Source organism: Ptychodera flava, chromosome 1 (genome assembly GCF_041260155.1).
Source record: "Ptychodera flava strain L36383 chromosome 1, AS_Pfla_20210202, whole genome shotgun sequence".
In the NCBI taxonomy this organism is placed as follows: Eukaryota; Metazoa; Hemichordata; class Enteropneusta; family Ptychoderidae; genus Ptychodera; species Ptychodera flava.
The window spans coordinates 47,205,507-47,277,595 of record NC_091928.1 but is presented as its reverse complement, the minus strand read 5'-3'; the positions used below and the strand labels follow the sequence as shown (position 1 = coordinate 47,277,595).

Sequence of the window (72,089 nt, the reverse complement as noted above, 5' to 3'; positions counted from 1 at the left end):
TAGAAGATTTTGAAGATGATGGAATAGTGGAAGAAAATATTGATAATATCCTTTTGTTAGTTTTCAGTAGACAAACACTGGAGGATTTTTGTCATATCTCTCATGTACATACAGTTTAATTTTTCATGCTTTAGTATGTGTACTACATCATCATCTTCAGAGATGTATGTAGTATAACATAAGATTTTGATCACTTCTCAATATACATATTCTGGCTATCACTCATGCAACTGCAGAGTTGAACTGGCAAAATATAGTGGTATACCATGCATTGGGGTATATATTACTGTCATGATGCACCATTATCATACATGGGAAGTCTGTATTGACACTCTGCTATTTTTCTTACAGTGAAGATATGAGCCCGTATTTCCACCTATTAAAATATAAATCATATTTTCACTGTGGGGCCAAACTACTTTCAAAAGGCACGCACTAAACCCAAAATAGTGACTGAAACCAGCAGGATATAGCCCTCTAAACAACGGGCGAAATTTCAGTCGATAACAGATATAGGACATTGCATTGTTTTAAAATATCTCCGAAAATGCACATCAAAACCACAACAATGAATGAATGGATCAACAAACTTTATACATGATTTGATATCATTTTGCCTTAACATTTCATTACATTCATGGTATTCTGTTCATATACCAGTTTCATACGATGGAGTCATTGCAACTTTGCCAGCTATATTGAATGCAATGCTAACAAGACAAAATGTCTATAAATGGAGAGACATGGCTGTAAACATCCAAGAAAAATTTCAGAGGAAATTTGCTTCAGCATCTGCAGGTATATTAGAACTGTGGGTAAACCTAGCTGCTGACTTTGTTATAAAGAAATGGCCAGCCTATCAAATACATAGCTAACACTAGATGCAGGGCTTAACAGTATTGTTCAGCCATTAAGATGTATTAATTTAACTTCATTAAGTAGTTTCATTGTCACAATCAAACACATGTTATTTCTCTTACATTAGGGACCGTCTCTGATTGTCATATAAGTTCAAAAAAATGAAATTCGTTCGTTTAAGGGGGAGGGCTTTTGAGGTCATTTCATTTGGTGAACTTCTTCACTTTCAAACTTACTTTGGTGAACATGATTTTACTATAATTATGTTTTATCAAAGCAAAATCTAATATAAAAGATTCGTGCAAATGTGGTAATTACTTGTTTATTATTCAATTTATTATTCTGATGATTTGACTGTGCATGTGATCAGAGGCAAACATTACTCATTATCTGTAGCCAAACTGCAACATTGCACTTGTGCAGTTTTGAACTTGGAGGGCGCGGTTGAATTCAAATGAACAAATTTTGTTTCTTGAACTTATGTGACAATCTGAGATGGTCCCTAGCTTCATTATGGTAGGCATCATTGAGTTCTTATCATTTGTACTTGTCATATGTAACGGTATAGCAGTTAATATTCACTCACTGTTAAGATATAATCATGTAAAGTTGCCTTGGACTAAATATCAGGAAAAAAGTTATTAAAAGATTTCATAGACATCTGCATATTTAAACGATAAAAACTAACTTTAGAATGTGATATTAATTTACATGTACATAATAAAGGTACAGTGCTCATTGTAAGCCGCAGAGCAATAAAAACTGCATAAAAGTAGATTTTTGTTCAATATGTCGGGATTACTTTTAGATATCAGTTGAATTACAAAAAGCAAATGCCAGTTTTCAAATTACATGATTACTGGGGTTAGTGATTTGTAGAGATATGCTAATGAGAACCTAATTTTTTATTGTCTTGCAGATTCTACTGTAAAACACACTGACTTTTGGACTGAATGTCCAAACATGTTGTGTATAGCTATTGAACGACAAGGAGCTTCTGGAAAGGTAAACTCATCCACTGTTAGACATTTATTCCCAGTAGGCTTACAAAATTGTTCATGGCACTTCATTAGAGAAGTATTGTATTCAATACGGTAGCAGTGCCATTTAAAACACCTCTAACTATATAAGTACACATATAAATTGTGATGCAGGTAAATGATTGTTTGTACATTGTTATATATTGATGTGCAGTTGAAGATACTTATAGAAATACTTTTCTCTTGTAGATGAACAGTTTGGTATCTATACCACAGGAACTACGATGTGAAGACTTGCTGCAGCCACAGGACTTTCTAGCACATTATTCGACTGTAAATTTGGAATTAGTAGCTGTCATTGTCCATTCAGAGATCCGAAATCACTACTTTCTTCTGACAAAGAAGAGTATGTCAGAATGGTAAGAGCAATACATGTCAGCATACATTCACTATACACAGAGCAATATGTCTCCTACCTGACCAGTCCAGGTCAACTCCAATCATAGCGACGCTTGCCATGATTAGCCAATCAAGTTTTGGAATACGTCATTGGTAACGTTGTTGACATAGCTTGGCTTTCTAGTGCAGTGTAAATCGCTGTTGTCTAATTTAACCCCATGTAAGCCACATTCTCCCGGCCTTAGCGATTCTTTTACAATGAAAGTGATCTACAAGTTCAGTTTTACCTCTGTAACTTTTGGGATCAGCTTGCTAAGCAGTAACGAATAACTCTCTGAACATAGCAGGTATCTCGGTATATGTACAGTGGGAATGATGTACATCTATCAAAAATATCTTCTTTTTCTCTGAATGTTTATATGTATTGCATGAATGAAACCCACATATAGTGCATTGTCATTTATTGTCAACAAAATATATGATGTGTCATTTATTATTGGTATCATTTTGTCTGATGTGTCTGATAATAATGCAGCCATGTAAAACATATGATAAGATGACGCTGAATTCCTATACAACAATTCTCAGGAAACTTCACAAGTTACTCTACATCATTAATGGTTGCTGAGGTAAATCAATTGTGCAAAATATTTTGTAGAAAAAATTTACATTACTCAGTTAACTGGAAATCACACGTACATGAAAGTGTAGAAATTGAGAGGTAGATACCTGAACATTCTTATTTCACTGTTCTACAAAAAAAATATTACAAGCAATTATGCTCAGTATCTGTTTTATCATTTATTTTTTTCAGGTACATGTACGATGATGAAAGAGTTGGGCTCTTTAATATGACTACCACTCTGTGGAAATATCTACAAGGTGGAGGTCGCAATGATTCAATTAATATCCTTTTAATGTTGTTGATGAGACCTAGATTACTTTGATGATAAAAAAATCAGCATTTCAACATTGAAACATTGAAACACTGAATTATCCTACACATTGTTTCATGTGTATTATTGACACATATTTTGGAGGTAATATTTTGAATTTGCACAGACAGTTTTTCTTGTCTTATTTTTGCAAATTGTTATCCTTTGTATCATATAATAATACATGGTAATCAAAGTCCATATGACATGTTGTCATGGAAATCATTTTCATTTAAATGCAGAGGATGTATTCAGCATACGAGATTGTCAGCTTATAATTACCTGTTTATCCTATTAATAATTTTTAAACTATGATGTGCTGCAATATTTAAGGAGTTACAGTAATCCTTGACTTCATTTGCTCACCTGCAGCATTCTATGCAGCCAAAAATACAATGTCGGCTGAACCTGAAGTTAACCTTGAAGCTTTAACTGTTGCAAGAGAAAGGTAATTTTTAGCGCCGTTGTCAGCAACAGAGAGCTTATCACATAGGTGGATTGTCAGTGGTTGAGTCCATCATCTGTTCATCCATCATGATACAGAAAGAAGCTTAGTCTACTTTTTCTGGTACAACTTGTCTACTTGCTTTTAAAAATGTATGCTGCTTACTATGGGTAAGCTGACTGCGCAACTGATTCAAACTGTAGCAATCAACTCTGCATATTTGCATTGGGGGATTTTTGGCCATTCTTGGTCAAAAAACCTCTTCTCTGAAACCACTACTCCAATTGTTTCAAATTTGGTATGTACATGTAGGTTGCTAGTGGTGACTTGAGTGAGTTTTCTTGAAATTGTGGTGATAATTTCACTTTTGAATTTTTTCCTTGTACCAGGATATTACTATCACAGCAGATACGAGCTCTATCATAAAGCAAAGTCTGATGTTTGATGACTAACATAACATGAAAGATTAGTGCTGATGAAACATAATTTATCCTGTATTTTGATAATCCTATTCACAAAATAATGTAAGATTATCTAATAAGGTATTTGCAAATGAGAACATAACATGAAATAATGAATAAAATGTATTACTAGTTATGTTGGGGATTTTGACAGTGATGGAAATATACCGGTAGTTCATGTGAAACTTGGTCGCATTTCCCTTTGAAGTGAATCTGACATTTGTATCAGTGTCAGTATAATAGTTAATGCACCACTTTGTTCATTATATACATGTATGTAGATATTATTTGAAAAAATTATTAGGTGTTTACACATTCTGTGTTTATTTTGACCTAGGTTGAAGTTAAATATAGCATCCCAAACATGGACATCAAGAACAGGAAGTAAGTACAGACAATAAACATGCAGTTCCTGAAAAGAAAAATACATGTAATGTATTTTTGATAGCTATAAGGTCTACATGATCAGTACCGGCCTGTACCAGACCCTAAGAAATAACCTGTTACAAGACCTGTAAAATGGTCTGATATCAGGTGTGTATGGACAGGTCACAATGAGGCCTTGTATTACAGGAATTTCATAATATAGTGATGTAATTTCTGACTGTATCAATTATGAAGTGCACTGACCGCATGACTGATACACTGGTGTATGAACAGTGTGTGTGTGTTGAATTTACAGGGCCTGATACAGGATCTGAAAATTTGTAAGATTACAGTGGTGTAAATTTTTCAGAAAAATTATAGCCAATTTTGATGACAGAAATGAAAAAAGGTATAATTATGTGTACAGTGAACAAAAATCAGACCCTGGCAGTGTTACAGTTCTGTGTACAGACCTGTAGGCAGAAATGTCACTGTATGTACAGCACTGTGCAGCCATGTCATGACAGCACATTGGCCACAGATCTGTACAGATCAGCCCCTGTCATGGTAATTGGCTATCTTTGCCGGCACAGACCTGTAACACAGGGTCATATTAGGGTCTGTACAGGGCCTTTCAATGAATTTTTTTTGCTGCATATGGTGTCCCATCTGTCCCCATTCTGTCCGCAACCATTTCTCAGACAACGCTGAACCGAGTTTGTACAGACTTGGCACAAAGGCAAAGCACTATGGCATGCATATGCATGTATATTAATTTTGCGATGTATGATCCAATATGCCAATCACTGAGATGGCCATTTTGTTGTAATTTTTGTGTCTTTGAACTACATGTATAACTCAAGCATCCCTGAACTGATTTTTGTTGAAACTCAATGCACAGCTAAAGCTCTATGGCATACATAAGGACATTATTCTGCTTCATTATACAATCTAAAATTTGCAGTGTCACTATGGTGGGCTAGTGGAAACTGCGGCTGGGCTAGTACAGTGTTTTGGCTACTAATCTGGGGGGCTAGTGATTGGGGAATTGATTTGCTCACCCCTGTACTGTATATGTATTTATGAAATCAGGTACTACATGTCATTTAGGGTGACATAAATGAAATGTGCACTTACTCATGTAATTTTAAATTTTGGAAAAATGTTGCCATTATAGGTCAAAATCAGCTTTTAAAGACACTACTTGTTTTCTGTACATTAAAATTTAGAATGCATGCCTGTTGGGTTGTACTCAGATTATGACAAAATCCAAATATAGAGTACTGTACAAATAACTGTATACCAGTATTATGGGGTGATGTTTTTAGCCTAGCTGTCAGCAACGCGGAGCTTATCAGATAGGGGGACTGTCCATCGTCGTCCGTCCGTCGTCCCTCAACATTTTTCTTCAATCAACTTCTTCTCTGAAACCGCTGGTCCTATTGTTTTGAAATTTTGTATGCAGCTTCCTTAGGATGACCTCAATCATGTTTGTTCAAATTGTGGTGAAATTCGCATATTTGTATTTTTGGGGCAATTTTTCCCGTTTTTGGTCAAAAATCATTTTCTCTTAAACAGCTTGTCAGATTTCTTCCATTTTTGGTGTGTAGATTCCTAGGGATGATATAAGTAACATTTAGTCAAATTGTGCTGATATATGCATGATTGGATTTTGGGGGCAATTTTTGCCATTTTTGGTCAAAAATTTTTCAAAAATCTTCTTCTCAGGAACTACTTGTCTCATTGCTTTGAAATTTTGTATGCAACTTCCTACAGATGTGGTGAAATTTGCATATTTGTATTTTGGGGGCAATTTTTCCCATTTTTGGTCAAAAATCATTTTCTCTGTTACTGCTGGCCAGATTGCTCTGAAATTTATTATGCAGGTTCCTAGGGATGATAGAAGTAAATGGTCATATTTTGGGGGCATTTTTACCTGTTTTTGGTCAAAATCATTTTCTGTGAAACTGCAAGTCGGATTTCTTTCAAATTTGGTGTGCAGGTTCTTAGGGATTGTATTAGTAAGATATTATCAAATTGTCCTGATAGAAAACACCTGAAGACCTCCATACATCTAAAAGTTGCTTAACAGACATGTCAGTTTAGGTGCAAATATTCAGCTTGTCATCACAACCTGCATACATTCTGCTAACTGGTTACTTCACCATTTCTGCAACTCATTACAGCGGAGCTCTATCGGCCGCTAGGTCTCTTGTTCATTCTTCACCCTATAAAAAAGCCTTTTCTATGCCTGGCTTTGAAATTTAGTGCATGAATACATTAGACTTTAATTATTGCAGTCAATATCATTTGACATAATCAGTACTATGCTAAAAAAGTACTTTCGTTTTGCCAAAAAATATTATCTGTTCCAGATTCAGAACCATGTGGATTGAAGAATTCTGTTACAATTCCAACAGTCTCAATCACTTGCTTTAGCCCCCATGAGCAGTGTGTAGCTTCTGAAATAGGTTTATTGTCAACTATCTGTGCTTAAAAATTTTTCAGAAAACTTCTAGCTTGCCAATAGTACATTCCAACACCAAACCATTATGCATTGATAGAATTCTATAAGTGAACCTATAGGTTTCTATAAAATAGGACCTATAGGTGAAATATCCTACTTGTACCATTGCCTATAAGACCATACATCATTCACTAATGTTTGTCATTTCCTATAGCACAGCTTTTATGCCTGCATGGTTTCAGAGGCTTTTATAAATGACAGTAGTTTCTTACACGTTTTAATTCAGGTCTTACCTGCAGAAGAAAAAGATGCCTTAATTATTTTCTCTAAACGTGTTTCCTGTCAGTGATATATAAACAATGAATACTGTATGTCTGTTTCTTTTGTCAGTGACCATGCAAGATGTTCTCAGTGCCATTGATGACAAATTGAAAGATGTGGTGGGATTACATCATATCAAAGCAGCCATAAGAGCCATTGTCCGACGACATTCTTTGAATATCCTCAGAACAGCGATTGGTGGTCATCCAAAGGAAGAACCCTTGAATTTACTGTTTGTTGGTGGTCCTGGTACCTGCAAAACAACTGTAGCAAGGTTGCTTGCAGGTAAGCTAGATTATTTACTTTCAAATAATTTACATGTACATTTTGTTTTTATAGGCTTTGCTTGATTCATTATCTATATTGAAATTATCTGTTGTCTTGTTGTTGGATCAACAGTGAAGGTAAAAACAACATCAAAAATTAATTTTGAGTATACATAAACCGCACTTGAATAGTGACCTTAGAGAGAATATTAACATTATTGTTATAAAGTATTGATCTGGATTGTAATCAAATTTGAAACCTTTGTGAGGTTTAATATGTTTATCCCATAAATCATAGAGTTTGTTGGTTCAAATTAAAAGGGCATTCTTTAACCTTCACAGATATTAGGCTTGTTTCTAAAGTAAATTATTGTACAAAATATGCAGACCATGTCACAAATGTTTATCTTGTCTTGTTTTCGTTAAATTTAGAATCATAACAATATCACGTGCATCAAGCTAACTGCATGCCTGTTCTAGATGCGTAATATTCTAACAGTATTTTCAGAAGTGTCAAATTTTGTGATAAGGGGGAAAATATATGAGGCGACAAGACACAAAAAATTTGAATATTATAGCTCCCTTAGTAATTTCTAAAATAACTTTTTAAGTAATCCTTACATACAATTATAACTGTAAACTCTTGATAGAATAGATCGATCATTTCTTTAATATTCACATCATATAGCTGTGTAAAGATAGTACATTGGCGAATCATAGTCTCACCAATAAACCTTCAGTATTTACTGCTCCACCTTTTGTGCATTTCTATTTTATTTAAACAGAAATGCAAATGACAATGCCTGAAATTAAAAAAAAATAACAATACTGAAATATTTGCAGGTTGTTTGCATTTGGCTGGTGTAATAGAAAGAGATCACACCGAAGAAGTACAAAGGGATGACCTGGTAGCATCACACATTGGTCAATCTGAAGAGAAAACCAACAAAGTGATAGAGCGTGCCATGGGTGGTGTACTGTTCGTAGATGAAGCATATACTTTAAACAAGCCAAACAGTACAAATGATTTTGGTATAGATGTAATAAATACTTTAATGAAATACATGAATAATGACATACCATCATGTGTGTCACCCCCAATCATTATCCTCAGTGGCTATCCACAAGAAATGGAAGCCTTCTTATCATGCAATCCTGGGTTAAGAAGAAGATTTCGTAGTCCTTGGCAGTTTCAAATTATACACCTACACAGCTGGCAGATATTTTTCAGAAAGTGTGTATCAAGCAGGGTTTTGATTTTGAGAGCCAGACAAGATTTGAAAGTCTTGTAGACACATTCAGTTCAATACCACAGGAAATAAGGTCTAGTCTGAATGGTTCCTTGTGCACACGGCTGTTGTCAAATATCAAGGATTGTATTGATAATCGTATAATGCAGAGTAACCAGATGATAATGTGGCGGTTCACGAATTGAATATGATAAGCAATAATGATATTGCGTTGTCCTTACATAATCTGTGTAACACAACTATCAGCAAGCATACTGTCGAGAACAAGTATGATCTGGGGGTATCAGTGACAGAGCAGCTTGATGGTAGACTTGTCCACTCATACACTCAGACTGACCATACGACTGTACAAGATTCAAAAAAGCATACAGATCAAATTGTCTGTAGACTACCAGTAGCACACTCATGCATCCAGACTGACTGCACACCCGTGTTAGATGCACAGCTGCAAACAGAAGAGATTGACAAAGGACTTGTGCACACATGCATACAGACTGACCGCATACCTGCAGTAGATGCACAGTTGCAAACAGAACAGATTGACAAAGGACTGGTGCACACATGCATCCAGACTGACTGCATACCTGCAGTAGATGCACAGTTGCAAACAGAACAGATTGACAAAGGACTTGTGCACACATGCATACAGACTGACCGCATACCTGCAGTAGATGCACAGTTGCAAACAGAACAGATTGACAGAGGACTTAACACATGCATCCAGACTGACCGCATACCTGCAGTAGATGCACAGTTGCAAACAGAACAGATTGACAAAGGACTTGTGCACACATGCATCCAGACTGACTGCATACCTGCAGTAGATGCACAGTTGCAAACAGAACAGATTGACAAAGGACTTGTGCACACATGCATCCAGACTGACTGCATACCTGCAGTAGATGCACAGTTGCAAACAGAACAGATTGACAAAGGACTTGTGCACACATGCATCCAGACTGAATGCATACCTGCAGTAGATGCACAGTTGCAAACAGAACAGATTGACAAAGGACTTGTGCACACATGCATCCAGACTGACCGCATACCTGCAGTAGATGCACAGTTGCAAACAGAAACAGATTGACAAAGGACTGGTGCACACATGCATCCAGACTGACTGCTTGCCAGCAGATACACAAATACAGAGACAAAATTTCCCATCTGTTTCAGGTAAAGTTACACAAACAGACTTTGTTTCACAAGCCTGGGATAGAGAGACACAAACAGAATTAGCAGGCCCATACACACACAAACACTTCTGTGAACTTCCTGTAAGCTCACAGGCACCAACAGAATGCAGGCCTTCTGTAGACAAACAGACAATAACATGTGTGCAGTCTGAAAACCAAACACTTGGAAAGGATGTTCATGGAGAAGCAGAAGACAATGACACATTACCAGACACATTTGCAAATGTCACAGGACATTGCCGTAAGAAATACAACTTAAGATCACTAACTCAATCATCCAGACAAGCAAAACTGCCTTAATGACGTATCGTCTGTTATCTGACAACCTGACTTGTCCTTAATAAGCTTTGTTTCCAAAAACCAATTGGGAACAGTATGAAAGCACATGAAAGGTCACCCTCAAGAAGTGCTATACATACACACCTACATGTACAAGCATGCCTTTTCCAGAGAACAAAAGTAGCAAAGAGACACACTGGCATTTTTAAGTCTGTCTTGCAAATGTGGCTGTATATAGGCTTCCAGTGTGTTTGCATAAAGGGCCACTAGTATTTCCAATACAATACCTGTTATTTTCTTATCAAACCTTGTGTTGTATATTTAGGGCTCAAAAATATTGTAAAGATTTTTTTTCCATAGGAACCATCCCAAAACATTAAGTAACTGTCAGACTTTTACATATTTGATAAATGTCATCATAAATTTTGATCAAAAGTTTCTCATACACCAGCAGAGAGCAAAGGCTAGTCTACAGGGTTGTCTTCTCTCAGGTAGAAGTGAATCTAAGTAAATGAGTAAAAGCAACAAGATTAAATGGTGGTTCAAAGCCATGTTTTCAAATAGGTGATAGAAAAATTCTGGTTTATGGAGGCAGGACAAACCATACTTTTGAACCCTAACATTATATTTTCAGTTTTTTTGTTTTTGTATTCAGCAGGTACACATGTACCGGGTTTGCAATGTATAACTAGATTTGGCCACTCTTTGATATCTGTGGAACTTAGTTTTGTTATTGTTATTTTATGTGATCATTTTCAGCTTTATTTCACTGCAGATTAAATGATAATTTAGAGCTCTCTATTGCAGTATATGGACATGGCCTTCCCACAGGACCATATTTATTGGTCCTGTGATAACTAAATATGTTACTGTGCATGTGTGAAAAAGAATCAAAATTGTCCAATCACTCAAAGTACATTCTGTGCTTTGTCATATACCGGTAACATTAAAGTAGGTCATCTTATGGCTACATAAAAATGTTATCAACACCTACATTGTAGCTTCAAAACACAGAAGCGAAAAAAGTATTTGGCTGGTCATTGTCAGCAACCTAGAACTGATTACCTCCACTGGGACGGCGGTGTACTCTTTGTGCATCCTCCAATATTTGACTTTTGTCAGTGACTGTTTGGCATGTATAGTAGGTCCATAGGGACAATCTTACAACATAATGAATTATTAGAGGTCCATAGAAACCATGGTCCAATTGATATGAAATTTACTTACAAATAGTTTACTGAGAAAAATGCATGCAATTTCAAATGTAACAATAGAGGTGTACATTCAATTGTATGTGCCACCAAGCAATTTGCTGAAGAGCATATTATTGAATCAGACATTTTTGGAAGACCAAGTAAAGTGAGAGCAGAGCTGTGACACAACTGTTTAGCATGTGGCTTTCTTCTTTCAAATTACACTATGGATTAGCCAGTGTTTCTAGAATTCAAACACTTCATAGTGCATGAATATAACTGCTTATTATATGTAGTAGTGTGTAGACGTTTTATATTGTTACCTTGAAAAATTATTGTTATATTGTAGAAAAGCTATATTGTAGAAAAGCTGTGTTTGCTGTTACATAAGTTTGTTGGTTTCATTTTGACATGTTGCTGTTCAAGTAGTAGAATACGTAATAAGAGGGACTGATTTTTCATACCTATTTAAATTTGATGATGTGTGTTCATATACTTATGGTTACATTTCTAGTAACAGTAATGAAAATAACACTGATTTGCCCAGAAAGCAACCCAGAAAGCCTTATTTGTAACATTACAATAATATATATATATATATATATATATATATATATATATATATATATATATATATATATATATATATATATATTATAATATACAGTATATATGTTAACTGAAGGTCCCTATCAGTAAATTCCGTAGACTCTTTCAGTCTTGAAAGATGTAGTCACAAAAAAATATGAAATGAGCACAGACACTTATTTCTTTGACCATCATGTTGTAAAGCTGCACTACTGCATACATAATACTCTCTAATATACCCCAATCATTGGGTTTGTAGAGTATTATGTACACATGAGGAGGGCTACAGGTTATTCCAGCATGATGGTCTGGGGAAACGTGTGTCTGTTGGGATGTGCTACATCAATATCCACAGGTCTGTCCAGCGTCATTATACATCCATGCCATACATTTTGAATTCAATGAAATGTGGTATTATTACTTTACTCTCAACAATCTTCTTGTACTATGACAACCTGGCAGCCACTTTTTTAACAGACCTAGATCAATTTCATTTAATCAACTGCACTGTGATCAACTGATATTGCCCCAAGGCAGCAGTCTTATTTCAAGTTTATCCAGACCAAGTAGTCAGACATGGCTTCTCTGATTTCATTTAAAATTGACAGTGTTTGTGTCATGCATAAATTCTACGAAAGAAATGTGAGTTGAGAAGTACAAGAGCCATGTGAATAACAATAACAAAGTCTCCTAGCACACACAGTTAAAAGAAAGCAAATTCTGAATTTTTTTTACTTTTGTGTCATTGATGTCAACTTCCTCACAGTAATTTAGTTTGTTTATCAACTATTGCACAGTAGAAAAATTTACCAACAATTCACCCTGATTTGTATCTTTGAGGTTTGTTTTTTATAACATCGTCTATTCTTCATATTAACAATAATTAAAACATAAAAAAAATCTTTAATTTTATCAATGAGAAGTATGCTGAAAAATGGGACTCTAACTTACAAGATCATCATAAAATTGCTTCAGAAGTAACAGTTTAAAGGCCCCTGAGCTGTAACTGCAAAATTGTCAAACCTCAAGATACCTTCCAATTTTCTCAAATATTCATCGCTACTATAGACATCTCACAATATACTCATTAACTAGGCCTCAACTGTAAAGTCTCCCTCCACATTAGCGACATGTTGGGGCTAAAAATGAAAATATGGTAGATGCACCTTTTGGCGAACTTGCTGTTGAAGTTACATGGTATAGTTTTTTCTGTACAGAGTTGGGAAACTTACTGATGATAATTGTGGAAATGTTTTTTGAAAATATCAAACTGTTCTTACTTTATAGGAACAGAAGTACAGCAGTAAGGTCAATCTAGGTCTATTTCCCATGTATAGTAAACCAAGTTAAACACATTTTTCCTTTGCAAGTCAGATTTCCCTTTTGTGGTGTTAAAAAGTCAAAAAGCAGCCACTCTTCATTTTATTAGTGTCATGTACAAGAAATATTTCTACGGTTACATTTTTTTAATTTACCTCTGTCAGGTCCTATGAAGAAGTTCATGTTGTGAATGTCATCAGCATGTATAAATCTAGAAATAAACATGTTATTTGAAACTTTGAATGATATATTTGTTGATCAACACAATGAAACATAAAAGCCATTTGTACAATAAAACAAATAATCAGTGTTAAAAGTTGGCCAATAAAAATATTGATTCTCAAATTTATTGTGTAATGTACTATTTATTTCCCCTTCAATAACTCCCTCCTGTGGTACTGCCTAATAGTTTCACCCATAGTTTTATATCCTACACCATTAAAATGTGCCATTGATTTCGCTTTTAATATTTCATTCAACTTCTGTTCTTGGATTAATTACAGTTGACACCTTACCTTCATCAAAAAGATATGCTATTTTGTTAAGAGAATAACCTCTACAGTTGTTGCCCGATTTTTTACATGTTGACCTTTTTATTTTGGGGCTTCCTTGGCTGTAGACTATAGGGAAGCCCTATAAGTGTCAGTGCAGTCCAGTCCTAGGCTCTTATCTCACATCTACCTATAACCTATGGTTTTCAAATGGGTGCCATCGTTCTATCGGTAAGTGAAAGTTAATGACAAAGACGGATTTGCACCATTTTTTCATAGATTTTTTTATTGCTGAACACACAATCACTGTGTAACCTTCCCCTTTAACACATATGAATAGTCATATTTGACCTCCTAGCTGACCTTCAAAGTATGCATGCAATGGAATTTGGCGTGCTCCTCCTTAAGGAACCTCTATAAACCATGCACCTTTGTACATAAAAACAGTTTTCTCAGTCATTTCAGTGCTTGGTTTAGAAAAGTTTTACTGTATTTAAAACTTTTGATATATTTTAAGGTTCCAAGACAAGAAACACACCCATTAAAACTAAGAATTGTGTGGCAAATACTAGGATGGTAACCCCTATAAACTATATACCATTGGAAAGCCTAGATATGTAGCAATTCAGCTATGCTAATTTTGTTGTCATTGTTTACATAAGGATCACGTGACAAGAAATTAAAAATCCCTATCAAAACTCAGTTTTTCCCTCTTGTGATAAAGCTGTAAGATTTCTACATGAATTTTTTTAATGAAATATGTGTTTTTGAGCGATTCAAATCGTCTTCTAAAATATTTAACTGCCAATAACTTTTGAACGAAAATAGATAGAAAAAATCACAGAAACACTTTTGAGAATACTATATCGGCTACCCTTGGTGCAAATTTCAACCGGAAATATTGCAGCGTTATCACAGGAAGTGGGGAAAACTGGTTTTTGGAAGGGTATTTAAATTTACTGTCACGTGATCCTTGTGCAAACAATAAGAATGAAATGTCCATAGCTCAGCTCCCCAATATAAATGCTTTCCAATGATATATAGTTTATACGAGTTTTCTCACTCTGTGTTTGAAAGAAGAGACTCTGCTTGAAAGGGACTGTTTCTTGTCCTGGATCCTCAAGTCTGTAATTTTCTTTGTAATCTCTACCCTGGTACAGCTGCTTGTTCTACAGAATCCTAAAATACACAGTGTATTGCTTTTCCACAGAGCTTGTACATGTATATCTGTAACAGTCATTGGTATTGTTGAAAGAGAACATTTTTTAAAAATATCCCTTAAACCACTAGATTACATATTACTGATATTAATAAAACACACAATTCATTCTTAACAGCTGGACTAAGGTAAAGTACACATACTTGGGTGCTCTAGAGTCTTTAGGAAAGGCTGCATTCATTAAAAATACCGGTTGTTAAAGGCATGCAAAATTTTGATACTCTTTACAGACTTTACAATCAATATGCCAACATGTTTCTCATTTTGTTTTTTGAACTATTGCAGTGGTACAAACTGCAGCATACATTCAGCATTTTAACACACTTGATCCAAACTCTGTTGTGATTTGGCAAATGTTGGATGGATCATTGTGGAATCAGGTATCATTTTTCAAATTATAACAAAACTGGTGACAGTTCCATCAACTGTTTCATAGATGGCTTTGAGAGCACCACCTGTAAAAATGGAGGTGTTGCCTGCAATATAGATATGTGATAATGTAGATTTTTCTTGATTTGTAATATTTTCAAAGGAAGAAATCATTAAGAAAATGGATAAGTTGTGTTGTAAAACACATAATAACAACTGTATTTGGGTAACAGCATACCTCTGCATCCCCTTTGGCCTGACGGAAACAGACTACATGTACTTTGGGGGCAACTTACAGTCACTAGAACAAAAAAAAGGTTCAATTTTACCATACTGTTACAATATGTCTATACTGTTACATTATATGCCAGCTTTTTCACTGTACAATCAGGACATCAAAATACTGCCAACAAAGGTGCAAACACTGACATACAAGTCAACTCCATCATTATTAGATGGCCCCAATGGGTCAATTGCTTCACGGAGCCTTTGAAGGTTTTCACAACTGAGGTGAAGAGTGTTTTCACTTTCATTTTCTTCATGATTCATATCCAGCACTCCAATCCTGCTGTGATCACAAATTTCACTAACATGTTCAACACCGTATGTTCCACTATCGATCACTGGGGGGTCATATAGGTCTTTTATGGCAGTGTTGTTGGCATTTTCCAATGCAACAACACTTTTTAACCAAAGCTGATTGGGTGTCTGACATTTTTCACTACTAAGGGGATGCTCATTCCAACCCTCTCTAAATACTTGCAAAGCTTGGTTGATTCTAGGTACAAACACATAATGTAGGCAGAATATATCCACAGCATTGCTAGGATCAAGTAGGACATCACTTTCCATTTTATAGAATAACTCATGAAAATGTTGAATACTGTTCCTGTATGTGTCTTGATGTAAACGTTCTATGCGTTGATTATGGACTGACATACCAGCTATAAATGAACCTCTACCTTCACCCCTTGTAGCAAGCATGTATGCTGCAACATCAGAGTTTTCTTGGCCAAAGTCAGATCGTACTCTTGAAGGTACACCGTACTGTATTGTAGCATTATAAAATGCCCTAAAAACAGTTGCAGCTGCTTTATTATTAGCACAAGTCAGGTACACAGCAACCCTTGAGTAACCATCTATGCCACCATGAACATACAATTTCCAACGTTGCAACTTTTCAAGGCCATCTGAAAATAAAAAATTATTATAACAAAAAATACTGGCAATGACACTATGCAAGTACATTCTAGCAGTTTGCATATTATCAGCGTGATTTTAACCCATGAAGAACATTGCTTACAAACCAAAAGCAAAATTTGACAGCAATTCACTCAAAATAGTTAACAGAGACTACAGGTCATAATGATGATGCAAATGATCTATCTATCAGACCTGCAAACAATGTCACAGATGTGAGCCCTGATGGTTCATGAATAAATTTAGTTGCTGACAGAATTTGGCACAAAATATGATATTAGGGTTGGGCAAGCGTAATTTAGCTCTAAATATACCTCAGGGGAGGCTGTTACCTGATAGAAGTCATTTCTACCAACCACAAGTCATGCGACAGGTCTAAACCATTATTGTAGGGGAACAAGCACATATTGTTGACATTGTCACATTTTGACAATCGACTGTAATTTTGCATATCTTTTGTTCTCTCTGACCATGAACAGACTGTATGCCAGCTACATTGGATAAACTGTCTGTCACAGTCTGCTGATTGTCCAAATGTCAAGAGGTCAACAATGCTTGTACCTGTAAGATAATGGTTTAGACCAGGGCATGTCTTTTAAAAATGGCAGGAGAGATCAAAATCACTTTCCTGAAACCATCCAGGCGAGTGGTAGGTGAGTGATTTAATAGGTCCCTTAAAAATAGTCACGTGAGCGAAATTTTTTTTTTTTATTTGTATTTGTATTTTCAAAAGTATTTTGGTCGTTGGAGATGTACATGTAATCGTAATAATGAAATAAAAGCCCAGGCGTTTCTATGAAAAACTGCACAAGAGTACTCAAAGATTGCAAAATGATGACAGATTATTTCTATTTTCATTTCGTAAACTTATTGTTACCCATGTATTGCAAAATAACATCAAGCTGTTGTGCAGGTTGGTTGGTATCTACGCAAGTGGAAAATTGCTCTCATGGATTTTAATTTGTGCAAGTGGTAGGCGAGTGGAGTGATCGCTCTCCTCAAAAGGCAGTGGTCTATTAGACCTGTTGATGTCATAAGCGCTATGATTCAAATGCATAGAGTTGAGGCCCTCAGAATCAGTCTTTTCTTTGATTTTAGCAAAACTGTGTGACTTGTGGTCGGTGGAAATGACAAGTTGCATTGGGTAACAGCCTTCCCGTTGGGGCGCACACAATTACATGTACAGACCATGAGCACTGTACCTTAAAAAAAATTAGTGTTTCTGGTAAGCAGATGGGTCCCTAGTTCAAACCTCCTGGCCCTAAACTTATATTTCCTTGCTAGAGTTAAAGATGCACTAGCTATATCTTTTGATATTTTTCATTTTCTGATTTTAAAGGGACATTAGCTGTAACTTTTGACTATTTTTCCATCATTTTGGTGCTGTGTATCAATAGGCTGGGTAAAATACAACCAAAATATTTAAAGACCTGCATGTACATCTACCTACCCTATTTCTCTCAGGAAACAAAACTTTATTTTTGGTCTGGACGATAACATCAGTTTAAACTGGTACATACATGTAAATATTATAAATGTGATAACATACACTTACCAATGTGCCATAAACTCTGAGCAGCTTTCACATTGTACACAGAGTGTTTGGTTCTTGTTTTCAATAGAGGCCATCTAAGAGCTCGTTGAAACGGTTCTACTCTGTTCATACAGTCTCTAAGTTTTCTCCTTTGAATACGAACTCCTAAAGCTCTCAACACACCTTGTAAGATTTTCTCTCCACTGTTCTTAAGTGGTCCCAAACTTTCAACTCCATCATAAGATCATCAAGACTGGCATCATTTATGTCAGTGTATTTAACGTGTTTAGGGCTGCAACCAGTTCTAACTAAACAGTTCCTGACTGTTTGGCGAGAAACTTGAAAGATTTGGGCGATATCAGCTACCTTGAAAGAATTTGACAACATCTGCTTGATTATGTTGGGATCTAATAAGAAAGAAGGTCTCCCTGGCTGGCCTGTATGGACTTTGGGGCAGGCTGCATATGAATGTCTCTTATCCTGGGTTGTTAAATGTACGGCTTCTTGTGCTTTCTCAACCCATTTCTCAATAACACATGTAACGCCTGCTTTAAATCCGTCAGAATATCGACGAGTCCATGGTGGTTTGTATCATTCAAGTTGCACTGAGCTTGCACACAGTGGAGGAGATTGCTACTGAAGTGCAGATGCATTGTCACTCTTTCTACCATGTATTTGATAACCTTCATGTCTCTGGTATGAGCCCTGTAATCACTCTCTCTGAACAGCTTTTACATCACTGGCAAAAGCACACCATTGGTATTGTGGAGTTTCCATGATTTAATGTCCTGGAGCAATTGGGATGCACGTAGACACGTGAAATGGTTTACCTGACAAAATCTCACCACCACTTCAGCTCAGGATGAAGCGTACTAGAACGTCCAACTTCCGAGTGTAATATAATGGGCGTGACCCTATCAAACGTTCCGCCTGGTGATTGCTTGCCTGCCGCGGTAAAACAATTGGTCAAGGGAAAAATGTCGGGCTAGAGCCAGTTATTACAATCGTATTTTTTGACTGATGGGAATCTTATCTTGCCAACTTTGCAACTGGTGAAAGACGCTCGGTACAAGATTAGACGTTTGTTTGTTTGTTCTTTCTTTTCGCTGGGTATTTAGTGACACCGTGCATTTGTTACTGACCTGGTCGAGGCGCTGGGCGTGTGCCCCCGGTCTTGCAGTATCAAGCTAGATCTGTGTATGGATCTTTAGCGCGAGCTGCAGCTGTGTGTGTATACTGGTGACAGTGTGTGTGTGTGTGTGAAAGTTTGTCAATGTGCGCATGCGTGTTGCAAAACGTTATCTGTGCGTGTCGGATCGACTTCATGTTCGTGTGTGCCTCCATCATTCTATATAGGGCCTACATGTGAATTGTTGGGAGTGGATGTGTGTGTGTATGTATGTATGTATGTATGTATGTATGTATGTATGTATGTATGTATGTATGTATGTATGTATGTATGTATGTATGTATGTATGTGTGTATGTATGTATGTATGGATGTATGTATGTGTGTATGTAATGTATGTATGTATGTATGTATGTATGTATGTATGTATGTATGTGTGTGTATGTGTGATGTAGTATGTATGTGTATGTATGTATGTATGTGTATGTATGTTTTTATGTCTGTCTGTCTGTCTGTATGTATGTATGTATGTATGTATGTATGTATGTGTGTGTGTGTAGGTATGTATGTCTGTATGGATGCGTGGGTGTCTGTCTGTCTGTCTGTATGTATGTGTGTATGTATGTATGCATACATGTACGTACGTATGTGTCTGTGCATGCGTGCGTAAGTTTATATGTATGCGTGTGTATGTATGTATGAATGAATGTATGTATGCATGTACGTGCGCGTAAGTCCATGCCTGCGTGCGTAAGTTTCTATGTATGTATGTGTATGTATGTATGTTTGTATGTATGTGTATGTATGCATGCAGTATGCATGTATGTATGTGACTATTAAATGCTTTCGTGTGAATGGGTTCACATATGTTTGTATTAACTTAGGGGCCTATATCTGTATTGTTTTATGTATATATATGCTATAAGAGCTAGCTTTTTTTATTGTATGCGTGATATAATGCATGCAGATGCATCCTTTTCTTATGAATATGTTCTTCTAATGTGTAAAATAATTATTTTACATTTGGCGCCTGGTAGGTAACACCATACAGAAACAGTGCGATGACCCTTACAAATTGATGACAGATTTTTTGAGAGAATGGTTAGAGGTCAGGTTTCCGGCCACAAAATAGGAAAATAACTTTAAGTTACAGCTTCAAAATACATTGATGTTATATATAATTAATTATATATACTTAGTTAATCTCCTATTAAATCAATTTACAAAATATTTACGAAATTATTCTGCCAGCAGAACGTTAAGCCCATACAATGATTGAACTCGAGGGGAAAACTGGGTTTATTTTTTGTGGAATCGAATTGCAGTTAGTTTGGCAACATGAAAATACTTGAAATGACAAATGTTAAAAGACTTGTCTTTTTACAGCGGAAAAGAAATATCACCCTTACAAGAAAATGAATGAAAACCCAAACTCTTCTGAATTGTTAAATTTTAATAATGTCTGAAAAACACAGTTAAGGTAGAAGGGGAAAGAATGATCAAATTGTGAGTTTGTCAAGTTTCTGATGATATCTAGTAAGGCATATAATGCATAGAGGCAAGGAGAGCGTTGCCCTAATGTGATCGGTGTTGAACTTTCAGCATATCTTACCATTTATGATTCAATTGTGCAGCAGAATGATAAGCCATAGCTTGCTAGTCACTTCAGTTTAAACTTAAGTTTTACATTTTTCGGAAAGAAGAAACGTATGAATCAACGTGTGAAGTTTTGAATCAGAAAATCGAATTAAGGTAGTATGCGCCTCGAAGGTTATAGTCGTAAACTTTTGCTCAAACTTTCCTCAAGGAATATTTCAATCATTCTCTTTTAAAATCAATAATAAAAATCGGGGGTAACTGTGCAAAGTTTTGAACTAGAGGAACAAATTACCCCAGCTTTAGATTTACCGATATTTGAAATTCAAAATGGCTGCCGCCACTGTGTTAACTCTATGGAGAAAAATAAAATTTTGGATTTTGGAAAAACTAAGACGGATAAACAGTTTTCTTGGGCCAAGACCTTTAAAATGAACCCCCACAAGTGGTAGATCAGAAAAGGATTGTGAAAGTTTGAGAGTTCGAATATCCGATCCTGAGGCGCGTTCTACCTTAGCTATACAATTTACTAATTCGAAAATGCCGCTAACCCCGTGCCAACTCTGTGGGGAAAAATACCGAATATCGGTCCCGAGGACCATTCACTAGCACTAACCGGAATTACAAGTTTTCAGACAAAGGTGCGCGTAAAGTTGGTCTCCATGACGATACATTGTCAAATTAACACAGTGTATTTGATAAGTTATGACCAGATGCCATACTTGACTCTGAAGCAGAAATACATCCTATTTTAGAATCACTATACTAGTGGAAAAAATTAAACGAAAAGTAGTTCGTTAAACTGTTAGCAAAACCGGGAAGATCGCATGTAAGTATCAAGAAGGTCTTTCAGTAAACTGGATGTAAAGGGCGATATAAAATTTTGTAAATTTTAAAACTTTGCGTCGATGAAAATTGATTTTTTCCCTCAGTGATGCTGTTTCTTTTGTCACGTGATCAGCATATAGCTTTCAATCAGCCACTTACAATGCAACCTGGGTAATAAATCTGTGCGTCAACTATAGAAGTCAATGAGGTACTTTACTCAAAATGAGTCAATTTCTTGATTTGTTAATAAAATTATAATTACTCAAGGTCAGTTACTAGTATTAGTTTGATCGATTGATTTGTCGAACTGTGAATCTCTCTCTCTCTCTCTCTCTCTCTCTCTCTCTCTCTCTCTCTCTCTCTCTCTCTCTCTCTCTCTCTCTCTCTCTCTCTCTCTCTCTCTCTCTCTGAAACGTTGAAAAGAATCACGCTGGCATTCTGGTTATTTCGTGTAGACTTAGTATTTCTTTCGTACGACGTTTCGCTGTAAAGCGACAGCTTCTTCAGGTACAGCTAAACAGAGTAATTAGAGTGGTGCAATGTAGAGATCTCAGTATGCTTGTAAATTGCAAGATTTGTTCCTGAAATTTGTTCGATTTAAACAAAAGTCAGTGTTGAAGACTTTGAAAATGCAGTGATTGATGCAAAGATGGAAGTGGGTTTGACTAAAAACACTACATTGCAATTTGAATTGGAAAGAAATGTCTAGCATACGAAAAAGAGCATGTCTGATAAGCTATTGGATTTATTTTGATGATACCGGATGAGAGATAAGGGTATGAATGAGAACAAAGGAAAACCCCGAATTTACACAGTTTTAGGGGGTGTGTAGAGGGCGCTTTACAGGTAATTGCAAAGGAATGTGGGAAAACGTATATATATATATATATATATATATATATATATATATATATATATATATATATATATATATATATATATATACCATTAGAGGCATAATATAACTAAGCAAAATTAACCTTGTATACAGATTACTTCATTGACAGAGGTCACGATGTCAATAATGAGTGTAGGCCATAACCAGCTACATGTAGCCCATGGTTTGCACGTAGAACCATCACTTCAAGACCGTGGTATCGTAGGGAAGGGCAATATGAGCAGAACTCAGTATCGGGGTAATCATCTAGACGATATTGAGAAATTGTCATATTAGTCTTTTAGTATGTAAATATACGATCAAATGTATTTTGAACCAAGTTTAAAGTTGAAGGTGTGAGTCAAATTGTTCACATTTGCGCTCACGTTACAAATCGTAGCACCCTAGTTTTCCCCTTTCCCTACGCTTCACCGGGAAACCTCCCTGCTCCCACGTTTATGACTTTAAAAAAAATTCCCCACCCCAAACTATGTAAGTGCTAGCGCTCCGAACTTCTCTCAATTGGCTATACACAATCACTCCTCCTGCCTGCTAAACTGGCTTGTTTTCTAAGTTTCCCGCCGACCAAAGAATATTTTCCCCGCTTGTTGAAGAGAAGAATAGCCAGCCCGCTGATACGAGAGAGAAAAATTGCATGCTCAGACACAAATTGCAACTAGAGATTTTTAAAACCTATTTCTAGATATTTTGTTTTGCTCCATGTAACCTACAAATTTGCCACAGAGACGTCAAAAAGTCGAAGACAAGATGCTAAAGATACATTTCAAAGTATCCCGCTTAAAAAAGAAAAACAAATATTTCAAAAAAAACCAAAACATTCAACAAATCCTAAAACATATTAAGACTAAATTGAATTTCTTAAATAAGTCTAAATTAAAATGATGAAAAATAAAAATAATTTTGTCAAAGCTTATTTTGACTCCCAAGTCTCAGACTGACCTTTGTCCTTGACTTACCATTAAAATGGGTTGCCATCGCACTTGCTGAAAGTCGTACCCACAGATGATAATTTAGGTCTTGCGTTTGGGCATAAAATAGGGTCTATTTTTAACATTCTTTTCGACAGATACATAGATATCGTACTCTCAGGGTATCAATGTGCCTTTTTGGCAACTATTTATATACTTATGGTCTTTGGAGCCAAATAAGGCCAATTTTCTTCAATGCTTATGTCCGGGCCTTGGAATAGCAATGGGTAAATTTTAAGTACAAAGTGTTTAGTACAAAGTGTTTATTTGCCATAGAAATACGACGTACTATGTACAGAATGTCAAGAGTGGTGTGATATTTAAAAAATATCTAAAAAAAATGTAATAGTGACATTTCTGCAGAAAAGGTAATGCTATATAATCATTGGAATGTGATCTATGGCTGGAAAACAGGAAAAGCTTAAGTGAAGCTTGCATCATCTGTTTCCCATTTAACTGTACAGAAAGTAAGCAAACGTAAAATACAGAGGGCTTTTACAATAAGTAAACAAAATAAACTTGTAAATTAACGCACGGTAAAATGCACAGTGTATACTGACTAAAACAGATTAATGTGGAGAACTGAGGCGAAAAAATGAGCTATCAGAAAGAACAATAAACACGTAACAAGGAGAAAAAGAAAAAAATGTAGCAAGGTAAATTTGGTGGATCACTGATTGGTTATCAAGTAATCTTTCAATTTCGCTTTGAAGCCGTTTCTACTAGGTATGTTACGGATATCATGTGGTATCTCATTCCATATTTTGCAACCGTGATAGTCAAAGGTAAATTTGCCCAAAGTGTAATTCCTTCTAGGGATGAGAACATCCCTTTTTGTAATTAATCTTGTTTGGTAATGGTGCTGTGGGAAAGAAAAATACTCATCAAAAAATACCCATCGTCCGGGTAATCTGTTGTGAAAAAGATCATGAATAAATGTACAGAGTTGGTATTTAAACTGGCTGTAAATGTCAAGAATCTATGGAGGCTGGCTCGGGCTCCCAATTATGCAAGTTTCTCTTCTCTCTGTACCTTGGTTTTTCTAAATCTATTTATAAAGGGTAGTTTTCTATTGAGCATGCGCCTACTTTTCAAATTTTCCAAAGCTCTGCCGATCTCGTGCTCAATACACTCTTCAAATTTGACGAGAGAGCTATTTAGACCGAAAGCTACGACATAACAAGAATTGAAAATCACAAATTTCCGCCGCCAGACTAGTCGCGATGTGATATCTACTGGTTGGCTCAACTAATTATGACACCATCAGACATTATTATAATGTTCCAAAAGGAACGATAGCTGTAATCTCAGTAGGGGCAACCAATGAGGCTGTTTATGTAAAGGGATTTCTTTGGTGACACGATTTTCCCCTTCTGTTGGCAGGAGCAGTTTCTTCCCGTTAATCGGAGGAAAGCCTTTATTCATTCTATTGCTCAATCGTTGCTTGGAAAAAAAGCCCGGTAGGCAGACAGAAAGTGTGATTAGGTTTTTTTTCGGGAGTTTGCCGATAGGCAGTGAAGAGATCTGGTAAACGATAAAGCAGTGGGGACATTTGGAGTAGGAAGGCTATGGGGAGTCTTTTTGTTTGATGGGGAGAGGGGATACCGGAAGAGGGAGAAATTTTCAAATCGTTGCGACAGGCAGCCACAAAATGCTAATACTTTCCCCTAGTAATTTTAATTTTGTTCAGAATACCTTTAAATATCATATTTTATATGTCAAACAATGTAAAGTGATAATTTATCAAAATCGATTTGTTTGCTGCCCTCAATCGATATAGATGTTGCTAAAATTGTTTCTGCAGATCTAAAACAATAAATTAATAAAAAACTATCGCGTCATTCATAAATTGTCCCCTTCCTCTCAAGATACTGGTCTCCAAAGAATATACAGTAGTTCTCGTGGAGTTTAAAAGTTTGATTTTTACGGATGTTTGCTGATTGAGACTTATCTAAAAGTTTTATATTTTCACAGCATCAATGACTGCTGTACGTCACATAGTCTTTTAAAGCTAATGGATATTAACCTCAAGGAGAAATGTGAATGTCATTCTACGACCGATCACGTACCCTGTGACGTGACGAAGAGAGCGTTCACCCGCGCTTGTCACGGAAGTGGTATAGGGTCGAGTGTCAAAGGGTTACTGCCGGGCGGTGACACTCACTGGAAAGGCTGGGAACCTATGCTTATTCCGCAACATTACAAAACACCCGTCAAATCTGGGATTTTTCAACAAAAAGACACCTTTATAATGTTGGGGAAAAATGAACCTGAAAACACCTCTAGTTCATAAAATTTAGGAGTGGGTTAGATAATTACAAATACGGCTGCAACCATATCGATGTTGTATAGAGCAATGAGATTGACAGATCAGTGTAGTTTGTTGCTGTTTGTACCAGCTTACAGTCTGGGGCAACATAATTGTGAAAAGAGTGTACTGTACATAACGTACTTACTGAAAAAAATCTCATTTTCTATTACTCGCTCATCTAAAAAAATTATTTACCAGATTTCAAAGGGATATTCTAATCCTTTCCTGTTTTCAAGGACCGCGATGTTGGACAAATAAAAAAAAACCTGCCCTTTTCTGTGGATTTGGGAATACGCATTGGTACCCACTTCCCCTGAGAGTGCAACAACCGTGGGTTACCGCCAGTCGACCGACCCATTCTTGGAAAAACAGAAGTGTTCTTAAGTGATTTCCGCGCTGCAGGAGCTTACCGCAATAGAGTTTCGTATTATGTATCTTTCAAACTTATTTTTTATTTTTTATTTGATTTTGTACATTTTGAATCTCTTTTTAGAATTTTTTAAAAATTAACCTGTTTTTAACACTTTTTTGGATATTTTAGGATCTTTGAAATATTTTTATGGGGGATATTTTTCGATCTTCTTACTGATCTGCGCCGCAAAGGGAACGTACTGGCAGGGTATCATTCGATATGACCCACCACATGAATAAACATGTCCAGTTATTCTATCACTTTGTAATGGCTTGTCATCGAAGAAATCGGGCTTTGATGTCAATTTAGGCCTGGGCTCAGAGAAGCGGGTCTTTCGGTCATCTGTGTGGATATAAATGAACTGTTTTCAGGAGACAGCGAAAGTGTCGTCGATGAATTCGAAGCCCACGCATTGTAAATAAGAAATATACGTCGCATTTGTACGTATTTTGCCATGACAGTGGAAATCAAGATGGGCGATGAAAAAATGATATATTTGCTATGGCGAAGAACATACCAAATTTTACAATCGGACAAGTATAAAGATCGCGATTTCAATCGTTTGCCCTTCTTTAAAAATGTTTTCTGTGTTTTGAATAATATAAACCCGAATTTTACCGGTATCTTCACCTTCTATTGACGTATGCTAGTTGAGGGGCACGTTTCGCCACTGTGTGTTACAGCTATTACTGACCTCCGCCGATCATGCTGAGCTCTCCTTCAATCAGGGCGGCGAAGAGGGCGTACTTTACACACTTTGAGTGACTTCTACCTATAAAAGTTGCTGCATTTTGGCTGAAAGATATTCCTTACATGATTCCTATTTGACCCTTTCTTTAAAGCTCCATTGGCTATAAACTTTAAATATTCGTTCTATTATTTTGATTTGTAAAATGTGGTCTCTCGTTTCACTCGAATAGTCATGTTGACGAAACAGTTTTCAACTTGTTAACACAGCGTGCATGTTTGTAGTGTTGAAAACTCACTTAATCCCGATCTTTTGTTTTCATTTGTCGACAATACTAGTGTTTACAATCCGATGTGATGCATTTACAAGACTATAGCTATTTGTATTCAACACTTTGCAGGAAACGTAGAAGACAGTGAACCCTATTTACCAGAACGAAAGTAATGAAATCATAGTTGAGTTACCAGTTACTGTTATTGTCCCGTTCAGCCATAAATTGCTTATACTTTTACAGAGATTAACCTTTTGAAAGCTGTAATTTTTCCCCACCTAAATTTTAGTGCAACATTTTACAAATTTTCATGAATTTTTCTGTAATTTTTTGGTACTTTTTGATCAAAAGGACACAACTTTAAATTGACTACAATTTTTTATCAAAATTTTGCGGAAAATCTGAAAAGAAATTGTCCTGATCTGAAAAAAAAAAATTGTCTGCACTATATTTTATGAAAGCAACAAAAGTTGACTTTGGCACTAAAAGGGTTAAGAGTGCACACGTGACGCATACGTCATCACATTCTGCGCGCTGTTACCATACTAGTATTCTGATGATGTCACGCATTCTCTGGTCTTTTGGCATTCGTTTCAACGTGAACCGCATTTTTTCACGTATACATCTTTTCTGAGAGCGATTTTACGCTCACTTCTTCATAGATTTGCTAGTCAATAATTGTGTTCCTTTCGTTTCTGTTGATTTCCCTCTTATTTTGGGATGTTTTAGGTAACAAAAAGGTATACAGTTGGGAATCGCTTTAGGAGTCCCTTTTCTTCTCATTTCTGTAAATAAATAAATAAATAAAGAAAAAAGAAAGAAAGAAAGAAAGAAAGAAAGAAAGAAAGAAAGAAATGCAATATCAAATCGATATCAGTATCAATATGCAGTATCGATTGACCTTCGATCGACCATTCGGGCAACGCTGCAACTGTGGTGTGCTGTTCCTATCAAAATTATTTTGAACAGGCGTCCGCAATCTGTGAACGCTTTGGCAGAAACCCCACTGTGCCTCACTTTCCTTACTCGACGCATCATTAATTATATTCAGTGTCCAATTGTTTTTTTTCTTGTCATAGCATTACACATGCGCAGTCTGTACACGGTGTTTCTCTGTGTACATTGGCAGAAGTGATCGCGTCATTATGTTCTTTGTCGGACTACGGAGAGCGAGAGTGGGCAGTGAGGCGCCGCATCGCCGCCGAATCATAGTGTGATCGCTGAGACAGGCGCGCTGCTGCACAGTATCACTATTGCTGCAAATTTTAGTCGCGTTCCATGGTTCGCAGTACAGCCATCTAAGTGTTTGACCTCGACATCAGTACAAGCGTTGTGGAAAAGACATCTTATAACCATGGTAGACATATGTACCACGCTAATTCTCACACTGTCGCTCGCCGCGGCGTTAGTTACCTCGATCGCTATTCCAACGCTGGATGACTACACCCACAATGCCGTGCTGGACGCCGATGAAAATTTTCATGTGTATTGGAAGTTCGATAAGGAGAAGATAATTTTTGAAATCAATGTCCGCACGACAGGATGGGTGGGATTCGGGTTTTCGCCAAACGGTGGCATGCCGGGATCTGATATTGTCATCGGCTGGGTTCTGAAAGATGGAAACGTCAAATTTACCGTAAGTAGTATTTTATTGTTGTGCTTACCGTAAAATTTGAACGAACAAGTTTCTACTGGTATGCAGAGCAGGAAACGTTATAGGAAAAAGCAACCATCACTGGTACAAATCAAACAGAATTGTGGATAGGATAATTTAATGTGCTGTGAGCGCGTCTACCATAGTTTACAAATCAGCGATTTTGCTTTTTTTGAAAAAATTGCTTTGCTTTGACTCTACTGGACAAAAATGAGCTAAGGTAAAATTTGGAAGTAAAAAAATTGCCGCTAGGATGGGTGAAAAATGCAATTGTTGCCTTACCCTTTTCCGCCCTTCCACCGAATGGTTCAACCCAATGATATCTTCAAGGCCAAGTCGCTGAGGGCAGTTACCTGGCTCTGTACATGATGATTACGGGACACCTTCTTACACCCTCGTTGCAATTTCCTGGTCGACTATTTGTCTCATATCACATTTGGATTGGATAGCACATTTCTGACAAGCGAAAGGAGCAAAAGACACGGAATCGTCACACTGTGGCGACATGACGCTATTATTATTCGTTTCGTGATAGATTGTTACTAGATTGTTACTAGACTCGCCCTTTGCCTCCTAAGACCCTGACGTACTCGGAATCTTCAAAGTATAGACTGCACGAGACGTTCATCATGTTCATAGTCCGTTGGTACTATATAGACTTCATTTCTCGGTAGATACGCTTGACAAGTGCCATTGTTCGAGATACGCTTCTCCTATTGTCACGTCCGATTATTTCAAATGTTTGACTGGGGTAAGACAAGTGTGCATATTAAGCCCTATGTTGTTTTCTTTATAACTTTATAAATACTGGGAGAGAATGGGCATAAAACTCATACAAGATATTTATGACCTTTTTTGTTTACTGTATGCAGACGACATTGTAATTTTTTCAGATTCTGTTCGTAATTTACAGGCATTAATTAATGTCCTCTCACAGTTCTGTAAAAAATGGCGCATGTCTGTCAACCTTGACAAAACAAAGATAGTGATCTTTCGTAAAGGGATTTACCGTACAACTCATGAATATTAGCTTTTCAACAACTCCGAAATCGAAGTAGTTTCATACTACAAATGTCTGTGTCTTGTCTGGTCTGGACTGTCTTACAGCCCCTCGTCCGCTACGCAGCTCTATCCTCAACCATATTGTGATGCGCCCTCAACGGTCTTTCTAGCAAGCGAGTCTCACCGAGCCAGCTTGGGCGGGTTACAGCGTAGCCAGACAGACGTCCTCGCCAGGCATATATTATTTTGTATAATTTAGACAAATTAGGGAACATACATGGGCAACATCAGTCAAACACATTTTACTTTCGTACGGACTAGGTTAGGCCTTAGATGCACAGGATGTCGGTAACGATGTAGTGTTCTTGGATTTATTGTAGAGCAGAATTGCAGACATTGTAAACAAACATGGTAAGCAAAGCTAGCTGCAGAAAACCAAAGCTTGCACGTACAGGATGTACAAAAACCTGCTTGAACCAGAAGAGTACCTGTCTTTAAATTGTAATTGTAAATTAAATCAAGTTGACAAGCTTTCGCACACTTTCGGTGCTCATAGTTTCACCTTCAAATCGAGATGGGACGAGGTGATGGGATCGATTTAAATCTTAGAGTGCGTAAATATGAAATCAGGAGCAGTCGGGGACGAATGTCATTTCTTTTAATCTGTCCTGTGTATAACTCTCTTAGGAATGTGTACTTACCAATTTTCGCATTTATAGAGCCGAACCTTAACAAATGTCGAACATTAATGTCTGTGTCAGGCTCAGACCGATTGACAAATCTTGGTAATATGTTTTCAAGGCTATGGAGCTGAGACCGTCACCTATGATCACTTCTGAATTGAAAAGGAAGCGGTCGTTGGAACTGCGCATGTGCGACTTTCTTGTTTACGAACAATGTATTTCATGCACTATATATTTATATATTATAGATGCATCATGTCAACATAGCTGCAACACGTAAAATTTACGATGTAAATTATGACAAACATGCTTTAACTTTAACCAATCGCCAACGTACCTTTGATGCAGTGTTTACATCGGTCGTAGGGTCCCAAGCGACCTTTGAGCGCAGTTCCGACGACCGCCTCTCTTTAATGAATAATTTTACTGGTGACGATGACCACTGGTGTATTGAACTTTGTGTGAGATAATTCCGTTCGTAACAACGTCATAGGACGTGACTACTTATATAAATTGTTTCAGGATCGTCACGCGACAGCATATTCAGAACCAATCGTTGACAGCCGACAGGACTACAAGTTGCTGCTCGGAAAGGAAGAAGACGGCTTCACCATTTTTAAATTTGAGAGGTTGATTGACACCTGTGACGACGAGTATGATTGGCAGCTGAAGGTAAGATTACATTCATCCATCATGAACTAATGTTTATAATAGGCCTCAATGGTAAAGGTTGCTGCGCCATGGCTAATGGGCAGTCTTACCCACACGGTTGGCAAAAATCATTTTTCCTATTATAGAATTATTTGAACATTGGTTAATACTTTTCACCTAGCAACAACCTAGATTGAGGTCATAGGAGAGGTCAAAGCCTCATTTTTAGGAACAATTTACTTCATAAAAGTAAAAATCCTAATTACTCTAAAATGCTAACTGTATTTGAAAGTTCCTGAACTGACTGTCCCAGAATTCAATAAAAAGTGTGACGTCAAGTAACCAGAGTCATGACAAAGTGACTGCCACACCTTTTCGCAAGCACAGCGCTGCAAGTGGTGCATAAGGGGCAGGGAGACTCTGAGCTCAGTTGCAATGAGAGAAGAATTATTCTCAGATAACGTAGGCGTAAGGTCACACTTTACAAATGACACCAACAGCTGTGTCGAGAACTTTAATAGCACTACTGCGAAAGGTATAAGTGTGTGCATTGGCTCCGAATCAAGTCAAGATGTGTAAAGGGAAGGGGTCATCTCGTCTGCGGCTGTGCGTATGGAACGCATATGAGGTGTATGTTGCTATGCAAAACATATTCCAACATCCCTTGTGCGTATCGAAAATTTTCAAATCGCGGCTGTACTTTGATTGGTGATAGCGGCCGAAGCAGCTTCGAATTCTTATGAAACAAGGGACTAAACCAAAGTTTATTTGGCAAATTTTTGTAGTGATTCGAATGTAACAAAACTGATGAACTATGAACATCTAACAAATGTTAAATTGGGTTCACATTTTCTCGACATTTGTCTCCATCGTCTTGGAAGAGGCACTATTTACAAGAAAGTCGCACAGCCTCAGAAGGGACGACCCCTCCCTTATTAACATGTGCACGAAGCTAAAATAAGTTCACTGGGAAAACGTAGGTAACTTTCATGCCAATTGAGACAACTGTGAAAATGGTCTAGAATAAAGGGATGAGTGACAGATCGATGCATATCCTCGTACACAAGTATTGAAAACAGCATTGATGATTAGCACGTGTGCCCCGGCCAGTTGAAGCGCGAGTCTTGACTCGTGTGGCACCTTCACGCCATCGTAAACGTCCACATTGATAGCCAACTATGACCTTTACATGTTTCCTTGGAGACTTCGCACCAATCACGGGCCAACCAAGGCAATCTCTCCATAGTTACTCACTATAGCATCGCAGCTCGTGACACTTCCTTTACTACAGCTTAACTGCTTTGTATCTCGCCCCTCAGATCCATCCCAGATCAAAATACATATCTCTGTCGACAATACAATATTTTAACGCTTTACTATGAACCGCTATGAATATTTTGAATTTTAAATACCTGCATTAGGTAATTTGTTTCCATAGTACCAAAACTTGTACGGTGACCCACTTTTTTAGCTCAGTGTCACACATTTCACACGTGTCGTTTCTGTTTGTCAGTGTATGTGTTGTGTGTCTGTCTGTCTGTTGACAGGTACCACATGCTCATGGCAAGAACTGGTTAGATTTGGTTAGCGTGGCTTGCATATTAATGAAGTGAGAAACATCACTTTTTTCACATTATGGTTTCTAATGAAGACAGTAATGACAATGTCGACGTATATCAAGAAATACTGAACAAACTTTAATGAAACTTTTCACCTTATGACAATATCAAAAAATTATGATGATACTGTGAGTGTCACGAAATTATCTGCTCATTTGCATATTTAATGAACTTTGTCATTAGTGATATAACTCCGAAATTCCTACACCAAATTTGATACAGATGTTTATCTGGTAGAAATCTAATTGTTTCATGAAGCATTAAGCAATTTAAAGTTGATAAACAGCTCATTTGCATATAAGTTGAAGTTTTGTGATTAGTGATTTATCTCCGAGAGTACTGTGCGAATGTTGATGGAACCTGCTAAATAAAATGGATCTGACAGATATCTGATTGTTCTATGAAGCGGACTACTATGTAATGAACTTGTTGTAAACCACGTGAGCACATTCAGTTAACATCTTGTTTTAAATTTGCATTTGTAAGGGAGTGGTTAAAAGTTTCGTTGAGGAAACAGTTTGACAAACAGTTACAGGTCCCTCACTTTTGAGGCGAGTGTGCATAGCATTGGTGAAAGTCTTCACACAGCGCCACCAATGGGCTGGCTGTACTTTCCAACTTAATTATTACGAGTGGTGCCAATTTTGTACGTCAGTTCTCACATTGAACCTCGGGGACAGATATTTGGACTGTCAAATTTGTACATTTTTTTGTAATCTAAATCGAACAATAACTTGTGAGGGTCATTTTAAAGCTCTTTGAGTAAGAAAAGTTTTCACCGTCTATGTTTTTCGGAAATCGAAAATTTGATTTTTACTTATAGAATTATTAGGGAAATACAGATGGGAGCCATTTGAATTTCAAATATCACCAAAATGTTATGTAATTTATTTCTGTAACACCACACTTTGCACTATGACCTCTGATTTTTAATCTTGTTTTGGTAATAGAATGGTCAAAATTTACATTGAGGAAAGTTTGAGCAACCATATTGTCGTTTTGTTCATGGAAATATTGATCTCCCAGCATTTAATAATCGTATGTCACATCTTATCCCTGAATTAGCGAGAGACTACTCGTGTGATTTGGGCGTACCATGCCGAAGATCCAGCGTCCGTTGGTGGTTCTGACACAGTACTTCGTCACACGCACCGCGGCTCCAAAAGTATCTGGCTGCTGTCTATTGCGGAATCGGCTGATCGTGACTTGGGCGAAGATGTCAAGACTTTTGACCTCCTCAGTAACAACGTACGTAAGTCAAAGGGGCGTGTAAACGATTTTCCGTAAGTTACGAGATCTCGCGAGAACTGAAGTATCCAATATAGCGAGCCTACGATGGCTGTGAACTGGTAAAGTTAAACGGGACGCAACAGCGCGCACAATATAGCATCATGAAAAAATCTCGTAAAGTCTCGTACAACACAGAAAATGTCTATTCAACAGTTTTCTACCACAGTGCACATTTTGAATAGCAAGGAAGCAGCCATTCGATAATTTAAATTGAATTTCTCTCTCTCTCTCTCTCTCTCTCTCTCTCTCTGTCTGTCTGTCTGTCTCCCTCTCTCTCTCTCTCTCTCTCTCTCTCTCTCTCTCTCTCTCTCTCTCTCTCTCTCTCTCTCTCTCTCTCTCTCTCTCTCTCTCTCTCTCTCAGTATCACCTGCCAGCGAAGGATACTACGTACTACTGCATGGGATATAAGTTACCAGCATTGGATACAAAACATCACATGATCGCTGTGAGTACAACTAGAAGTAACACTCTATATCAGTTATCGTTAGTTTCTCATCGTTATAACTCGCCTTTGATTAAGAAATGGTTGACTGTATTAAAATGTTGAAAATCCATAAGTGTGCCAATGTGCTTTAAAGGTATGGGGTCGTTGGAACTGCGCCTGTATCCAGATATAATATCTAGATATATCGCGTTTACATTGCTGGAACATTTAATTTTTACTAAGCCAACATGTTTTAACTTTCATCAATAGCACAAATCACCCTCGATACAGCCTGCACTTTAGTCTTTGGGGTCGTATACGACCTTTGAAAGCCCCTCTTATTAAGGTGGCTGGAAAGGCCAGAGCGTCAGTTATCAACTTCATATAACTATTAAAATATAAAAGTACTCAACATTCTCTGTGGAATAAGAAAATTAGGCATTTGGGGTCAAAGGCATTGCAGAATTATAGGTTGTTGAAACTTCTGAAAAACTGACCAAATAAGATGAAGTTGGGGAGTCCTTAGTGTATTAACTATGGTAGAGGTCCCCAGCTTTTAATAAATGTTTGAAAAGGGAAAGTCATTATTTGCTGTTTTTTTTTCAGGAAAGTTTGACAAGGCAGTGCTTGCATTCAGAATGCATGACTGCTATTGTAAATGCATTTTTAGATTCTTTGAGTGTCAAAGAGGTGTCAAAGTGAGATTAGCCAAAAAGACTGCTCTGTGACTTCAAAAGAGGGTTGCGAATATGGCTTGTTTTCAACATTTTTGACGGAATAACAGTTTTCCTACATAATTTTATGCCAATTGAATCCAACCTATGAAATGAGATATGGACATGGAATTTTTACAGCCTATTAACAAGGTTACAGACAAGATAGCTATGGCACAATTTTTCTGTATTTGAAGCACTTTTTGAAAAATCACATTTTGAAATTTGAAAGAAATTTTAAATAATTTGTTTATATGTAAACCCATGTAAAATCATAAAAACAAATTTTATTTACAAACCCTGCCGTACACATCTTACAATTAATAGTGTCAACATATTTATAACTAATTTGGTAATATTAAGTACTATCCAATTATTACTAAATTCAAATATGTAAAAAAATATCAAAAATTAAATTTCAATATCTACTAGTGTCATATTTCAAAATCATGGCTGCAAATATACAATTTTTATATTCTTTAGAAAAAATATTAAGTAAGGGAGTTATCCTGAAAATTTGAACTAAATATCTTGATTTTAACACTTGAAAGTTGACATTAACTCTGTGAAAATAATTGTTGCAAAAATAGCCTTTCCAGCCACCTTAATCGCATTTCTCTTTCTTCTTTTCATTCAAGTACGCGCCGATCATTACCAAGGGAAACGAAGCAAACGTTCACCATATTCTAATCTTTCAATGTCGCTTCGGCTTCAACGAGACTCTCCACCACGGAATCGGACACCAGTGCCGAACCCCCAACATGCCCTGGGAATGGTATTACTGTTACATGCCCTTCGTAGGCTGGGCCGTCGGTGGTGAGGTAGGCAACAATACATGCAAACTATTTCTTGACTTGCTATGTTTAAAAAACCGCAGAGTAACTCAGGGTCTAACATGTACGACGGTCACACTAGCAATTTCTTGGCATACTACATTACGAACGATAAAATTTTAAAGTTTATGAGTTGATAAATCTTATTAAACTAATGCAAAATCGTGTCCACTTCATGAACGCTGAATGTGTTCTGATTTTGCAGTCTTCTAGCCATGGATATATGGATATGGCAAACTGTTTTTAAAATGTCTTTAAGTTTTTAATTTCTTCATGACAGACATTCTATTTCCCGGAAAACGCTGGATTTTCCCTGGGGGATGAAAACGATCCAACTCATGTGATGGTTGAAATACACTACGATAATCCGGAAAGCCTGGGAAGTGAGTGTACTCGATAAGGCATTAATAGAAACTTTTTTGGCCCCCGTGTGCCAAAGGCACACGGGAGCCCTTGTTATCATTCTGTTAGTCTCCGTGTGTATGTCTCTGTGTGAATGTCGTTCAACCTATGAGCATATTGAATAAGAAGAGTGCGCAAGGGACTGTGGGATTAGCCGTCAAATTCTACGACCACACAAAATTAATTCTGCCACCATATAAAATTAATTCGAGGTACTAGTAAAATTAATTCTAGACTACATAAAATTATTTCAGCATGTTAAATTAAATAGAAAATGAAAAATTGTTTCGATACGCTGATAAAATATTATTCTGGACTGCACAAAACTAATTCCAACACATAGAATTAATTTTAACAGATTAAATTAGTTCCAGGAAAATAGAAAATTCATTCAAGATAGCTGTAAAAATTAATTCTATGCTACATAATATTAATTCAGCATGTAAGATTTATGTAAAATATGTTTAATTCAAGGAATATTACAAAAACTTATTTTCAGCACATTAAAATAAGTAATAATAATAATGTGTTCTTATATAGCGCACATATCCACAATAACATGTGCTCAAGGCACTTTACAATTATTATTACCCTTGGTCAACTCCCTGGGGAGCAAACAACAGCTCACATGTGCAATCAATAAGCGCAGCAAAGCTAAACGCATACATTACCACCGCTGTCCTACCAGGTACCCATCACTCCTGGGTGGGGAGAGTCAATGAGGTATGAAGTGCCTTGCACAAGGACACAACACCATGGCCATGCCGGGCTCGAACTCACCATCCTGTGATCGTGCATCCGCTGCTCTAGCCATGATGCCTCCACATCAATGTAACATTATTTTGACCAGAATGGACCTCCATAGAAAACTGATATATTTTCTCGGCCATTCTGTCACAATTGGGTGTTATAGTACTCCAGAAAAGATTATTTTGTTTAAAGGATATCATAGCATGCAAATACACCTGAAAAAATGATAAAACAGTCTCATTTTAATAATAATGAATAATGAAAAGATGCAACTCATGCAGCATTTGAAGCCGGAAAAAATCTTGCTAAATTTTGCTAAAATTTAGGTCGTTACAATGTCCATCTACTAACCAATGACCCTGGTTTCTACAGATATCTACGACAGTTCTGGTATTCGCATCTTCTACTCTTCTAATTTACGAGAATATGACGCCAATTTCGTGGTTATTGGTCAAGATGTCAATCAGTTGCTCGTCATTCCCCCAGGAGTCGAGGAATTCCGTGTCAATAGCTACTGTACAGCGGAAATGACGCAAGAGGTAACAGGGTATTCCGTTCACGAAAAAGTGTCACGACATTATTTTGAACAATGAGAAGGTAGACTTGTTTTTGCCTCCGTGTGGCCAACATTTTGTATTCCACTCGATACAGTCTTCCGGTTTGCGTGACAATGTCGGTGATTTTCGACTTATGGCCATTGAAAGAAAAATCTTTGTTTGCCGACCTTGGATTTTTAAAAACCCTACCAGGCAAAAAAAAGAACCAAACAAATACAGACAAAAAACACAAGTGTATTAACATAAACTTGTTTTTTATTTGGTTTTTTTGGAAAAATATTATTTTTATTTGTAATAGTTTTAACATTTTGTTAGCTTTCTTAATTTTCTCTGAAAATCTACCAGCACGCAGACGGCAAACAAAGAAGTTATTTAAAGCGCCTAATCACTAAGAACATTTGACACATTCACAGCTCTCTGATGTGAATTCATATAAGTTAGATAAGTCATATCGGCCAGTTTCGAATTCATAAGCGATACACAAATGGTTGTTGTTTTTGTTGTGTTGTTGTTGTTGTTGTTTATATTGACATTAAAGCTCCAATAGTTGTGAATTTATGTATTATTTTCATGATTTTATTTTCAAAACACAGGAGAGTGGTGTAAATGTACTAACTAAAGGACATGTAGTAGCAGTATCACGGCTCGCTGATTTGACCATGCCTACGCATTTTAAGAGGTTAAATAATAAACGGGTGTCGCACTCATTCAATGGCGCCCCCATTGAAAAGTACTCAAAATCCAGTACTTCCTGCACATACACATCATGATCATAAAAGAAACAAACACGGTGCCATTTACTTGAATGCACAACACACGATGGCCAATAATTTGTTGTTGTAATCTTTATTTTCTCGGTCTCATGATTAGTTTTTGAAAATGGCGGGAAATCTACATTTGAATGTACATGCCACTTTCGTCACCTACGACAGAGTTAAACACTTTTTTCAGTCTTTAATTCGTCTTATTCAAAGAAAACTACTGGCAAATTGGGGATATTTTGAGATCTGTTTATTACACATTCACAGTAATTGGGGCTTTAATGGATATCAACATTTTCGAGATGTAGTGCTACAGATCTTTCAGGTTGACCGTTTACACTTGCATGTTCATCACGCATATTTTCTTCTAAAGTACACACAGAATATTTATTTATTTTATTTATTTTATATGTTGATAAGCCAGACATTTAAATTGCCGATTCATTTAATCACTGGTTACAAAACATGAACGGCTCTCAGGTCTTAGGAAAGACTGTTTCTAATTTGTATGAAAACATACCACCTGGTTATTGTCTCAGCAGAGACAGATAATTAATTTCCAGAACACAGGGTGCCAGTTTATGACCCCTTTCAAGTAAACAGAAAGGTAGTTGACTGCTGACACAGACAACATTGACCACTCACACGCAAAAGTGTAACCAATAGATAAAAGATTAATGTCTGGCTTATCAACGCATTCTGTGTGTACTTTAGAGGGAAACATGTGTGAAGAACATGCAAGTGTGTAACGCCCATCCCTGTAGAGATTTTATCTCGAAGCGTCCCTCACGTGGCCAAGGCGTGTGAAGGTCATATACACTAACACATAATGCATAACATATTCCTGAAAATAAACTGCATAGTACGTTGAAAAGAATTAGCTGAATTTCTCATATCTTGGGGAAGTCGATTAAATTCATACAAACCATCATGACAGACACAGGCCGTTTTGTGTGTGTCTCGTTCGTAAATGGCAATTTGCCAAAAACCGGACATCATGTCTAAAGTCGAAAAGTACTGGGGATTTTGATCACTGATCATTTCAAGAGACTCTGTAAGGTTTGGTATAGGAAATACGTTAGGTTTAGTAAGAGAGTTTACTCTGAGATAGTCCAAGCAGAATCGATACTCGTTCGACGATGATTTTTTTACAAGAACGACCGGCGAAGAGAACTGAGAAGTGCTTGGGGAAATTATACCTTGGGCCAGCAAATTATCAACTTCCTTCTCAATGACCTTGCGCTTTTCTGGGTCAACTCTCTAGGGCGGCATTTTAACAGGTTGAGCCCCCAGGACTAACTCAATTCTATGCTTTATGACATCACAATAACCCAACTTCTTATCATCACCAACAAATGCTTGTCGATTTTTCCATAATATTTCTTGCAAACTCTTGCTCTGTTGATCATTCAAAAATGAATCACTAAAATCAAACTGACTCAGAAATCGTTGACGGGCGGTTTCATTTACTTGCTCATTCACATTCGTACAGACATCAATATCCAAATTATGAATAGTGGCACCCTCCCCCGAAAGAAAACGGAACGCACCCAGTTTTGTCCCCTTTCTTATGTATACATCCCTTTCGGTCGTATTAACTAATCTTACTGGAACTTTGTTCGTCTTTGTCATCGATAAAACATGTGCTGCCACGACTCCCAAATGGCTCAAAGTTTTGGTGTTTTCTGTATGTCCGAGAATTCCATCGGGCATATGGCCATTAAACTTACCGGAAATTTCTAATTCTGAACGAGGCGGAACAGTGAAGCCCTCGGTAGCCTTGACAACCAAAGCCAAATGAAGCTTTAATCTCTTACTGGCAATATCAATTACAGCTCTATATTTCGTAAGAAAATCAACACCAATAATTAACTTCTGTTTCAAATTTTCAACCAAATGAATAGACATCAAAACTTTCTTACCAGCAATATTCGCACGTACATTTATAACACCTTTAATTGGAATTTGACGATCATCAGCTAATTCGATTGCGTTGTAATTTGACTTGTGAATTTTTGATTGTACAATTTCGGAATTTCAGATAACAAACTCACCGGAGCAACCGTAATTGCAGCACCTGTATCAACAATTGCTAGAACACTTCATTCTACTAACATTGATAACATTAATACCTTGTACACAACTATCATCATCAATATTCAAATTCCCCTAACTACGATCGTGACAAGTGTAAATGGTCAACCGGATAGATCTGTACTTTCTACAATGACTTTTATGACGTTTAATGATTACACGACGTTCAAAATTAATCTATATAGCGCCACAGTGTTGTCATATAGACATTTTATTCCGCCAGGGGTTTATCGACGGAGTCACCGGACAACCGACCAACGTAACTATCTTCGCCGTTGGCCTCCATACACATCTAATCGGCAAGGCAGTGAGTGTTACACATGTCCGTGAAGGCCAAGATTATGAGGTCATCATGAAAGACGATCATTATGACTTCAATCTTCAAGAAATTTATAAACTGCCAAGAGAAGTGCAAGTTGAACCGGTACGTTCAATAGCTTTCGAGAAAGAAAACAAGAAGACGGAAGTAGAATTACCCTTAAAAGGAGGGGTCGTCCCGTCTGCGACTCTGCCTACTATGGGACCCATACATCGGGTCTTTTGCTAAAACCAACATATCCCATTCAACATTGCTTGTACACATCCAAATGAATTTTTTTAATATTTACAAGCTTTAAACGAATCTCTTCCTAATCGAGAATAAAATGGTTTTGTTTCAAGGTATTAATCAAACCCCAGACAAATAGAAATACGACTAGCAACGCGGCATGCCTTTTGTTTCATGGTGGTCTCGGTAGACTATGGCCTTTTCATATTAAAATGAGCTTCACAGGTGTTAGATTTTTTGGAGACTTTGTTCGTGGTTGATAATTGCACGAGATTATTCGAAAAGTACCAAGAGATGGCATCGTGCTGCCAGTCGCGTAGCAACCATACTTACTTTGTGAGCTCTCAGGGCAGAAACATTGCTTCGCACCAATCAAAACATAACACACCAGCAGTTTCATAAACACGTCCTTCCATGATCAACTTTTAAAAGATGATATGACTGACCGTAAACAAAAATGAGTAAAACCAGACAGTATCAATAAACGACTTTCAAACACACTCATTATATATTCATAAAAATGTGTGAGGATTTTTTTAAATGGTAAAACTCACTTTCCCGAAGCTCAAAACTTTCCTGTATTCGCCAGCACACCAATTCCGCTCAGCACCACACGACAACAACAACATCAACTTTACCGAACATACTTTCGCTTAAAAATTGGCGAAAATCCGGAAATTACTGAAGGATGCATGGTCGGCACTCTTCGGAAAAGAGAGTCGAGAGCTACCTGAGGCGAGGCAAACATGGATGGCTTACGTGCGTAAGCACTTCACACCTTGAACAATACCCGTTGCTAGTCTGTCCTTCTATTTGTCTGTGATCAAGAGAGACTAAATCGTAATATTTTATTCTGTATGATTTAGGCCACTGGCTTGTTGTACAGTGCAGAATCTCCACTCATAGTTGAAGAGTTTTTTGTAACTTCGAACAATACCAAAAAATGTTGCATCGATAATAAATTTTTGATAAAGTTATTTAAATGTTGCTGTTGATAGATACTTTTTTCAAAACTTCAAAATGTTCCACAAAGGGGAAATTTCCCCCTAATAATGTTGGAAATCTCCTCTTAAATTTTGAATAAATGGACAAACTCAATAAACGTCACATTCATTTCAGTTGATTTTAATGACAAATACGACAAATTTTATTTGTTTTTCTTCCGAGGTATCAAGCCTGTCCACTTTCGATGTATAAACTATGGTGATGTAATACATCGCTTGTATTTTTAATGCTTTTAAAGGGCGACGAACTAATCTGTGAGTGTGTCTACGACTCCACTGGCCGAGACTCGCTGACATATGTAAGTTACTCAATCAATATTGCAAGAAGAAGAATGTTTCTGTTAAATCAAAATAGATCAAGACACCGTGGATTACGTACAAAAACAAAACATGAAAATACGTTTCCTGGCACAGTTAGATTTGAAGCACCCTATTCAAATTTGACAATTTCGTGACTGACGTTGACGATTTACACAGTCCTGCAGCACTATACGAGTAGAATTCTGCATGATACCCGTATTGCACCAGCACAACAGTAAATACAGTTTCTGCAAGGTTTGATGGCGTACGTCTCGACAATTTGACCTTTACAGGGGGGATACAGCACCAAGGAAGAGATGTGCCTGGCGTTTCTTTACGTGTACCCGCGAACTGCATTGGAAGTGTGCTTCACTCACACTGCAGTGAATGAAACTCTCCTCGCTGCAGGCATTTTAGATGTCGATAGGTAAGTAACTGTTATTTCACAATCACCCATTCAATGAAAGGGGCTATAGCTGAAATAATAAATAAGTTATTGAATCACTCTTTGTTAAGGTAGAACGCGCCCCGAGTACAGTAAGGTATTCGGGCTCTTCTTTTTTAACTCTTGGCTCATCTACCTCTTGTAGACGCTCATTTCAACCTTTGAGTGCTGTAATTTTTTCAACCAAAATGTTACATTTTAGCAACTTTACATTTTACAACGTTTTACCATTTTATGAATTTTCAGGTCATCTTTTATAATTTTGGAACAAATAGATATCACATAATATTGACTACAGTTTATTAGGCCATAGTAATTAAATTCTTTGTTTTGCGTCCACTCTAAATGGGAAAAGGTACGCGTCTAAGCGGTTGACAACACACATAAGAAAATTAACACAACGTTATTTGATTGCAGCGAATAAAAAATTGTAACAAAATTTTAGTTCAGAAAAGCTAAGCGGTTATGTCCTAAAATTTCCTATTCAAATACACTGTGTGTTTTTCATGAACACCTTAAAAACCTAAGCGGGTGGGGACGCAAAACAAAGAATTTAATTACTTTGGCCTTATCAAAATTTTCGCAAAAATCTGAAAAAATTGACAGGGATATATCTAATATAGATGACAAAAATTGTCTTTGGCGCTCAAAAGGTTGAAGCTCATAGGGTAAGAAAAATTATCACCCACTTGGTTTTTCCCCATAGAGTTAACACAGGGATGGCAGCCATTTAGTACCAAATTTAAACTTTGCAGGGTGACCCCTAGTTTTTATTCGCGATTTTGTAAGAGAGTAGTAGTTGAAAGTCTCACTGAGAAAAGGTCTAGTTTTTCACTTTCGAGGTGCATACTGTCTTGATAATCAAGATTTCATGCGTTTTTTTTCCGGAATTCCCTCAAACATCCTACCGGGTAAATTTTGGAGATAAACACATTTCTAATCATCGCAATTTCAGAAAAGCAACCGAACAGTCACATTTTACACTCCTGCTAACGTTTCACTCGTTTACAGCTCACGCGATCCTCCAATGGTCTTATCGCCATCTCGGTGGGAAAATATGACCATACATGAAGTGTTTGACGACATCGAGTGGGACGAACAGACAAAGAATGAAGTGCAGCGAGCGAACAACAAAGGGTACAAGAAAAGCGTTTCCTTCGGCATGTTGGGCGGCTATAATTGGGAGGTAGGTGTATACGGTTATTCAATGACTTTTTTTAATTTGCATAACAGAATTGTAACAGTTTTAAGGTCGAAAAGTATGGTTGGTCGACACTGCTCTCTTTTGGTCATGTTTGGATAATTTGTTCAAATCTACTCTAGGATTGTTCAATTTGCAATTGATACCAACCACAAGTTTTTGTCCACGCAATAAGTAATTAATCGCAGAAATACTGGAATTAGCCTCATACTTGCTACGAGCCATGGTCGTCTAAACAATGCTTCTTCGGTGCACCTTGCAACTTGACAATGTCTTGAAATTGCATGGGCTCATTCTGCAAATCATGAATGAAGAGACGACCCCCAACTGAACGGATTATGATCGGCAGCCAGTATCATTCACGCATACACACAAAAGCAAAACGCGTCCGATGTCGTTCGATTTATAGCTCACATTTGTTTATCCATATTCCAGGGCACACCTGTATCTCTCACGCGAATTTTTCGTGAAAATGAGAATTTCTTTGATTTGATGGTGTTATAATATAAATGAAGAATTACGCTCTGGCCATTAACGTTTATATCTTGTATTTGGTGCAAGGAAGGCCAACGTCTCGGGCTACACCTGGTCGATGTTCATATTAATTTCTATCGTTCCCCTCATCCTTGTCCATGAATAAAGGCAACGCGTCTCCCCATATTTCTTCAATGATTACTGTGTTAATACGTCAGAAAATTTGAACGAAAAGTCATATACTTGTCATTCCAACATTTAGAAGTCTGGGATTCTAGAATACCGGATGCCACATCTTGATGTTTCTAAACCACAAAAAAAATCCGTGCCCAAAAGTTTTAGTGTGACTTGATGGAATACTAGTGTAAAATCAATATTTTTGTTATGAGTTTGTGCTAATTCTTCATGAATTTTCATTTTTTTTGGTATAATAACAGAAGAAAGTGGTACATCGCCCAATTGAAATTCCGGAGAAAGTGCCGCCACCACGACCAAACTGTCAGCATGTGACATCGACGGCTTACAAACCCGAACGTTTTACTTTCATATTGCTAACCACAACCATTACATGGACAGTATCGGTTATCGTTTTAGGATATTAAAGGTATACTGTCACCTGTTCAAATTTTGCAACAGTTACCATGGAAAGAGAAAATGTAACAATCACAGATTTTAAGCGGGTGGCCGCTTTTTAAAAACAGCGCCCTCACATGGGCATTTTGAATACCACGGAACGCCCCTTTGACCATATATGGGCATATTTAGATTACAGGTGACTGTATACCTTTAAGGTATACGAAAATAAACTTAAACTTTAGTTCAAACATTTCTCAAGCAAAGTTTTAAATACTCATTTTCAAAATCAAAAATAAAATCGGGGGTTACCGTACAAGTTTTTGCACTAGAGAAATAAATTAACCAAAATTTCCCGATAAATTCAAAATGGTCGCTATTCCTGCGTTATCTCCAGAGGAATATAAATTCCCGATTTTCACAAAATTTACACCATAAGCATCGAAATGAGCCCCAACAAGTGGTGGGCCAAAAGAATATTTCACAATATTTCCACACAAATACGATATTTTCTTTTTTCCACCTGAAAGCGAATATGTATTACCAAATCCTAACATTTTAAAGTCTGTATCTTTATTTGGACTTTGACGAAACAACATCCTTCAGATTACTATTTCCCTCTATTAAGAGAGACTTTGTGTTTTCATGTTTATCATGTTTATCGAAAGCGAAATCAACTGGTGTGGACGATGTTAATCCAAACTTTTACAAGTTGGTGCTCCTGTAGTTGCTGACATCATAACTTACCTGTTTCATATGAGTTTAACAATTTTCTGTTTTTCCTAATGTTTTCAAATGTGCAAGAGTTGTTCCTCTGTACAAGAGTGGAGGTAATGTTGGAGATATGTTAAATTATCGTCCAATTTCAATTTTACCGTCTCTTTCTAAAGTTTTGGAGAGAGGTCATTTTCATAATGTTCTTTATAATTACTTGTCATACACAAACTTACTGATTGACACCCAGTCTGGTTTTAGAAAAACCTTTTCCTGTCAAACTGCGTTGATTCGGCTCGAGCTCAATGACGAAATTTTACGTAATATGGACAAGGGTTACTTCAGCAGTCTTCTTTTACTTGATCTGTCCAAAGCTTTTGATCTTATCAACCACTACATTTTATTAAGGAAACTGTCTTGTTATGGTAAGCAGATAACGTTGTTGCCTAATTTATATCTTACCTCGCTTGTCGACAGCAAATTGTTAGTTATTTAGGGTGTTTGTCAGAGAGGTGTAATATAACTACTGGTGTTCCCCAAGGTTCAATCCTGGGTCCATTTTTATTTTTGCTCTTTATCAATGATCTATCTTTATGTGTTGATTCCTCAAGTTTACACATGTATGCAGATGACCAAACTTTGTTTGCAAGTGGTCAATCTATTGACGATGTTAATGATATAATGAATGATGCCATTTCACCAATTTCTAATTGGATTACGGCAAACTCAATGAGTATAAATGTAAAAAAAAAAAGTATCTTCTAGTAACTTCTAATTTCAAGTTGAATCGTCTATAAGAGACAAACAACTCATTATCTGTACATGTTAATGGATTTGAAATTCCCCGTGGATATAGTGGAAAAATCTTGGGAGTAACTGTTGATGAATGTTTATCATGGAATGAACACATAGATATCCTTTGTAAGACTTTGAGTAGGAGAATTTATCTGTTAATTGTTAAGATTACGCACATTTATTCCAATGAGCCACCACATCATTTTATATAATGGTCTTTTACAGAGTACGCTTGACTACTGTTGTGTTGTGTGGGGAAACACAACAGAAACAAATCTCAACAAAGTTTTCATTTTATAAAAGAGAGCTTTACGTATTCTGTTTGAATTACCTTATGACTATCCTTCTCTTGAGTTATTTTCTCGGTTAAATGTTCTGTCCATTAGACAAAGAATTGTTTATTTCATGGGAGTGTTAACATTTAAGTGTATGACTGGAAATGCACCAAAATATCTGTGTAAGTTCTTTGTATTTCAGAGTGATGTTCATCCTTATCAAACACGTTCTGTTTCTCGTCAAGACTGTTGTATTCCAAAGTCAGTTTTAAATACTGGTCAACGGAGTTTTCATTACCGTGCTACAAAACTCTGGAATTCTCTGCCAAACGACATAAGACATGCGCCTAATATTATACAGTTTAAGGTGAAGCTAAGAGAGTTTATCAAACTGAATTTTCCTTTGTGAACGACTTTATTATCTTATATGTACTTCTGCCATTATTAAGATTGTTGTATTTATTGAGCCCCGATGAAAATTACTCATTTAGTAACTCGGCCGCTCATTAAAAGTGTACATAAAAATAAAATAATAAACAACATTTAATGACATGAACTTTCGAGAACAAAACTACCCTTTCCAACTACCTTAACTCAATAGTTTTGGTATGTCAAATCTGTCTCGTGGGCAATTGTCACGAAGCTGTTCGAACCGTCACGGTGAAACTCGACACTGTGCTTTTGCATTGCTTCTTCGGATCGATACTCTAAAATTTCGCAATGAAAATTTTGGATATAAAGCTTTGTGAATTTTGTCAGAGTAATTTTATTGAACATGAGATTCATTTTCTTGTAGTGTACTGTACATTTTATGATTATTACGATCAACTTGTTACTTAAAATGTGTCATCAAGTGTAAGAAACACAGCTAAATTTATTAAAGGAGTATTTTTTGAAGAATTTTAGTTTATATTAACGTGCTTAGCATGATTCTCCGATATTGTCTTGTTACTGTGTATAATATTGCCGTATGTTTCTGTTTTTGAAATTGACATATAGGCCTAAGTCAAATTGGCAGGGATTTAACAATACATTTCGCTTGACAGAATATGTATTTCACCTCTTGTCTTCTATGTATTTTCCGTTCAAATGTCTTCTTATTTATCTGTAACTTTTTATTATATTCGACTGATCAAAACTTTGCTAAAATCATGCTTGCTTTTGAATAGTGCGAAAGGAAATTTAGAATTACAGGTTATAAGTAGGGTAGGTCAGGTTGCTAGGAAGAACAAATATTACTAGTATATTTTATTTCGCTTAATATGCTCAATACGATCTCTTTCCATGTTAATCAGCCATTGAAATTGTTCAGTAGGGCCAGGCATGAATGGTCAAATGAAATTGTCGGAGGGCGGTGTCCTTTTTTTTTTTGCAGTGATTGCAATTTTGATAATGTATTTTCTAAATCCCTAATGTCATGCATAGCCGTATGTTGCTGTGGATTATTTTAATTTCTGCATGTAGTGTCACTTTTGGTCGATATCGACGGCTGTTGCATGCTAGCAGATCACGCTTTCCTATTCCCTATTCCTGACACCTTGTAACAAGACTACCCAATTATCGCTATCATTTTCTCTTTGTTTCTTGGACCTGGTAAATTATCTATTTACCCTGGACGGTACTGATCATTTGACCTGTTTTGATATCTTATTGGATCATTTGTCATTTGAAATACACAAATGGCGAGAGCTCTATCAATTGTCAATCGTTTGCTAATTCGAATTTAACCGATCCGTGCGTAAAATAATTGTAAGTTTCATCGAAGACACCAGCTAAACTTGAAATTACCATGGTAACCGAGACAATTCCCATAGCAATGACAAAACTATGTGAATTAGATATTCGATAAAAGCCTATTTATACACTTACTGATGTGTTAAGTTAGGTGATTAGCTAGTGTCAGAAGATGTTGTCAAGCAACTATGACGCGAGGGCATTCTTGGGCACCACTAACAAAAAAATCCGCCGGTGCGCACAAAGTTCCCATAATGGCCGCATTTCCCCATTTTTTCTCTCGAAATTCAAATAAATCAACGTTCTTTGAAGATAAGCTTATATTCAAGCATACAATTGACCTTTACTCAACATGAAGCCATCTAGAAGGTCGATTTTATAATAGAAAACCTCCACAGGTAGGTAACTTTAATTCAATCTAAAACTAAGATTCTTACATTTTTTGTAGAAGACATTCAGCTGGGAAACAATCGGACATCTTCCCCAAATTAATGGGGACCAAAAACAGAAAAGACTTGCAAGCCTTAAACTTTTTTACTGCAGTGAACTTATAAGGTCAATAACCCTGAGTGACACGATGTCAATCCAAAGTGCAGAAAATAGTTGGTTGTATTGTTTAGTTTTTGTGCGATGTCTCAACTTTTACCAATATCGGTGGAACCTTTGTGGAGATTAGTTAGTACACTGTTATGCGGAATGCTTTGTTTACCCACCAATATAGTCTGTTAGTCTGTTTTCTAACATGAACAATGCTTGCCTAACTTGAGCTTCAGTTTGGAAATCCCATTCTTGTCTCCCGATATATCATTCATTGCCGGTGGAAACTTTGTGGAGATTGGTTCACTGTCATGCCGTGTACTTTACTTACTCGTAGTCTGTGAGGAATGTATTACCTGAGTTTAATGTTTCCGACAATCATTCAAACATGTCTTGTTTAACTTGAAATTAAGATGTGAAAAATACGTGATATAAGCCTTTTTATACTCCTATACGGATTTGTAAAGTTAGCTAAGGAGCTAGCGTCAGAAAATCTTGTCATCTCTCAAAGAAGCTGAGTGGCATACTCGCCCGTGTGAGGGCGTTTTGGGGCACCATCAACAAAAAATTCCGCCGGAGCGCACAAAGTTCCCTAAATGGCCGAATTTTCCTTTTTTTATCTCGAGATTCAAATAAACAAACTTTCTTTGAAGTTCTAGCTTATTTTCAATAATGTGAATTTCATGAAAGCTGTCCCATGTAACAAAAAGCTTATAGGCCTACGTTCACGTATATATCAGCCCAACTCAAGTTCTCCAGCAAAAAGTACAACATTTTTACAGGATGAATCTTAGCCAGCCCCTGGAAATGGCTGATTGCAGCCATATTTTATAAAACTTCTATTGATTCTTCTGTTCCTGCTCAAATATTTTCAGCTCAAATATCCCACACCAATAGCTTTTCGCTCTATACGTCAGTGTATATTTGCGGATCTTGTATTTCAAAATCTGTGTGGTATGTACCTGCTAATGGATTAACCATACAGGGAATCACCCATTCCCGAAGATTAGAAACAGGACGGGGGCAATGCCGGGAAATTGAATTGTTTTATGAAAGAGAGTTAGCTTTGAGTTCGCATGTACCTATCACTAATCTGGCCGAATAATGCTCGCTTTCCGTTGTTGATTTCCGTGCGGCCGTGCCCAGTGTATATGTTACAGCAACAGCGTGAACTGTACTGTGACTTGAACCACTCAGTGCGCCCTCAGCAGTCCAACAGACAACATTACGACAGGACCCATTTCGCCCTTTCTCATCGTACATAAAACGTATGCCAATTTTGACAACTTTTGCTATGGATTAAGATCCAATGCTTATTTTCCTATTACCGATTGATATGTGATGATAAACACTCGGCGCATGCTAGATCCGGTACTACACACGTCGATATACAGTCTGATCGATCAACCATATTAGCCTCGAATGAAATTTTGCTCAGCTAATTTCTCTCGTGTGCGGCAGGCTTAAACGATAGCTACTGCATTCCAACTGTACCATCCAAACGAACTGCCAATACTCAATAAAGTAATCACTCCTAATGCATGCAGCTGGCATCTTTCCGCAAAGACACTATTGTCCATGCATAAGCTTATCTTTCTTTGACTTTGAATCATTCGCGCCATGTTTTATATCGTCAAGATGCAATGCAGGCGCGAAAATCGAAATTTAATATTTCAAAAACTCATCTGTGAATTTTTTTCTTCTCGCCGAGGAAGTAAGTTTTGGACCGTGATCTAATGTTTTCATATGGCTTGGTATCCCCAAACAAACAGAGATTTTGACCCCGAACTCGGATATAGGCCTATGCGTCGAGTTTGCGATGCGATGGGGAGACGCGATGACGTATGCAAAAACTTGATACATTTTGAAGTCTGAGCGCGAGCGAAATAATGCATGCATAGCCGGCTGCAGCAATGGCGTTGGTAGCACATCTCCTTGCAGTGCTGCTGATTTGTGATGTCGCGACAGGTTCGATACCCGTGCCGACATCACAGGATTACACCCACAATGTCATCGTCGACGGTCATGACAACTTCCATGTGTTCTGGAAATTTGATAACACTACGATAACTTTTGAAATGCACGTCAGAACGACTGGTTGGGTTGGATTTGGGTTTTCGCCTGATGGCGGTATGCCGGGCTCCGATATGGTCATGGGCTGGGTGACCGATGACGGCGAAGTCGTATTTTCGGTAAGTATAATTGACATCTTCTTTGAAAGATTTTATCAGACAGGCCAGTAATATGACAAGTTTTATTGCAACGAATTCGTTTCTTCGATAATTGTACACTGCTCTCATTTTTGAGTAGTTCGGTCGCTGTAAGTGTGGGGTACCTTGCATGCTGTATGTTATTGTTAAGGTTGATGTAGGTTCGTAGAGCTATTCCTGTGCGCGTGCCCGTCGTTTTTGACGTCTTTTACGTGATGAATTTGATTTAACACCGCCACCACAGCTGTGGTAGTGTTTGGGGCATAAAAGACGACTACTCATAGTCATCAGAAAATCACCATTACAGCGATGGCCCCACGAACTTAGCGGAACCTTACCTGAGCGAGCCCGCCTATGATCGAAAGATAGGTGTTTACTGTCCGGGCAGCAGTTCGGCACACGGAGGGGTCATAAGCTTACCTGTGAACATGTAAAGTCAGATCAATCCCGTAAAAATTTAACAAGACGGGTCATTTTCTGAACTGTCTTTCTGATGGAAAATATCTAAATCACAAGGCCGAAGCGGCTGGCGGAGCCCGCATTTTGTAAAAGCCGAGGTACTGCTGATTCGACCCACCAGTACTGGCGACGGTTTCACTTTTGTAAAAAAATGATACAGCTTCTTCACCATCGTCGATCGATCTTTTCGTAAAAGTAATACAGGTAAGTAACTTAACACACGAGTCACGGGAGTTGAAAAACACAAAATCATCCAAGTTCGTTGTATTCGTCTGTGAAGTGGCTAAGCATTGACCGCGTTCATTTTCGAAAACTGTATTTAACCAAACTGACATCTGCTATGTTGTCCTTAAATTTCTATCTCTTGCCGGTACCATCTTGTCCGCAGATTTGCACGTAAACCGGTACGAAACTTGTCTTGTGTACAATGATCGATCGGCCCTCTGTCAGTACCGTTTGACGTTGTCATAACAACGTCGAGCCACAATGAAACTGCAAGCCGTTTTGTTACAGTTTATCCAAAAGAAAGAATCAAAATATCGGAATGCCTGACCTATTTTATCTGAAGGTCGCTGGACTTCAACAACAACTGATACAAGTAAAGAATACGTGAGTTCGGAAGTCAAAACCAAAAAGGCCATTCTTAAAAACTAATGCGCCCCGGGAACAGATATTTAGACTCAAATTTTAACAAATCTTCTCTGGTCTACCGCTAGTGGGGCTTACTCTTAGAGAAGGTAGACTTTTCGAGGTCTCAGTTTTGTACAAATCAAAAATATGATTTTCCCCCAAAGAATTAACTCAAAGATGGCGACCATGAATTCCAAACATCGGTAATATAAATGATGGGTAATTTGTTTCTCTTGTACCAAAATTTACACGATGACCCCAGATTTTGTTCTTGTTGCTATTAAGAAAATGACCCAAAGTTTCGTTAACTTAGGAAAATTTGAGGTAAAATTGATATCTTTCAATTTTTAGGTGCACACTACATTAACCGACAGTTCTTTCATTTGCAAGCCGACACTTAGTGATCGTAAGTATCAGACGGGTTCGAGAATGTATGGACAAGCCGTCACGCAGAACAGACAATGCACGATGACATAAACCTACATCATGATATAGTCACTCACATATAAGCTTACTGGAAGCTTACAAAAGCTTTCAAAATGCTGCAAAAATGGTGAAAAAATGCCGAGTTTTGGCCTAACACGAAAACAACTTCACATCTCCTTTCCACTTATTTACATGTAATTATGTACTACTTTATGTCGAATTTTATGAATTGATAATTTGCTTGAAGAACATGATTGCCGTCTGTGATAGTTCGATTGAGAATTTTATTTGGTTAAAAATAGCTGTTTTGACTACTTTGGCAAAGTCTTCAAAACAGCTATTTTTGCCAAATAAAATCCTTTGCACCATTCGGACGCTGTGCAGTATCATTCTAGCAAAGACTCGACGTTCGTCACGTATGAAAGTTCATACAACAACGTCATAGGCGAGATATGGGGCAAAGCAGTTCCGCTTATGAAGATTGTTGTTGTCGTATGTTATATCCCCTTGCTAAATTCTTGAGTGGCAGGCTAATGATACATGACTGTTCTTAAAATTATTTCATTTCTCGTTCAACAGGATCGTCACGCAACCGCATTTGCCGAACCCGTCGTTGACGACAGCCAAGACTATACGTTGCTTCATGGCGAGGAGGCGGACGGGTACACCATCCTGAAATTCGAAAGACCAATTGATACCTGTGATGACCAACACGACTGGCTCCTGACGGTAATTTTGATAACATATATAGAATTTCTATCGTGTAAGCTTACTATCTGCGATCAGTAAAATAAAGGGACATAAGCTGTAACTTTTGGCAAGTTTTTCAGTATTCTGCTTCTGTATATCAACTACCGTGTCTGACCCTAATCTGTTTGTCATGCCGAAAATTTCGAGTATTCTTTTTGTCAACCACAGGACTGTGTGTCAACGCAGCTTGTATGTGTGCACTGATCATTTGTTTATTGTTTACAAATGAATTATTATCCGGACTTGAATACAATTTTCAACAACAACAATGGAGATTATACTCATATAGGTTGTGTTGATATGCTAAATACTTGGCATTAAATTACAGTTTAGGAATTCAATGCAGAAAGTGTAGGGAAACCACAAAACAAAAGTTCTGAAAAAATAGTCAAAAGATACAGCTTATGGAGCTTTAAAAGACCAAGAAAAATGTTATGCTCGGTAACGCATGATACGTTTTCTGCAAGATATCGATGCTGAACTTTTCTAAGGACCATCTGAGCAGTTTCCTGTTTTCAGCGCGGATTTTTAACCAACTATAGTGTGCATTTTTGATTTATGAACAGTTTGTTGACTCAACTAAGGAATAGAAGTCTAATTGTTTCATGGGCGACCATCTCATTTCCACCACAATGCAAAAATCATTTTCGAAAAAACTTCCTTAATTTTTTATTTCAGTTTTATACTACCAGTATGGAGGTGACTTGTCAATAGAACCTCCATACATGTGCCATGCAATCGTGCTAGTCCCTTTTCAATAATTATTCCCATTTTGCCAAAATCCATAGTGCGGTAAGGGATTACACGAGGATTCGGTTGTCAATGAATAATCAAACCAATGGACAAGAAGTTTCTGACACATTTTATCTTTAAAATATCGAAATTTTACGTTCATTTTTTTTTCAAATTTTGACGTGGATTTACTCAGTTCGAATTAGTTTTGACGAAACCCGAGGTAACAATAGTGACGTCAATCATTATAATATAAATTCTCTCTTTTGTCATGCCTCTGACAGAGCGATACAACCCGTGTTATTTGGTCCCACCATACGGAGGATCCAGTTGAAGGTCAACCAATCCCAGCGCACACCCATCGTGGAGTGAAAAGCATCCGATTGTTTTCGGTGGGCGTGGAAGCCAATCCTGACCTTGGTGAAGATGTCGTGACGTATGACATCCGAAATAACAACGTAAGTTCCAAGATGGCTCTATATTCCGAGCAAATACTTACAGCGAACCATCATATAATTCGGTGTTGGCACTCTCATCATGGAAATTTTTGTGTCCATTAAAATTGTGTGCTGCTCTCAAAAATCATGGAGGTGGTGATTTTTTAAAGGCAGCGAATACAGGAAAAGGGTATTTTTCCTGAGAGCCTGGCCAGTGAAAGGATTACTAAGAATATCTATCGGATACTCCACACTCACATATTTAAACCTTCCACCACCATGGTTTGGCCCAAACCCATTGTTATCAATGGTGATTTTGGACCTGTTTATAGGAAACTGGGGGGGAACAGGTTAAAGTTTCTCAAGTCTGGGTCAAACTGGGGTTCCGTAAGGCAGACCGGTGTCTCCCTGGGATACGACCTCTGACGCCCCCTAATATTAGACTACCCGGATGTGTTATTATTGAAAACAATTACACTACTTCATTCAGCATTGACATGACTTGCGATATCTTCCCCTCTCCTAAATTTTGTGAATGAAAGGGATAATTATCAGTCAAAGGTTCTCCCACATTTCTCAAAAGCGTGGGTCTTCTTTGTGTATCTTGAAATGTTTCGAAACAAGCAGGGATGCCAGCCATCCCCGGGTGTCACCACGGGGACCATGATAAAACGGATAGCCACCATGAAGTTTCTGTGCGTAATTTTTTTTCAATGCCTGATTCTCGTCGACAGTACCTCATCCCGGCGACTCACACAACCTACTACTGTCTTGGTTACAAGCTGCCGGAGCTGAATTCAAAGCACCACATGATTGCGGTAGGTACTGATTATTCAGAATGTTTGTACATCAAGGATACCTGCGTTACCTCTGTCCGAGTACAAACAGCAAACAGAGGGTGTATGGCCTCATATTTTACTGTCGCCCGTCTGGACGGTACGTTTGGTAGCTTAAGGTAGAATGTGAGAGATCTGGATACTAAAAGTATATCTTTAGTAGCCAATTACAGTTTGACCAAGCTGTCAAATTTAACTCTCACTAGAGTTTTCTAGATCAATTGTACTCCCCGGCTATGCTTGAACATCCATCCGAAAGTTTGAACAATTATATGCGTTTCGAAGATTAGCATATAATTACTATCTATTCGTTACATAAGAGAATTCCTTTGATTGACGCTTGTGTCACCAGGTGTTGAATGCGTATATATTGGTGTAAAGGTCTTTTGTCTTCAGTCTCGGTCGAAACTCCACGATGTCCACACAAGTATTTTTTATGTGTATATTCTCTAAATCTTGTAATGCAGTTTTGTAGATCCTGTATCATGTCCGTTGCCTTTTGACAATGCGTTGTAAGGGGGGAATTGTGTAAATAAAAGTGGTGAGTCTTTCGAGGGTACACAGTACGCTCGTGGGGTGTGACGACCACCGCATACCGCATATTATCGCTGTTGTGTATCATTTAATTATCAATTCTCGAAGTTCAGTATAGATTTCTAGCTCTCACGCAGTACTGCATGCATTCGTGCAATCGTTCCCACAAAGGCGCCCTCAACGGCCCAGAACATGAATCTTTCGCCGACGCTGGCAATATTAATCGTCAACGTTAGGACGTTCTGAAGTTCGGCTGAAACAGATTACAGGCCTTTTTGTTTCTACTCTTTATACAGTATGAACCGGTCATACAGGCTGGCAACGAAGCCTACGTACACCACGTTCTGGTCTACCAGTGTCGCATTAGCTTCAACGAAACAGCACATCACGAAACTGGACATATATGCTACACGGCAAACATGCCAGACGAATGGGAGTACTGCTCGTCGACATTCATAGCATGGGCCATCGGTGGTGAGGTATAAATCAACCGTGTGTGGGTTCTTTTTCTATTTTGGTTGACAACTGAATGTAGGGATATGTTTTGCAGTGTTGTATTTAATCACAAAATATTTTGGTCCAAAATGTATGGAAACACATTCGCCATTAAAATAATTTCAAGAAGGGATCCGTTATGATTAATGTAGTAATTCACAACAGCATGTATTCACTTTAAATTTTCTCTGTTAATATTTTGCTTTCACACGAAGCGATCGGTTGTCAGGACTGACACCAGTTTAGATTGACCCTTTGTACGCCACTGTTCGGCAAACCCTTCCGTTTTCTATGTTATGCAAAGATCATAGACCCGTGGGTTCAAGGGTCCGAGATCCAGCGGGGGGGATGTGGAGGTGAAAAAGTCCGACCACGCCAGGGACGTTTGGTTGAAAATGTACACCTCTAAGCTATGTACAAACTACTATCTGTATCTGCAGAGGGAAACGTGCGTGTGTGCAAATCTAACATGAATACCGTAAAAAGTAGTAACTGAAATTGGTTAATTTGGCATTACGCTTGAAGAGGGTAAAAAAATTGTCTTTAACCCCCTGCAACAACCTTCCGACTTTTCTAGAGTGCAACAGATATTCCCTGTCTTATCCCCGGACGTTTCCTTAAAACTTTCTTTCTGTTACGTATGTGATCAGCTGAGTGATTACCGCTACAGTTTTACTGCCGTTAAAACAATTTGTGATAAAAAAAAACGTACAAGGGCACCTCATAACATTGAAATATTAGTGAGCTTTCTAAGACCAATGAAGCTAAATCGAGGACTTAATTTGCGCTCGGCACTATTCTTCGTTCTGAATAAAACGGGAAAAAGCCAACGCCGCCATAAATCTCGCCTGAAATGCAAATGAGTAACGAGATCTATGTCAAAAGGAACCCACAATAATAGGTTATTGTTGTGGCAAAGACAAACGTAATCATTTTTTATCTCAGCATCACGAATTTTATGATAAAAGATAAATCTAATATGTCCATGCCTCCAGAATGATGTAAGTCTTGTGATGTTTGCACATTCCTTGACAGGCTTTCTACTTCCCAGAGCACGCTGGGTTCTCCCTGGGCTCCGTTGGTGACCCGACCTTTGTGATGGTTGAAATACACTACGATAACCCGGATAACCTTGACAGTGAGTTTCTTTTTACTGTATCTTCTAGCTAGATTCAAATCGCAGGACCAACTTCGAAATATTTGTAGAACTCCTCAAGGTTGTTGTAGGGAAATGTGTTCTTAACGTTCTTAACTAGTGATGAAAATTCTAGTCGCGAATGTTGAGAGAGAGAGAGAGAGAGAGAGAGAGAGAGAGAGAGAGAGAGAGAGAGAGAGAGATATTCTCATCACACAACCATCCCCATTCTCATATCACCTCGTATACTATTACCATCTTTTCTGACTGATGTTTTCTGGCAGATATCTATGACAGTTCCGGTATACGTATCTATTACACACCAACACTGCGGGACTATGATGCCAGCCTTCTCAGCATCGGTCAACAAGTCAGCCCGAAGCAGGTCATACCACCAGGGGTAGAAGAATTCAGAAATTATGGCCACTGCCTGGCAGAACTCACACAGGAGGTCGGCGGACTAATAACCATATAGGAATATTATACCCAATATGGCCATATTAATACCAATATTTTACAAACTAATAGATTTACCTGTTTCGAAGGCATAATCGTAAATGTAACATTTTTCTCCTTGTACACATCAGTGTATGTCTTTTTGTACATGATGTATTCATTGTTGAAAATGGCATTCTTGTTTGGATTTATAGACGAAAAATTGAGCTCTGGTATGAGACTGTATAGTGCCGGAATAATACAAGGGACATTAGGGGTTATAAAACAATAATAAAAGGAAGCTTATTGCAACAGTAGCCGTTGACGACTTTCAGCTTAGAGGGCTCACTTCATGTGTGAAGCTACCGAGAAACTACAATTTTCTAGAGCTAAAACTTGCTTAGTATTTTTGCATACATGCACATTGCAGCCTCTAGTGTCCTAATATTGCATTATTGAAGTAATCAATATTCACGACTTTTCGCGAATACACAAAGTTTTCATTATGCGGCTGCGCAAGCATATGCGGCTGCGCAAGCATTAAGGGTGTGTATCGAGTCGCAATTCTCCTGGTGTGATGGGAGCGAAGTATGTTCGTCGGCATCCACAATTACATTTCCTCTTTAACATTATCACCCACACAAAATGTGTGAAAAAGAAGAGCAGAAATGCATGGTATACTGTGCATTTTCTCAACACCGTGAGAACAGTGACTGCTTTCATTCTTTCATATGCAGGGTTTTATCGACAGAGCAACGGGCAATAGGACCGATGTCAACGTCTTTGCCGTGGCACTTCACGAACATCTGCTGGGAACGGCGGTCAGTGTCATGCACGTACGCGACGGCAGAGAACTCCGTATGTTGATGAAGGACGACCACTACGATTTCAACTATCAAGAAATGAGCAAGTTGCCCAGGGAAGTAGTTCTCAGACCGGTAAGTGTTTGGCGCCAACAACGACATTTTGGCCCGTGTGATGAATATCCATCGGTCATAGGGAGCCACCAAACTGTTCACCTACTGCTTTCTGTTTCGTTTGTTAAATTAAACAATTTCTGATTAGGCAAAAAAAAATAAAATAAATTGTGCTGTTCCGATAACGTGGATTTCAAAAATAGGGTAGGTAGGTCGGCTGGAATTTTTTTTCAAAATATTTTTATTTTAAAGATGCATTTTCAGAGGTTCAGGGCGGTCAAACACTGGCACAACATTTCCAGAAAAATGTATCATACTTATAAAAGAAAAAAAAAAAAAACATAAAAGACATCCTCGTTCAAGCAAAAATCAAATGCCAAGTAACAAACGCGTGATTTTACGTTTTTTTCTCTCTTTTTTCAAGTTACTTCCGTGTTTACGTAGCTCTAAAAAGTTTAGGGTCGGCAGGTAAAAAATAGGGTAGGTCGGGTTATCGGAACAGCACAATTTTTTGTTCGGCCTTAAATGATATTGTTGAAAGCAGTTTTGTCCAGAAAACAAAAAAGTAAGTATTTTCTCGGTAAGATGACAATATCCTATCTGCCGGCGTAAAATAAAATTCTGTCTGAAAGCAAATTTCTGCAAACTTTAGAAAATTACAAAATTTGCTAGTCTTTTTTGTGGGCCATTACATCTTCCCCAAAACAAACAAAACAAAACAAAAAGAAAAATGTTTCGAATCCTACTATCTTACATCTCGGGATCAGAATATCACAAGAAAAACACTTTTCAGTTTTGCCCATATTTACTTTGACGTGTAGACTGGACATGTCGACTTCATATCCAGACCCAAAGTCACGAGGCAAATGAAACAAAAGTATTGTCAATGATTTTCACCATTCTTCGCTTATTATCACGTGCCTTCGCCGGAAAAACTGGAGTATACTCTTTGACCCCTATATTCGACATGGAATAAAGTCACTGTAATAACCGGGTACAAATTTTCGATCATCCCTTTTGATGACACATACAACTCGTAGTACTCTTACCGAATATTCCAAAACAGAAGATTTCATAATTTAGGACTGTGACTTTTGACGAAAGATTGCTTACGGTGAGAGGAAGTCCATCGGTAGAATCGACTTAGAACACTCGCAAGTACCGCCTCCTTTTTGGGGATAGAAAGATGTATATTTTTGACATTACAGGGCGACGAGCTTTTGACTGAGTGTGTGTACGATTCTACTAGCAGAACAACAGTCTCATATGTAAGTTTGTGAAACCGTAATAACATAGTAACCAGCTATTTCAAACCTAAAATTAATATATCATGAAGTCAGTCACAATATGATTTAGAAACGTAATGAAACAATTGTCTGCAAAAGATATTTTTGCTCCCGCTCCACTTTAAAGGTATACAGTCACCTGTAATCTAAATATGCCCATATATGGTCAAAGGGGCGTTCCTTGGTATTCAAAATGCCCATGTGAGGGCGCTGTTTTTAAAAAGCGGCCACCCGCTTGAAATCTGTGATTGGTTAGATTTCTCTTTTCATGGTAGCAACATTGGAACAGGTGACATACCTTTAATGTGACAAATCACACAACTCAATTCTGAATTTTAGAAGTGACCTTGGCCCCATGGAAGAAATATCATAATTGAACTAGCGCGCCCTCTACGAGGATTCAGCTCCTTGCTGTGATATATAATCGTAAAACAACACCGTGTATGAGAATACTGCTATGACAAAACCGTTTGAACAATGTAAAGTAGCACATTTGATTAGGTCACGCTAAAAGAAATTCTTAAGGCCTATTTTCTTACTGTTTGAGGATTTTGAGCTTCCTAGGAGTCTCCATCGCAGAATTCGCCATAGTTTAATTCTCAGGTGACAGTTCTTTCGCCTAAAGTAACAACAGCTGTAAACGTTTAATAGTATTTTAAGTATTATTGTTCCGTGGAATACATAATTTTTCTTCTCTCTGAAGTGTTGAAAGGCATACGTGTTAACCCACAGACAACGATATTTTCGTTGACAAGCTTCTAGACACAATAGGCGTTTCGGCATGACTTTCGAAGCAAATTTCCATCCCCGTGAACAATTCAATTTTCATAATTATGCGTAGCTTTCCCTAAACCGCCATCATTCTTATGTGCTGAACTGTTTACGATTAAAAATGCCATAATTTCCCCTCCCGTCTGTCGGATCAGGGCGGTACAAGTACGACAAACGAGATGTGTTTTGCCTTTCTCTACATTTATCCAAGAATCCTGATGGACTGGTGTCTTACTTGGACGGAGTGGAGTGAAACAGCGGCCGTGGTTGGTATTGACGAAATCACCCCGTAAGTCCCGCGGCCTGTTCATTACATCTTAACTTTTCTCTGTGGCCATTAAAAATGTCATGTGGAATTATTGCCTTGAGGGATGGGTGATATATTCTGTTTCCGCGATAGTTTTAGGTTTGAAAGGCTGAAAAACTGCAGGTTCTCTGTGGTCTCGTTCTGACAGCGACAGCGCCCTCCACGGTCACTAGCATATGTCAATTATAAAAAGAGGAGTACAGTGAATGTGCTCCCTTCTGTTCTGATTCCCACCCTCCAAGAACGGTACATCTTATTCCGACAATGAATGCATGTTATTTTGTAGAAGTCTGTTATGAGCTCCATGGTTATCCCCCGTGCTGGTTGAGACACTGTAAATAAACCAAGGTCTGAAGTCCCCCCCCCCTCCAACGACACAATTTTGTTCAACTTTCGCTTGCATACTAATTTCATGACCGATGGCTCCTAACTCCTCATAGCATTGACTTAAAAGTGTATTTCATGCTCTACTTGTTGTGTGAATTGGCTCGTTTGTAGTCTGTGTACATCGCTTTTTGTTCATTGGTACTTGTACAGGTCCAGTCAGCTAATCTAGCTCCAATCAGCTAATCTGTTTTGAAAAATGAAACCAGACGCCTTTTAAATGTTACTATACTGCTTTAAAAGCCGCCATCTCACAATAATTTTGAAAATTTCCCATTCCAAACCGACAGAAAACTTTCCATTTTACACCTGAATTAAAATTATTCCCTGCTTACCTCTCCCTACAAGAGAAGTTAATTCTACAGCCTTGCTTGCAACAACCTAAGGCCAAAGAAAAAAATTGTGCTGTTCCGATCACCCGACCTACCCTATTTTTTGCTTGCCGACCGTAAACTTTTTAGAGCTAAGTAAACACGGAAGTGAAAGAGAGAAAGAAAAACCTCGTACAATCATGTGTTCGTTACCTGGCATTTGATTTTTGCTTTTATGTTTTTATTCCTTTTATATGTATGATTATACGTTTTTCTGGAAATGTTGTGGCCAGTGTTTGATCGCCCTGAACCCCTGAAAAGTGCATATTTGAAAATAAAAATATTTTGGGAAAAAAAATCCCAGCTGACCTACCTACCCTCTTTTAAAACCATATTATTGGAACAGCACAATTTATATTTTTTTTGTCTTAATCATCTCCACTGCCTGTCTGTTGGGTTTGTTTCAAAGCTTGCCGCTGGTGAGCAAAAGAATGTGATTTGCATACCAATATACACAAATTGCACTGCAACCACCACTTTCACTGAATAGACGATATGTTGCCTACCCGCTTGACGAGAAACCGCTAGCCTTTTTCACAGACAGCTTTGCTGGCTGTCCCCGTTTAAATAATTCCGACGTAAACTATAGTGTTCTTACGCCATTGGTTCAATGTGCTTTTCAGTTATGGGGATCCGCCAATCGTGTTATCGCCTGCTGAGTATGCTGGACAAACGGTTGTCCAAGTGCTGGACTCGTTCGACTGGGACGAACAGACAATCGCCGAACTACAACGAGTGAATGCGGAGGGATATCAAGGGAGCGCCGCCTTCGGCGGACTAGCGCCAGATATTCTTGAGGTATGTGACGGTAAAATGTCACGGTTAAAATTACCTGTGATAATTATTTGATATTTTTGTCCTGTATGATAAAACCTATGCCTGCCATGTGATTGTGAAACATCACTAAGTCTTTCATCCCCACTTCTCCGTGTTGAAGTCCAACTTTGCCCCAGAAAACGGGGCAAAATTGGGGCAAACTATGATGGTGAAAGTAGTTACCCAGACATGGGGACGTAACAAGTATTCGGCCTGCCAAAATTTCCATTGTTATTGTTATTGTTCAAACGTTTTCCTCACAGAAACTAGTTGTCAACAACAATGATTATGAACAGCGCCATCTGTAGATCCTACTGTGTCGACTATTTGTTTTATTTTTCGTCATACCCTTTGGAGAATGAGAAAACATGTAGTTTATACACAGAACAAAAGGCTAGTGTTAAAGTTGTAAGGATTATGATGGTATTGTGGTAATAAAATAGGGTCGTACGATTTATGCCGCCAACTTGTCATTTTTTATTCAAGAAAACTAAAAATGTGGAAAAATGGGAAAATCGCCTTGAGTTTTATGTTATTTTCTGATAGACAAGCCAGATATGGTCAATAGACTCGGATCTTGACGTGATCAAAACTTTCAAAATTGATTTTAAGATAAGTATTCACATGACTGCAAAATGCGAACGTTGAAGTTCAGAAATACCAATCCAATTTAAAAATAAAGAAAACATATTTGAATGTCCTTTTTCTGACCAATCTTTCCAAACACCAATAGACAATTATTTACATGTAAGTATGGATATCGAAAACTGAAGTTCAAGTTTTCTGAAATCCATTCTGTCGGTTTTCAAGAAATGCTTGTCTTAATTCTGATTAGTTTTAATTGCATTTTTTACAGAAATATGTATTCCATCGTTCGATTGAGGTCACCGACAGATTGCCTACACCACCTCGTGCGTGTGACGTCGACGACACGTTAGTCTTAACCACGCCCGACTTATCTGCTGGCACGGAGTCTGAAAGTATGTCATTTTCAGCCACGCTTCCATTAGTCCTTTTTCTGGGAGTACTGCTGTGGGCAGCCATTGCCCTGGGGCGAATTTAAAATGACCATGTCACAGCTGATATTCTTTTGACCTTTTTATTAGTAAACGAGAAGTAAATTACATGAACTTACTGAAACATGTTTGGCAAGTGGCTGCCAAGTTCCAAGTCTTCTCAACACTTATTGGCTACTCAGTCCGAATTCTGTTTAACCAATGGCTGCGCAGTTTGAACCATGTTCACTCTCTAGCTGATCAGTTCAGATTCTCTTCGGTCGTTTGCTACGAAGTCTAAACCTGCTCAGTCATCGATTTTGTTTTTCCAAAGTCTACCCAGTGGAACCTGCGCACCGCTATTCCCCTCTTACTCACATCGCACGACATGATGACGTCACATTATTAAAGAATTTACATATCATAACACGTGAGCGAGGTTTATGACGTCAGCAGGAACACAGATAACCAAATAGTAAGAAATTTGAATTGTTGAGCAATGACTTACTTGTGTTGTAACATATATACTTGCTATTTTAGCGCCTTTTTCACGAAAGGTATGTCGCCAATTTATAACAATAGTTGATATTCAGTGGTTTCTTTGACGATATGAATGACCTTTGAACTGTTATACATTTATATTGTAATTGATGATGATGACAAGAAGATAAGATCATATCTGTTGTTCTATTAGGTATGGTGACACGCCGACACGTGGTCGCCAAACATAAGTGAGTTATGGAGGGTTCGCAACCAAAATGGTCGCGCGTAGACTTTGTGTTCTTGAAGTACACGTGTTATGTGAAATGTGTGCCCTTTTCTTTCTCTTCAATGTTTCGAAATTGGTGAATTTTCATTCTGTCGAGTTAGAGTTCGGTAGCTTATTTGACATTGCTGAAACATACAGCTACGCACGGATCTGTAAAATTTGCGATGGATATTTTGACACGGCCAGTAAACTGCCCATATTTTGACGATGTGCGCATGTGCAGTGCCAGGCGTTGCTCTCTTTTGACATGAGTCTGTTCTCGGCGGGACCAGGGGACTCAGACCTGTATATTATGTTATTATACCAGACAAAATAAAGTTTTAAAGTTTTAATTAATATTATGCCGCTGAATATTTTCAAATATTTACCGTAGAAACCAGTTTACATTGTTTACATTATATGAGATTTAATGTTTGTTGTTAACATGGTTTATCATCGATTGAAAAAGTAAATAAATAATAATAAAATAATAATAATAATAATAATAATAATAATAATAATAATAATAATAATAATAAGATGCTCATCTCTTAGTGAAAATTGATTGTTTGCAGGATTTTTTAAGACTACAATTTATTGTAAGGCTTTATTGCGGTTTCAATAAAACATTTCAAAATTAAAGCAATGTTGTTTTTGTAATTTCATAAAGTATTTGAGTTCATCTGACTCAGATGATTCAGTCTTTGTAATTTTGCATACAGAGAATTCAGGCTCAGAAACAAAGCTTGCGTGGAGTTTAATTCACCAAGATGCGTTCTACTTTTGTTGGTTTTTTCTGCCTTTCTTCTTCTTCACTTGCCAGTTTTACATTGTCTACTAATAGGTACAAGATGTTCCCCTTAAACCTGTTCACCCCCAATTCCCTGTAAACAGGTCCACACTCACCATTGATAACAATGGGTTTGGGCCAAACCATGGTGGTGAAAAGGTTAAACTTGGGCCGATGACCCTGCAAATAAGATTTCACATATCAGGATGGACGGGACTTTGCCAATAGTTTAATATGTTTACAGGGAAAAGCAAACACAAATAAACAAACAAACAAAACAGCCTGCAGTTCCAATATTTTTGGATCACCTGGTTTTCTGCGGACAACCTAAACAATTCTTTCGTCAGTGTATACTATATTTTACTCATATTACAGTGTTATCTATTGTTTATTTTCATTCATTTATCATTGTTTGTTTGTTTATTTATTTATTTACTGTTTACCTTCCTTCTTCCCCCCTCCCCCATCATCCTGCGGACGTGTCAGTTGCTGTTACAAAACGTCATTGTAATTTTGGCGTTGACGATGTAGAATTGAAACATAAACAATATCACTGCTTTTGAAGGCATTATCCTGTACGTGATATTGCAACCGTGCGCACTGGGTTCTCAGAGTGGTGACAGTCTACACGTATTGACTGGCTATGAGGGCAACAGCATACGTCTGTACCCCGAGGGACTGTGAGTCACCCCCAAAAACAGACTGTTTCCCGAGGCCACGTGACTATCATTGGCGAATTAGAATACAGACTGCGGATGAGGTGTGTTACAATCTGGTCTGCTAGCTGTGATGTTAATCAGTGCATCCATCCTATCATGGGTTACCGCCAAATGCAAGTTTCGCGATATTTGAAATTTAAAATGGCCGCCATTCCTGTGTTAACTGTATGGGGAAAATAACAATTTTCGATTTTTGAAACTATAAGACTGTAAAATTTTTCTTTAGCCAATTGAGCTTTAAAGTGAACCCCCACAAGTGGTAGATCAGAAGAGAATAAAATTGATTAATGTGAATGCCCGAATTTTTGTCCCCGAGGCGCGTTCCACCTTCGAAGTAGTGACGGAATGTGAAGCAAAGTTGTTTGATTTTACAATGCTTTATGTAAACATACTACTAGTATTGATATGATATGAGCGGCTTTTTGTCCACTATAAATAGCGACAGAATGGGCGAATTATGCAACAAAAACTGTTTGTAAATATTTGTGATAATACGTTACAATTTTAAGATAGGTCATGTCAGCCAGTTAATCTCGAGTTCAGCAATACTATGACAGGTTTTATCACAGCTGATAGCAATATTCACAGCTCAGGTGACGCTGCATAATTTATACATCGTATAATTTCCCACCATTTATCACAAGCCGATTCCGTAGTGTAGCGGTTATCACGTTCGCCTAACACGCGAAAGGTCCCCGGTTCGAGCCCGGGCGGAATCAATTATTTTTGCCGGAGTGTCAAAAAAGTCTTCATTTTCTTTGAATTGACGACTCAATCTGCAAGTTCCCAGTTGGGTATAAAAGAAATATCAGCACGCCGATGCCATCAAACAGATTTTTTGTAATCAAATGCTTGAAAAGTTTGATGTAATAAAAAGCGTGCAAACGCGCTTACTACTGTAAATTAAAATGGGACAAATTAAAATAGGAAGACATAAAGAAACATTAAATCAGAACTTTTGCACGCCAAACTTGCAGTGTGTATGTTGGCTGTCCATCATCGCTCGACGAACGTGCTATCTTTTATTTATGATGTCATTTACGCTCCAAGTCAAAGGTCACAATTTTCCCTCACTGATAGGGTCATGGTTCAAACTCAATGTCACGCATGCACCAATACAGAATATTAAGAAATAAAAATACAGGGTGAATTTCGCTCTTTTGTTCTATCGTCGCTGACGTCGTTGTTGTTTCTGTGCGCAACGTGTGCTTTTCGTGGCGATAGCCCTCTCTTGCCATGCTTGTACCAATCTTTTGTTTTTCAAAACACAAGATGGGGCAAGTAAAGATGCGCCAATCCGAGTTGTGGCTCAATTTGATTAGGTCATTTTTCGACGTATTTTCTGCCTTCTGACTTATGTACAGGTATTCATATTATCAACTTAATCTGCAACCAGATCAACAAGTCGATTTGGTGGTTAGCAGATATTTAACGGGAAACTCGATAGCTTTTCATCGTGGATTAAGAACCGATGGAAATTAGTAAAGTGACAGCATCATAAAGGTAGATGCTTCCACATCTACGGTGAGAGGTAAACTCGAAGTAAATAAATCGTAAAAGAAATTGTTGACAAATATTCTTTTTTGGATGAACGAGGAAAAGTCAAATTTTGGAAGCTGGCGGTGGAGTGTGATTTTATCCACAATTCAGAAAATGAAGGAAATTCTTCCTTATCCTCGGGATTATACTCGCCTGGCGAATGGGATAAGGAGCTAGAACAAGAGCTAACGATATCGAGAGAAGAGCTGGCGAAATTGAAAGGTGCATTGTGTAATGAGTGTGTGTTTTTGTGTGTGTATGAGTGTGTGTGTTGTTTGTGTATAAGCGATATTGTCGAAGCATAAACAATAAGTTTACCTCTAAGGTGTGGGCTTCAATCATAAAATAGATATAAATTAAAGATAAAAGAATTCATCGAAGCATAAATATTAGTCCAGCTGTTGAAATGATCATACGAGCAGCAACAGTTTCCATATCCTCATTAGTTATTCATAACTGACACGTTTCAAAACCATCAGCAGGACAGTCATGTTCATTCATGAAGTGTCGACTACCTTCTTTTTTCTTAATATAATCCAAACATATGTTGTTTGCGTCAACATTCTCCAAACAAGCTCGTAAAACACAATTAGCATCTTTTTCTATGCCGCCGCCAATTATGTGTGTGTCTGCTTCGCATGCAAATAGAATTATAATCGAGCGCCTGGTGTTTTAATTAATCATACAGCATTTGCTGATGTTCCAAAGGCCGCTATGTGTATGATTGTATGACCCTTGATGTAAAAGAATGAGAAAAATAAACACATGGAGAATTGAGATACTTCCGTAACATTCTTTATCTTTCAAGCAATGCGTCCTGCATTTTAAAATACATCCTAGGTTTAGTTCTAGTTAAGACGTCAGAAGTGACCGTCATTGCAAAATATATGGCAATAAGCACATTTCTATTTTATTTTACCTTATTTCGTCATCATTACGTCATCATCTCCATTATTACTATTTTATTAATTCCTGTTTTCAAATTTACATATATTTCTCCTTCTTAAATATCTCGTATTATATTACTGCCACGCTTATATTCATCATTGTAATACGCAAACGTTAGGTTTTATCCCCGCCCTCGCCAGTAGCTATCGGTAACATTTGATGATTTTTTTTTCATATTCTTGATTTTAGTGTCAATTATAGCTCCCTGAAGCATGGCCCTTACAAACATTCCCGTCCTTTACACCTCGTTGAGCTCCCTCTAGGGGCGTAATAATTATAAAAAACTTTCGCTTCTCTATTTCCCAAAATAAAAGAAGAATTTGAGGTTCAGTTAAAAACTCGAGAAGTAAGATATACAAAAATAATACGAGATTTTATTTACACCATCCTCATTAAGCACTTGTATTTCCGTATAAACAAAACTCAAATCGACAATACCACAGCTCAGACTGTTGAGTCAATGCTTCAACAAATTCATTTTCAAAAAATAGAGTCACCTTCACTCATTGTGACTGTATAGTTATCATTTACATGTAAAATCTCTTGAATTGCTTAAAATCTCTTAAAAAACTCGACATCCAAGAAAAAAACAGTATGATACAAAAACATGTGTTCTTTTATTCAAGTATTGTTAACAAAGACTGTATCAATCAACATATGCTATTCTAACCTTTAAAAAATACCACAAATAATGAAATTGCCTCAATAATAGAAGTTAATAGCGGTTTACATCGAACGGAGGTTAATTTCTGCAGGTAGCATCACAAGTCACTGGTAGAGTGGTTGTTGGCGCTTTACGATTTCTAATTGGATGGTAGGATCACATCATAGACGCACGCACTTTACACTGGAGGCCTCGTTACGTTTCATTCACGAGATACATAATTAACAATTTTATGAATGGATATCATTACACAGATTAAAACACACCATGGACGTAGAAGCTCCATACGTACAGAAACCCGTAGGTGAAAAGTTAAGGCGTGGTATGTCAGACGTTGATAGAATCCTACACAGTGCTGCTAGTTAAACCGATATTATGTCCGTTTTCAGTATTTCAGTTCTGCGCTGCGATGTGGACGTTCTACTTGAATTGTGCTGAAACCATTTGTCACATTGATTTGGGAATAAGTTTGCAAACACCTTCTGCTAAAGTGACACGTGTATTGTTGATTATGGCAGGTGAACGCTGGGTCAGCAGCGGGTTAACTCAGTGTAAATCGCGAATTCGAACGACCGTCAAACACTATCACCACGCTACAAAACGTGCTATACACAACAACTCTATAGAGTCTAAAGAAAATGAAGTGATGCATGTCAACAGGACTCCCTTACCGTCCCTAGTTCCTCATATCGCTTCTGCTTCTTCTTCTTTGTCTTCTTTGACAAACATGATTACATTTCCTAATTATCGTCAATCAGGATGCCGATATGCGAGCGGAAATCGCGATATATGAACAGCGTATATTTCCCAGTCTTCAAAGTTAACACCTGTTTATTTCATATGAGTAGAAGTCACATGTCGTCAGGGATGGGGGTAGCGGAGCGCCCTCTCTCTCCCGTTCCCGAACTCCTCCTGATATTACCGAAATATTGTTTTCTTATACAGCAAAGAAAGGGCGTGGTTTTAATCACACGAAAGATATGAATTAAAGATAAAACAATACATTATATCACAAACATTAAATAATATTTAAAAGCAAACGTAAGACGTCACACGAATTCTCATGTTCATTTATTAAGTGTTAATTATTTTCATTATTTTAGAATCATTCAAGCCTATGTTGCGTCAAAACTCCGTAAACATCCTCGTAAAAGTGAATTAGCTCTTTTTTGTTTTTTACCGCCAAAATTTTATTGGTCAGTTTTGCATGATAATCGATTTATAATCGAGCTCTTGTTGTTTGAATTAATAATGTTACTGGTGCCGATGGCCATCTGGTGCATTAATCTTGGTATGAGATACACTACCTTCGGCTTCGTAACAATATTGTGTTGTTGTTTTTTCAGATGTCACTGGTATTTATCCTCGTATCGCTATGGTATAGCAAGTTGTTTGATTACTTCATCAGTTACCTCCCCTGTCTCGTCACTGCTTTATTGTCATTCAAAAATTGCAGTTTTTAATCTTTTCTTCAGTTTCCACTTTCGCACGTTTCTTTCACTGATCCATCATCAGATGTTTCCGTCTTGTTTGTCAGATTTCAATTTTGCTTTTTGGTCTTGAAAAATCAATTTGATTTGATATGTACTTCTCTGCATTGACAACTGACTGCATGCACTGAATCTTATTCTTCTCTCTCTCATCCTCAGCTTTCCTACACATCAGTTTTCTCCACTAGGGTGTATGGCTTTCCCCATCCATAAATAGCAGAAAGGCATCCTACAGAATTTTTGTCACTGTCAATGTGTGTTTTTGTTCGTCTGTCTTCCCGTTTGTCTTTCTTTTTTGTCTCTACCAGTCTGTTTCTGTCTGTTTCTTTCTCATGTATGTCTTCACATCTGTCTCTTTTCTTTTCTACAATGTGTCTGTCTCTGCCTGTGTCTGTCTGTTTAGCAGTCTATCTACCTGTCCGCTCGTCTGTCCGCCTGTCTTTCCGTCTGTATCTCTCTCTCTCTCTCTCTCTCTCTCTCTCTCTCTCTCTCTTCTCTCTCTCTCTCTCTCTCTCTCTCTCTCTCTCTCTCTCTCTCTCTCTCTCTCCCTCTCTCTCTCTCTCACATCAAGGTATAGGTATAGGATTTCTTGCGTTTTCAAATAAGTATGTGTGTCCCTAGACTGGGAAAGATAAAAGCATACATGTCTCAACAAAAAACGAAATCGTAGAAACTGCGTTTGACTATCCCACAATAAAAGTTAACGAAATGACATGTGTCCCTTCTTAGTCAATATGAACTGGTGCAGACTTAGCTTAGGGTGATGATTAGTTCAGTCGTTCTTTGGTCTACTGAAATCAGGTCGCACCTCTATTGATACTTTGGCGAACAGTTAAAATATTTTTCCGCCGCAAACACTGGAATTTCTCGCCACAGTAAACGACAAACACGGCCTGCCCGTCTATTTCAAACATTTTCTCCCCTCCGAAAGGTATAATTTTCGGTACTAAATTAGCTTTTAGCTGTCACGCGGAGGTGACCTTCCGGCAAAGGTCACAG

The 72,089-nt window shown here is 37.7% G+C and overlaps 6 protein-coding genes and 1 non-coding gene across 7 annotated transcripts in view; 6 read left to right on the top strand and 1 right to left on the bottom strand.

Moving 5' to 3' along the window:
- LOC139145217 (uncharacterized) overlaps positions 1 to 119 on the top strand; it is a 5,816-nt gene extending 5,697 nt beyond the window's left edge. Inside the window, exon 4 of the mRNA XM_070716222.1 lies at positions 1 to 119. This exon is cut by the window's left edge and continues 58 nt beyond it. Within this exon, the coding sequence (XP_070572323.1) occupies positions 1 to 119 (119 nt within the window).
- A 252-nt stretch (positions 120 to 371) lies between these two features.
- Positions 372 to 8,900, top strand: LOC139139546 (ESX-1 secretion system protein EccA1-like). Its single transcript, XM_070708462.1, has 8 exons — positions 372 to 798; positions 1,778 to 1,863; positions 2,088 to 2,257; positions 3,052 to 3,143; positions 3,539 to 3,620; positions 4,416 to 4,462; positions 7,302 to 7,517; positions 8,342 to 8,900. Exons 1-8 carry the CDS (start codon positions 573 to 575, stop codon positions 8,788 to 8,790), a joined length of 1,368 nt encoding a protein of 455 aa, XP_070564563.1. The 5' UTR covers positions 372 to 572; the 3' UTR covers positions 8,791 to 8,900.
- A 5,171-nt stretch (positions 8,901 to 14,071) lies between these two features.
- On the bottom strand, positions 14,072 to 19,408 carry LOC139139535 (uncharacterized). Its single transcript, XM_070708451.1, has 2 exons — positions 18,156 to 19,408; positions 14,072 to 16,590 (listed from the first exon to the last, which is right to left on the bottom strand). The coding sequence occupies exons 1-2, from the start codon at positions 18,262 to 18,264 to the stop codon at positions 15,788 to 15,790; spliced, it is 912 nt and encodes a 303-aa protein (XP_070564552.1). The 5' UTR covers positions 18,265 to 19,408; the 3' UTR covers positions 14,072 to 15,787.
- An 8,917-nt stretch (positions 19,409 to 28,325) lies between these two features.
- Positions 28,326 to 48,058, top strand: LOC139139730 (DBH-like monooxygenase protein 1 homolog). The gene is made up of 12 exons (XM_070708595.1): positions 28,326 to 28,870; positions 31,096 to 31,245; positions 33,909 to 34,091; positions 34,495 to 34,578; positions 35,909 to 36,091; positions 36,384 to 36,486; positions 37,628 to 37,794; positions 40,891 to 41,091; positions 42,458 to 42,517; positions 42,812 to 42,945; positions 43,975 to 44,149; positions 45,076 to 48,058. The coding sequence occupies exons 1-12, from the start codon at positions 28,589 to 28,591 to the stop codon at positions 45,238 to 45,240; spliced, it is 1,887 nt and encodes a 628-aa protein (XP_070564696.1). The 5' UTR covers positions 28,326 to 28,588; the 3' UTR covers positions 45,241 to 48,058.
- A 3,114-nt stretch (positions 48,059 to 51,172) lies between these two features.
- On the top strand, positions 51,173 to 60,542 carry LOC139145206 (DBH-like monooxygenase protein 1 homolog). Its single transcript, XM_070716210.1, has 9 exons — positions 51,173 to 51,458; positions 53,571 to 53,720; positions 54,758 to 54,931; positions 55,645 to 55,728; positions 56,577 to 56,759; positions 57,811 to 57,913; positions 58,195 to 58,361; positions 59,083 to 59,283; positions 60,471 to 60,542. Exons 1-9 carry the CDS (start codon positions 51,180 to 51,182, stop codon positions 60,540 to 60,542), a joined length of 1,413 nt encoding a protein of 470 aa, XP_070572311.1. The 5' UTR covers positions 51,173 to 51,179.
- Positions 60,543 to 61,480: 938 nt separating this feature from the next.
- LOC139141397 (uncharacterized) lies at positions 61,481 to 65,352 on the top strand. Its single transcript, XM_070711056.1, has 3 exons — positions 61,481 to 61,608; positions 63,005 to 63,179; positions 64,054 to 65,352. The coding sequence occupies exons 1-3, from the start codon at positions 61,499 to 61,501 to the stop codon at positions 64,258 to 64,260; spliced, it is 492 nt and encodes a 163-aa protein (XP_070567157.1). The 5' UTR covers positions 61,481 to 61,498; the 3' UTR covers positions 64,261 to 65,352.
- Positions 65,353 to 67,095: 1,743 nt separating this feature from the next.
- On the top strand, positions 67,096 to 67,168 carry Trnav-aac (transfer RNA valine (anticodon AAC)). The gene has a single exon. It is a non-coding gene; the product is annotated as a tRNA-Val (tRNA).
- The last annotated feature ends 4,921 nt before the right edge of the window (positions 67,169 to 72,089 follow it).

Excerpts from the sequence above, each read along its gene's own strand:
- LOC139139546 (XM_070708462.1), top strand. The coding sequence starts at position 573 with ATGAATGGATCAACAAACTTTATACATGATTTGATATCATTTTGCCTT. Across the intron at positions 799-1,777 it reads ATTTGCTTCAGCATCTGCAG|ATTCTACTGTAAAACACACT; the intron begins GTATATTAGAAC and ends ATTGTCTTGCAG. Across the intron at positions 3,621-4,415 it reads TTAACTGTTGCAAGAGAAAG|GTTGAAGTTAAATATAGCAT; the intron begins GTAATTTTTAGC and ends ATTTTGACCTAG.
- LOC139139535 (XM_070708451.1), bottom strand. The coding sequence starts at position 18,264 with ATGAACAGAGTAGAACCGTTTCAACGAGCTCTTAGATGGCCTCTATTG. Across the intron at positions 16,591-18,155 it reads TCAGAGTTTATGGCACATTG|ATGGCCTTGAAAAGTTGCAA; the intron begins GTAAGTGTATGT and ends TTTTATTTTCAG.
- LOC139139730 (XM_070708595.1), top strand. The coding sequence starts at position 28,589 with ATGGTAGACATATGTACCACGCTAATTCTCACACTGTCGCTCGCCGCG. Across the intron at positions 36,487-37,627 it reads TAATCCGGAAAGCCTGGGAA|ATATCTACGACAGTTCTGGT; the intron begins GTGAGTGTACTC and ends TGGTTTCTACAG. Across the intron at positions 44,150-45,075 it reads TGGGCGGCTATAATTGGGAG|AAGAAAGTGGTACATCGCCC; the intron begins GTAGGTGTATAC and ends GTATAATAACAG.
- LOC139145206 (XM_070716210.1), top strand. The coding sequence starts at position 51,180 with ATGGCGTTGGTAGCACATCTCCTTGCAGTGCTGCTGATTTGTGATGTC. Across the intron at positions 58,362-59,082 it reads TGGCAGAACTCACACAGGAG|GGTTTTATCGACAGAGCAAC; the intron begins GTCGGCGGACTA and ends TTTCATATGCAG. Across the intron at positions 59,284-60,470 it reads GGGAAGTAGTTCTCAGACCG|GGCGACGAGCTTTTGACTGA; the intron begins GTAAGTGTTTGG and ends TTGACATTACAG.
- LOC139141397 (XM_070711056.1), top strand. The coding sequence starts at position 61,499 with ATGTGTTTTGCCTTTCTCTACATTTATCCAAGAATCCTGATGGACTGG. Across the intron at positions 61,609-63,004 it reads GGTATTGACGAAATCACCCC|TTATGGGGATCCGCCAATCG; the intron begins GTAAGTCCCGCG and ends TGTGCTTTTCAG. Across the intron at positions 63,180-64,053 it reads TAGCGCCAGATATTCTTGAG|AAATATGTATTCCATCGTTC; the intron begins GTATGTGACGGT and ends CATTTTTTACAG.